The following is a 69263-nucleotide window of genomic DNA, read 5'->3' as shown; positions in this document are numbered from 1 at the left end:
TTCGTTTTGGTATCACTATAGAAGTATTCTTCCATGTGCTCTCGGGTTAGCCTCCGTCATGGCGTCCTGCGGTTTGTTCCTGCTGCCTGCAAACAGCTTCACGGTTCAAAGAGCTCCTCATCATTAAGCAGGAGGCCGTTTGGGGACCCAGAAGCAACAGGAGCCACTAATGGGCCCTCTGATGACTCGCAGGTCTGTTTGAATACATTAATAAATGATTAAGTTTAATTATTGATTATATATTTTTTCCTCCAATCAGATTAATCTTTGCTGGCTCTATTTTATACATCAAATCTTTCTGCATTTTAAACATATCGTCGTTGTTTATGTAAAAACTGGAAAGTAAATTTACCAAATTACTGTTTCTTCCAATTGTGGGATCAGCTCTTATTTTTCTGTGCTTCATTTCAGAGGGAAATATCACCTATTAATAATGTTTATCAGTTTTTCCATTTTTCCATTTGTTTATTTTTTACACTTAAGTGATGACGGTTTTTGCAGCACGCCTACATTTTGACTTTTCCTTCAACTTTCAATTCTTTTGTGCATTGAGCCGGTTATATTTGTATTTAAGCTTCTTCTAAAGTTAAAATCAGGATTTATCTGATTACTTTTAAACCAATGTTTAGACATAAACAGTCAAACATAAATGCTTCTGGTCTTTAACTGAAGCAGGACATTGAATGTTGGATACATGTGGCGGTGAACTTTTAGATGGTTGTATCAGGATCTTTACTTGAATAAAGATATTTCTTCTAACACTAGCGATTGTGGAAATGAAGGTAAGAAACACGACCAAATGAATCTAAGAAATAAAGGACACGACTGTAAACACTGGGGGACAGAGAGGAAGGAACGACAGCAGAGATCACAGATAAAAACATTGACATTAGATAACGACACGAGAGAAGAGCGTCGGATTAAGAAGAAACCATGCTGGAGAATAATCATGAAATGTTTTTGGATGGATGGATGGATGTGACTTTTTAAAACTCAAACAGGCCTGAATTAGCACGATATTAGACATTAGCCATTCATCTTCGATTACGTAACCCAACCCTAAGAATCACACTTCATGTGTCAGAAAGGAACAGCCTGGAGAAGTGTCCGCACTTTGGCTCTTTGATTAACAGTTATGGCTACTGGGTCTTGGAGGGAGAAACTACATTAATAGAAGAGCTACAGTTAAGAGCAGCTGAAATCCACAGACCATCCATAAATTTCCTGACCCATAATTCTTTGCACCATCCTTTCATAACGTCTCAGGCAGATTAAAACCAGGAGATCCAACATCCAGGAGCCGCTTTAAATCCAGTTTGTCGCGTTAAATCAGAGGAAATGTTTCTGCTGAAATCTGCAGACAACACAGTGGATTTCCCATCATCCTCTCTTCGTGTTTTCTCCTGGTTTCAAAATCTCCGATCAATCAAACCACAACAGGTTGTTGGTGGCGTCCACGGCCTGTGATTTGCCCACCAGCTTTTCAGCTTCCAAAAGGACTGAAAAACAACTTCCTGTTTCGTCTTAATGTTCTCGATCTCTGCGTCGCACCGGCACTGCAAACAGCGGCAGGGTCCTTGTTGGCGACGACGACTCGGGCTCGGGGTCAGAGTTCGTCGCCAGAAGGTCTTCGGCCTTCATGCCTTGGCGCTCTGAGGGCAGAGAAAGGTCCTGGCACACCTCGTAAGAGCATTTCCTCTTCTGCAGAGCCTCCGCTCGCACGGCTAGGGAGCGTGCGCACACCGTCAGGAGCACAATGAGCGTGCCCAGAAGAAGAGACACCATCGGCCAGAGGACGCAGTGCAGCAGGACGCTGGTGTCATGAGAGCGGCGCCACAACACGTCGTCTGGTCTGAAATCACAAGAAGAAGAATTACAAGCAGAATTTCAGTTTCATCTTCATCCGTCCGTCTGCGATGATGTTTTTTTTTTTTTCCTCAATTCTGATCAGAATAACAACAAAGCAGAGAACACATGTAACACAAGGAAATTAGCTTTAAGCTAACTGTGGTACAAAACATCCAAGTGCCACATTTAGCTCTATTACTGTAGGTAGTTCCTAACGAGTTAAAATCATGAACACTTAGCATAGCATTAGCATGCCTATGCCACAAGAATGTCCTATTAGAATAACCTTTATATAAGTTGTGACAGGTCTCTGTTCACTAAGCTAATTAACTCGATCCAACAACAGCTAACATGGCACAGAGCTAATGTTACGCTAGCGAGGCTAAGCTAAACGCAGTACAGCATTAGCTAAAAGGACAAAAGGTTATCACAGCATTAATGTGGCTAAGCTATCTGTAACCCAGAATCAGAAAGAAGAAGGAAGAAGAGCTTTACATTAGCATGGCTAATGTACTTGTACTCTTAACTCTGCTAATGTAGCACAAAGCTAAAGTAACATAATCATGCAAAGCTATCTGAAAAACAACATCAGTTCATGTATTGTGAGTGGAGCTAATCTATAAGAGCTAACGGGATACAAAGTTAGCATTAGCAGGGCTAGGTTACTTGTTATCTAAACTCAGCTAATGCAGCACAAAGCTAACACACCATTAGCAAGCTTAAACACTAGCTATCCAAGCACAAAGCTAACAAAATATAAGTGGAGCTAATCAGCTGACAATACAACAATCTCTAACAGGTGAAAGATAGCATGAGCAGAGCGAAGCTAACGACATATTAGCGAATTAAAAAGCTAAAATGACTCGTTCTATAACATGCTGGAAATGCTATATTAGCTAACAGGGGTAACCGCTATTAGGGTTACTCGCAATCTTGATAATTATGAATAAGAAGTTTATAAAATAACTTAAAGCTTTAAAAGGACATGAAGAGTTCCACAACAGCTAGCTTAGCCACAGTATAAACTATTCAATTTAGGATAAATTAGCTGATTACATCATATTTAGGGCAGCTGCTGAGCTCATGTGTCCAATGAAAAGGTTAAACAGTATAAGGTAAGGTCATGTTATACCTAAACTAAAGCTACAGGTTACATTTGAAGGGTTATAACCTTTAAAATAACACCTGTCTTGCAGTGACTGAAAAACCTTTTGAGTGCTCCAGTTCTTTTCCTCTAAACAAAATACAAAAGCTCATCTGTAGCATCGCAGAGCTCCCACTGGGCCCTCATTTATGAAGCAGAGTTTCCTCATTCTGATCCCTCAGCTGCAGAGATAAAAATAAAACCAGCCAAGGTCGCAGGTAAGCATCGTCTGTGAATAACAGGCGGATTAAGCTGACACGCTAAAGGAGTTTTTCTGTCACAGCGTAAATAAAGGAGGCTGTTTTTTCTGACATAACCTGAATAAAAGAGAAAGCTTTCACCTTTACAGCAAGAGGAGGCTGTTTGATTAAAATTAGGAGCTTCATCTAAATTTGATCCATGATCTAAAAGTGCCCAGTGTGATGAGCTGTTAGCTCGGATCAGTACCAGGATTTCTCTAATGGACACCAACTACCGGCGTTCTGTTTCAGCTGTGGAGCGCCTGTCCATCTGTCTCCGCTGAGTGGCAGTTTCACTGTATCTAACAAGTCACACGTGGGCTGAGATCTGTCTTACTACAGCGCTATGAAGCCAAAATAAACAGATGTTCAAAATCAGCTTTATTGGGCAGGTATGTACACATACAAGGAGCGCTTTAATGACAATAAACAGGTTGAAAGGAGGCTGAAATAACTACATGTGTAAGAAGCGTAAACTCATGCTTTGTAAGGTTTGTCTGCAAGACGAGAAGGAAACAACTCTTAAAACGCTTGTTTTTTGAATGGGGTTTGGTTTGAGCATTTCTGATGCAACATTAAGACATCAGGAAATTGTCAATTCTGATGCACTTTTGCAACAAAGCATGATGTGAATTTCTTGCTCGTGAATAAATTGATTGATACATTCATCAAATTGACTTTGTGTTTGATTATTTTACTTATTTTGGTCTGAAAACAATCTGAGAACTCGACTGTGACGTGACGGTTTATACACGGACAATAAGGTGAAAGTTCTACATCCTGGATTGTGGAGCTAAATCCTACAAATTCTGCTTCTCTACTCCGAGTTAAAAGACGATGACTTGATGCTTTTTGTGTTTGAGATATTTCTCTATAACAGTAGTTTCATAGGTCAAAGGTCACAGGCAGCAAATGGAGAGGTGGAATAGGTTCTGTCAAAAAGAACCGTCTGTAATCTTCTGCAAGACAATGATGTGTCACAGCATCACACTTCTCCTGCTCCCAATGTATCTGTATCACACCTGAAAATAGACCCACTGTAATGCGCGCACGTGAGTGTGTGTGTGTGTGTGTGTGTGTGTGTGTGTGTGTGTGTGTGTGAGCGTGTCTCACCTCCTTTGCTGGTTGAAGAAGCAGGTGAAGGACTGACTGCTGACCTCTTTGGTGAAGTAATCTTCCCACCACAGGACGCTGTCTTTGTTCTTCTGGTTGTCTCTCTCACAGGGAGGAACGTACGAACACTGAGGGGCAGAAAACACATTAATATACATCAAATATATAAATCAATATATCGACACTAACGTCTCTGACAACATAAGATCAGCTCTGTGCCACATTAGCTGAGATAAGGTCCTTCCTCCAGGAAGCTGTGATTCAGACAATTCACACAAATTCAGCCAATCTCTGCAACTTTTCCAATCAACCCATAACCCCCACGAGAGTCGACGTGTACGTCACCAAATATTGATCTTCAGAGGTCTGCAGTGCTGTTTAAACATGAGAGAGTATTGTTTACTGTGCCTTTAATATCTGTGAACGCTGCATGCTAGAGACAGACAGCTGATCGTCTCTCTCTCCTGAGCTCCCTGATCCTCACACTGCAGAGTCTAAAGAGTGAGTCCATGATAACACATCCGACACTCCATGTCTTCTTGTGATTATTTATCATGTTGAAAACTATTAGATGTTCAATTGTCCACCAGCCAGAGGCTCTGTTACAAATGTGCAACTTTTTCATCGCGATTTTTAAAAGATATCGGCAGTGAAATCAGGAATTTTAGGCTGCAACAATCCCAGAAAAACCTGCAAAATCCTGGAGGGACTGAGTGTTATAAAGAGCGTGCATTTTAATTTGTTAATAAGACACCAAGAAGCCAAAACAGGAAGTGTTTCTGTGTTTTAGCTCCTGACTGTTTCTCCTTCAGGGCCTTTCCTCTGTAACAAATTTGAGTTCTTATTGTCTCGTCTTCTCATTCTGATTCTGAATATTTCTCTTTGTGTTGAGCTGAAAACCAGTTTATTTTTTGCCACCTCCCCCTCCACCCCCGTCTGTGCACCAATCACACCATCATCATAGCAACCGGTTGATCCACAGTCAGCAGCCCGGCACCAATCAGCCTCCTGCCTCCAGAATCTGTGTGTGAGTTTATGTTTAGAGGCTGACACTGAAGACCCCCTCTGAGCCAATCAGGATCAAACTCGTCACCTTGTTTTGACCTTATTACAGCGCCCCCTGCTGGGAGATCAGTCAGCTTTAGAGAGATGAAACAAATCCTCCTCTTCTGTCTAAATCAGACCAACCTGGGACGAATTAATCAGAAGTCCTGTTAAAAAATCTGTTTCATATACGAGTAAACGTAGCTGCAGCGAGAGCAGCTGTGTGGGAGGAAGTAATCTGATCCTAAAGTACATCACACTGGTACAAGTAGTATTCAAGGACAAACACTGTCCCAGTGTTCTCCTGCTGTATACTCCATCATCAGATCATCATGATTCATGCACTCCTGCTGGAGTTTGTTGCAGTGAAGCAACTTCTCTGCTTCAAGTCACCCCTCAGCATCTACCTGTTTCAGTGCACTGCTTATTGCCTGTGTTTTAGCTCCCTTTAAGGGCTATTTACAGGACCCTTTAGCATCTGTTTTAAGGTACCACCTAGCTTTTGTCTTTAGATGTTTCTAGTATCAAGCGTCTTTATAACGGGACAGTTTAGCATTTTGAACCTGCATCCTATAAACTGCTGCGACCAGTTTAAAATGCAGAGAGAGGTATTTTATTGTGTTGATGTATTTTACCCAGACAATGTCGCTGTAATCTAGCTAAAGCTTCATCACAAACATGCAGCGTTGTGATCGCCAGTGCAGCCGCCATCCTCGCAACAATCAACAGCTGCGTCCCAATCCAGCGGCTGCAGCCTTCAAAGGAGGTGGTCCACGGAGGATCGTAGCCTGCGTAGACGCTGAAGCCGAACGGAAATGAGACGTTCTGGTCTACGGAGGATTCTGATTGCGTCACCAGCTGTTCCCGCCCTTACCCTTGCGTCACCAAACGCCGCTCCTGTCGCCTAGCAACAGGTAGCTAGCTAGCATAACTAACGTTGTTTGCCCATTTAGTTTAATTTCCGCGGCATGAATCTCAGGATGGATCCTTCACGGCCCGAGAAACGGAGGACGCATTTGTCGGCCGTATCTGAAGGAGCCTTCGAATCGGGGCAGCCTTCGGCGCGCTTCTGTGACACAGTCGGCCTTCGAAGGCTGCAGCTCCTGGACTGGGACACAGCTAACGTTACCGTAAGCCGGATTGGCAGGATTGCAAACTCGACCTGGTAAAAACAGATGATTATAATCTGTGATTGTTTGAAATGAGTTCCAAATGAAATACATTTAAATAGTGTTGAAATGACTTATATACACGTCTTTATGAATAAACAGACTGTGACTTATATTACGTCTGTTTTCTGCCTTTCTAACACGTGGTTTAACGTCTACTTTCAGCCTGGTTTTACATGAAGAATACAGGTGTAACACAGCTGCAGGTGTCTCCATTCATAGACGTGTGTTTCTTCTCTCCGTCAGGGTCTCAGTGATGAATGTGGCGCTCTCGGTGCATCGTTTGTTTCCACTCAGCTGTAAACGATGATGTTATGAGATCATCAGATCATCTTCTGTCTGACTGAACCCCATCGAGGAGAGAGAGAGAGGAGAGAGAGAGAGAGAGAGAGAGAGAGAGAGAGGGGGAGAGAGAGAGAAGAGACAGGGAGAGAGAGAGAGGGAGAGAGAGAGAGGGAGAGAGAGAGAGGAGAGAGAAAGAGGAGAGAGAGAGAGACCATCACTTCCTCTCTCTCTCCTCTCTCCCTCTCACCCATCCCCACTGTCTCTGTCTTCTCCCTCTCCTCCTCTCTTTCCTTTCTTGCTCTCTCTTTCCCCCTACTATCTCTTTCTTACTCTCCCTTGCCTCACAATCTCTCCCTTCTCTCTCTCTCCCTGTCTCTCGCTCCCTCTCTCTCTCTCTCTCTCCCTTTTCTCACTATCCCTCCTCTATCTCTCCCTCCTCTCTTTGTCACTCTCTCCCTCTCTCTCTCTCCTCTCTCTCGCTCCCTCTTTCTCTTTCTCTCTCTCCCCCTCTCTTGCTCAGCTAAGCAGCCATTCATCCCTCCACACCATTCATCAACCGGCCAATCACACACGCCTCGCCCTGTGACATCACAAGTGGGTCGCCCCGGTCGTCGGATGATTGCGGTTGCTATGCCAACAAGCTGAGGTTACAATTACGTGTGTGTGTGTGTGTGTGTTTGTGTGTGTGTTGTCTTTAATAAGTGTCCTAAATGAGATCGATGTTGACATGTGGAGGGTTTCAGTCGGAGCACATTTGAATTCTCCTCTCAGGTGTTTCTGTCACTTCAGGTGTTTGATATTCAGAGCAGGGACACACTGATGCATTCTGGGTGATTTGAGGATCTGATTTCACATGTTTTCATTCCTGTTGTATTTATTTATCATCTGTTTGCTTGAGGTGTTTTCAGGTGTTTTCTTTTAGTCATTGTCGGTCTGAAGCAGATATTCACGCTGATGGAAAGTTCACTGACTGTAGTGTTGGTGTTAGTTACGTCTCCTCTCGTCTGCTCTGCTACTCGGGAACAGAACGCAGCTTTTTAGCATTAAGAGGACTAAAACTGTCTTTTGGATGTGACCTCAGGGTTGACCTCAGGGTCTGATGCACCTGTCAGTTTGGTTGAGTAAATATCGTCCAAACTTTCATAACTTTTCTAGATCAAGTTTCTTTCCTACAAATAAACTCCAACAAAACACACAGAAACAATTTACTGTGAGAGCATCAATCACGTCCTGACAGGCCGACGGCACAAACACACCCCGCCCTGATGGATCAGTGAAGAGAGAAATGAAGACGTGACCTTTGACCTGCTGAGGTTCGGGAACCAGCAGACTGAGGAAGACGACACTGATGTCCTTTCTCCCTAAAAGACTCCCTGAAATATGTTTACCTTTTATGTGACTACTTACAGGGATAGTTGGTGAACTGCTGAAGCCGACAAGCTAACACGCTAACACGCTACATGGCTAAGAACATGCTCAGCTTGCAAACATCAGCGAAATACTCTTAATATGTAATATATTTACTGTATTTATCATGAAGTGACCTTGATATGTCAACAGAGATTAAGGAAGCATGCAAAGTTGAATTACTGGTTTCTCCGACAACAATGCAGCAGCCAGTTTGCTCGGGGGGGACGCCCGCCCACTGCCCATTTCGTCACCACGGGTTGCCAGATATGAAACAAATTGGCGCACAGGACTCGTTGCTTGTCATTGTCAAAGCGCTAGATTCAAAGTCCTCAACCTGGCAACCTGCATGAGCTTTGTGTTGTACAAGAAGGTAGCTCTGTTTGTGTGGGTGGTGGAGCAAGTGAGTGAGAGAGACAGGAAGTGAGTGTGTGCGCATGAGTTACGAGAGTGAACGGGACCAAAGCGGAGAGTGTTATCAGTAACTGAGAACAACGAACGACTGCACTGTCAGGCCGTGTGTGATAAAGCCACACACTCCTCAAGACTGAAGCCCGCTCCCGTGTCTCACTTCCTGCTCACTGCTGTGTTTGTGAAGTGACGTGAGACATGCAACATGCTAACACTAGCTTAGTTGCTAAAGGGTTAAAAAGATTCACACAGGTTAGAGTGCAAGCTAGCTTGTTCGCTAACATATATTTATTCATTCATCTGTTCGCGTGTGTGTTTCTGTCTGACTCTGCACACGGCTAAACAGATGAACATGAGGGAACATCTACCTGTCTGTCTGTGCACATGTCTGTGCACCTGTCTGTCTCTCTGCCTCTGGAGGTAGGACTAACAGGATGGTGATGAATCTGCAGGTCAGTGTGTGCTAACATGAGCAGGTGTGTTTGTGTCCTACAGCCTGACCTACAGGGCCTCTACACTAAAAACAAAACCAAGCATGACAATGTGAACAAACATGTTTCTATCAGTAAGAGGGCGTTCATGAGGAAATTAAAGACTTAGAACAGGACGATGTGAATGATTGTTTCTGTAGGAACTATTTAAAGGGAGGGAGGGGCTTCAGCAGAGGGAGAGAGAGACTCCTGACTGGGCAGAGTGTCACTGACGCCCCCCCTGACGTCCTGGAGCTCCAGAAGCTCTGCCTCATTACGGTTAATTGGTTTAAGTTATCAGACACACACACACACACACACACACACACACACACACACACGTCGTTATTACTGATGTCAGTCCTCGGTTATTACATTAAGAGTTTTTTTCCTGTTTTCCTCTGAAGAGGCATAAATTAAAAGCTCTTTCTGACCTCTGCAGCTGATTTGTTGCTGTTTTTTACACTCACGAGGTCCAAATGTTCGTCTGCACAGTGAGGATGTTTTAAATAATACGTTTGGTTCATTGATGGTTTTAAAATGATGTTGAAAGTTAAGGGAACGAGTGTGAGTCAGTCTGAGCAGCCTTGCCCTGTGGTTACCCGCCGCTCGTGTCATTTATATTTATAATATAATTAAGTCATAAATGAGGAAATTACTGGGCGAGTAATTGGCTGAGTGAAACCACCCACCTGCCTCCATCTCCTCCTTCCTTCCTTCCTTCCTCCCTCGCTCTATCTTCTCTTTTCAGATGCCCGAGCATCATTTTACAGAACGCACGATTTACAGCTGATTGCTCTTTAAAAGAAGGAAGACGCTCGGATTAATCTGCTTTACAGGACGGATGATTAAGATTTCTCCTCCTGCTGAACATGACAGTAAATCTGCAGGTCATGTATCAATACCTGTGGCTCAATAATCACTTTAAAACTCACTAATTCTCCTCTGGAACCTATGAGGTCACTGAAGGTTCAAAGGTTGTTTTTTGCTTTAAATTTTGTTATATTTAAGTAACATCACACTCGAGGTCGTGATGTTGGACTGAACATCATCACGGCTGTGACTCGGTCGTAGGCGCGTAGACGCAGATGATCACAGCCGTGATGATATTCAGTCCAACATCACGACCTCGAGTGTGATGTGGATTTTATACAAGCGGCAAATAGTAGTACACAGTAACATCAACAACAGATGATTTTTTATTCCACCAACTGAACTAGTTCCAGCTTAACTGAAACTGGACTGTTGTTGCCAAGCAACCCAAACATTCTCCTGCTCTCTGTGTCTACAAGTGACCACAGATCAGCTGTTTTTTATTTATTTGTTTTAATTTATTATCAACCAGCGTTTCAGAGGTACCAGGTCAGAGCACCGGGCGGAGGCGGAGATCATGTGATGTAGTTCTCTATATCACTGATGGAATGCCTCTTGTCCAATCAGATTACTCGGTCGGAACAAACTGTTGTATATAACGATTTATTTTATATTAAATACCATCATTCTTGATATTCTATCTTTTGAAGAGCGATTTCAAACTGTGTTAAACCTGTTTTTATTATTATGATTATTGTTTTGAGTATGGAAGCTCGGATAGTGTTGATATTTTGCCTAAAAGTTTTTGATCCCCTACTCAAAGCTGAGTTTCACAAAGGATTCTGGGAAATGTAGGAGGATGGTCCAACCTTTAGACACACAGAGACAAGAAACAAATCTAAATTATGGCCCTGTCACTCAAAGTCAGAGGGAGGACTGTGTGCATACACATACTGTAAGTGCAACATACAATAAGACTTTACACTGTCAAAAATAACACTTTTATCTGTTTGACAAAAATAATCAACCATGAGATTTTATATAATAAAACATTCGCTGTAAGTTTTTACAGAACCAGAGCGCCTCTTCAACTCGGCTATAAAACATTAGAGCTGTAAAATCATGGAAAGTAATCTACATCATAACCATAAGACCGCGCGTGTGTGTGTGTGTGTGTGTGTGTAAATATTACTTCCAAAGCCAAAGCAGCTTTAGTGTTGTTAAGACTTCAGCACTTATGAAATCTCACACACACACACACACACACTCACACACACGCCTCAGGATGCCGTCATGAGGTGCATGAAATAAAGCCAGAGCCGACCTGTGTGTGTGTGTGTGTTAAAGTAAAATACACACACTCACTATTCAATCCATTTCTAGTTTAATGGAGTCTGCCTGGTGGAGCTGGATACATTAGTATTGTGTGCGCGTGTGCGTCAGTGTGCGTCAGTGTGTGTGTGTGTGTGTGTGTGTGAGCAGTGAGTTATGTCTGACAGAAAGCCGGGACCGTTATGAGCTCAGAGAAATAAAGTGCAAACACACTCAGAGGGAGCACAGCAGTACTTTTCTCTGTGGATGAAATTTTATGTTTTATCTGCAGAAATAAAGGAAACAAAAACAATATTGCCTTTCAAAATAAAATGCTCGAGTACACAGTGGGAGATACGCATAGTCTAGTAGGACTTCAAAATAAAGCGATCACGTTAGCAGCAGTTTAAATTCAATGTTTGGTTTGACTTCAATATAAAGCCTTACAGTTAGCTATGATATAAATGCATCAACCATGTAGACTTTCAAAGTAAAGTAGCACCGTGAGCTTAATTCAATATATAACATCCAGCTGGACTTTCAAAATAAAGTGTTATTAATTGAGATCCTAGTTTGGGTTCAAATGAGTTCAACAGTTAAACAATGCAACTTTAAATTGAAGAGAAGTAAGCTACCAGTGATGGAGATGGACCAAAACTACCAAAATAAGAGCCTCTATTTGCCGGAACATCTTTCAGGTTCAAATGTCAGTATCAAAGATTTAAATGAGACAAAAGACAAACAGGAAACAGGTCAGTCAGGCGCTCTCTTATGTGTTTTCACACCTACTGACACACACACACACACACACACACACACACACCAAACTCTGGTGGTCCATCTATTTTTTCTCGCAGCCATTTTCTCTCCTCTTAAAATTAAATGAACTTCTGACCTCAATAAAGCAGAGAGAGCTCAGGATGTGTGTGTTACTGTGTGTGTGTTACAGTGTGTGTGTTACTGTGTGTGTTACTGTGTGTGTGTTACAGTGTGTGTGTTACTGTGTGTGTGTTACAGTGTGTGTTACTGTGTGTGTGTTACAGTGTGTGTCCTTCACAACAACATTTTATCAAAGACACATTTCAGTGTCTCTCGTCTGCTCAGATCCCAAAAGATACATTTGGGTAAAAAGCCGTTTATTAAAAGACATTTTAATCATAATTTCACGCAGGAAGTTCACTGCTTTGATTTTTATTTTAAAATATCGCACAATTCAAATTCATACCAACAGTTTATTAAACAGCTCAGATCATAAGAAGGCTCGGTTGTTTTTTTATTAATATTTTTATCAAACCTTTTAAATTTATGTTTTGTTTCTTTTTAATTTGTATATATTTATTTATTTTATTTTATTTTAATATTTTTTTCTTTATTGCATATTATTCATAATTATTACTATTTTTTACTTTATAGTTCTTTAATTTATATTTATACATATTTAAGTTTGTAACTCACATTTTTTGTTTTTGAAATTTGGCTTTTTTGGATTAACTATTCAAATAAATCTATTTTTACATCTTTATTTAATTTTAGTTTAATTAATCAATTAATTAAGTTCACTTATTATTTAATTTTTATTTATTTTACATTTTTTATTTTTATTGCTATTTTTCTTCTTTTTAAAAAAAAATATTTTTATTATTTTTAACACAACTTAATCTGCATGAGATCAGAAAAGTCAGTTTAATTGATTATTGTAACGTTTTCCTTTGTTTTCTCCTGTAAAGACATTTTTCTAACCTGGTTGTTTTTTGTTATAACTTTATTAGCAAAGTGTTCTTGACATGGACAGAATGGAGGACAAGACTACCAAAATAAAAGCCTAATATTAACAAACAGGAATTATCCTTTAACATGAGCACATATAAACCAATGGAGTGCGTGTGCGTGCGTGTGTGCATGCGTGTGTGTGTGTGTGTGTGTGTGTTAATGTCATGTCAGTCATCTGGTCCACAGGCGCTCCATTAACAAATTGCCCCCTATAGACACAACGCCAATTAACTCTGACTGTGTGTCTGTCTGTTTGTCTGTCTGATTATGTTGTAGGTCAAAGGTCACAGAGCCTATAACCTTGAGTAAAAACATGTTTTCATTATTTTCATGGCGTCCATTAATCCTTCAGTATCAGTGATTTTCTCGTTTTCCATTCCTCCTTCTTTCTCTCTCTCTCTCTCTCTCGCTCTCGCTCTCTCTCTCTCTATCACTTTTTGTGTCTCTCTGTCTCTCACACTCTCTCTACCTCCCTGTCTCTCCACATCACCTCCCTTGCAGTTGCCATAGAGACTGGGCGGCATCGATGACGCGTTGTCTCTCCCCTCTATATTTACTCTGTTGCTGTAGCGACGACCCAGACGTGCACCAAAGAAGAAGAAGATTAGAGGAAGAAGACGACCCACAGATGGACAGATGGACACTGACTGTTATTTATTCTATGAGCGATGTTTTCTCGCGCTGCATGGCCAAAAGTGTGTGGACACCAACACATGTGACCTGCTAGCATTAAGCCTGCAGATAAACAGCCTCCACTCTTCTGGTTTCAGGCTTTGCACCAGGTTTTTAGCATCGTGACTGCAGAGATTATGTGTTCAAAGAAATGCATGAGGCTGTGCTGCTTCACGTACAACAGAGACAAAGAAATATAAATCCAGCTTCAGCAAAAAATAATCCATTAATTTAAACACTTAAATCTTGTATCTGCATTTATGTGAACATTTGTCGCTGCAGCTAGTTTCAACTATGCTAATGGCTCACAGGGCGTGGAGTGAGTCTGTAAAGTTTTAATAGTGCTTATAGTTTAAACTCTTCAATAAAGCCTGGCTAGCCAATCCACATTCTGAAAGCATCGCTAGCTATGATAGCCACTGTCAAAGCAAGCTAGCTTTAACTATGCTAATGACCTGCTGACCAACAGTTTGGAAAGGGTCATTTAGTCCTTGAAAGTAAAGCATAAAAAATCCTTTAACCACCACCTAACCACATACTACATTAGCTGTGTCAAAGCGAGCTAGCTTCAGCTATGCTAATGGCCGACCAAAAGAGTAGCAGTGTTTGGAGAGGGTCATTTAAACTAAAAAGCATTAAAAATTCTATAACGACCAGCTAGCCAGGCAAGATGCTAAAAACAATGCTAGCTACATTAGCCACGTCATGTTAGCTTCAACTATGCTAATGGCAGGCTAACTAACAGAGTCAAAGACACAGGGTTTACAGAGGGTCGTTGAGTCTTTAAAAGCATAAAACATTCAATAATAATGACCCACTAGCCACCAGGCTAAAAACAACGCTAGGTCAGCTTGTTGCTTTCAAAGCGGTCCTGAAGACAGCCGGCAAACTTAAGATTAATTCAGATCCAAAAAATTTTTAATAAAATGTATAAAACACAACCAGGATCTACGGATGTCTCTCTAAACGTGTAACTTTATGACTGAGCCAAAGGCGGACAAACAAAAGCACAGATGTTGTAACTCAAGTTCTCAAAGCAACATTTCTTTTACGTTCTGGTCACAGTGACGTGTCAGTAAACATCATTCATGTTAGCATGTTTAACGGGCTGGATAACAACAAGCTTTTCTCTGCTTTGTGATCTGATTTTGTTCAGCGTTCTCCTGCTCTCAAAAAAGAATCGACAGGGCGATTAAAACGTGTAAAATACTACGTTCTTCAAAAAGAACTACTTTTTGAAACGCTAAAATCTACAAACAGATCTGCACGATTCCTAAAAAGCAAAAAGCAAACCAGAAACACGGCCGCACAAACAAAAATGTAACATGCCCACATAGTTCTGGACTCATTTGTGGTTTTGCAGCAGCTGAGACTAAACACACACACATGCACTTAAACACACACACACACACACACACACACACACACACACACACACACATAAACATGCACACGGTGTCAGCTGTGATGTGTTTACTGTCAGCTGTTTGTTAATGGAGCTTTAAGTCCTTCATTCACACTCTGAGAGTCTCCATGTCGTGTTTTGTCTCATTCGATCTATTTCTGTTCTGCTCACGACTTCAGACAAAACAGTCAGACTGAAAACCTCCCGACGCTGTGCAATAAAAACATCATGAACACTACAAGACTTCCTTCTTATCTCAACATGTTTCCATTTTCATATTCTCCTGCTTTTTTGCATCTTACAGATCAAATCTGTTCTAAAACCACTGAATTAATTAATTAATTACTCAACTAGAATGAAGCTGCTTGAGGTTTTTTTCTGCCATTTTCCATTTATCCATCAACTCTACTCTGATAAGCTGCTATCTACTGTTTCCTTATCTTTACATACATGTTCCAGTTAGTTCAATCGCTTCTTTTCAGTCATTTATTACATGAAATGAAAGTAAAACAAGAAACGTTTAAATGGCTCTTTGCACAAAACAGCTAGAAGAAATGGGTTAACTAGTACAAGGTTTCTACAGGCGCATATTAGGGCCAGTGTGCAAAATAAATATTACGGATATTATGAGAGAAAACTCACATGTACTTACATTGATGAGAAATAAATTCGAGATTAATTCTGTGAGATTAAAGGCTTAAATTTGCAGGGAAATACCCACACATAAAAAAAACTTTGATAATCTTTGATAATTTAGGGTCACAAGAAAGCTTCGCCCCACAAACCAACACAACCAGAGCTACACATCATTTATGTTTTGTACGCCTGATTCGAACTGTTAACTCAGACTAAGATCCATCCTCCAGACGACAGACCGAGCTCGGCAGCAAACAGACTATTCGACGAACTAACTAAGATAACTTTTGAAACAAATAATCGTTCGTCGGTGTTGTAGTTCTTCACAGCTGCCACATTCTGCTGATACAACTTGGATGTTTAAGATGATGAATAAAAGTGTTTTGGTACCTTTGGGTTGAGGACCAGCTGCTGCTCGTCGAAGTGCAGCAGAGCGACAGAGTTTGACTCGGAGTTGTTCACGAAGATCTGCAGGCAGGGATACAGAGACGTCCCCTTACAGTCCGTACCGCACGTGAACACACACTCGAACATCTCCTCCGGACGCAGCACCGACACCACCTGCAGGACGACACGTTGAGTTCAACATGAACACATGAATTATTCTTTAATGACATATATGTTCAACCCCCTCCTTCTAACAGCAACTGTCCAACTAACATGTTAGCGCACAATATTCAGCATGCTTGCTAATATTCGCTAAGCTAATATTTGACAGTTGCTGTTAAAGGGACGGGTTAAATTATTTTCTTTAAAATGTTAGAACAAAATAATAATCAGATTTTTTCTTATCAAACTGATAATATTGGGACTGACTTGCTAACAATTCAAAAACAATTGTTTATGTTCATGCCATGGATTTGGTAAGGATGCTCACTATTTGCCTCAAACATGTTAGCTTTAGCCTCAGCCTTACATGGTAGATTTGAGCTGTTACTGTGTGTTCATAGCTTCAAAATAACTAAACTAAAACATTAGTTAGCAGGAGCTATTGATTTCAACAAATGTATAAGGCTATTGTTAGCTAACTAGCTAGCTAGCTGGCTAACGAACGTTCCCATTCCACCAGAATAACAGCCGTTAGCTTAAATCGTGTTCTGTTTGAAACAAAGGAGCCATTGTTTCAACAGTTATTATACATTTTGGTGGTTTATCCGTCAATAAGGTTAGCGATACGTTAATTTACCGTATTAGTTCATACATGTAACTATAATCTGTTATTTAGAGGTTTTAAATAAAAATAAAGAGTTATATCTGCATTGCTCGTCCCAGTCCGCTAATTAAATACGGAAAAACAGCTGCAGGTATGAAAATAAATAAATACACGCTAAATTCACAATCAATCAAAGCAGATCTGATCAAAGAGAGACATTTCTTCATCACTCAAGACGTCAGACGGCTTCTGTAAAGTCCACATATCGTGATTTATGTCGCATTAAGCTGTGGATTAGAGTGGCCTCTCCTGCTGCCACTCGAGTTCAGATGATTTAAAGTAAAAAAAAACAAAAGGCTTCCACTCTCTGTAATGCACCGACATTATTTCAGGACGATGCAATAAGCTAACAGCCGAATAAATCAAGCCGGTAAGAATTCATCATCCGCAGCAAAGGGCGAGCCAGGAGAGCCGGCTCCGAGGCCGTCTGTAATTCATGTCACGAAAACTCCCGTTAGCTTCCAAACGCTCTGCAAACTGTTTTAATAATCCACAGAGGAGAGTGATGCAGACTGAAGGAAGAAACACACTTTGTATTGACAACCAGGAAGATTCAAATAAATGATTAGATTAATAAAAAAAGGCCTGAAGCTTTTAACTTCCTGTCGATACTGAAGGTGGAGGGTTTTCTTCTTCTACTGGGGGAATTAGCTTCATGCTAAGACAGAGAATACAGTGATTTAAAAACTAAACTGTAATAATTTAACCTACAATATATGGAAGGAACTCCAGATAAAATACACTTAAGTTACAGTATATTTTAAACCTACTAAATGTATTAACTTTGCTGTTAAAGACAGAATTAACAGCTTTTAGTTCAAAGCTGTGGTGGATGTTAGCGGGGGGGTTTTCTCCTTTTACTCCAATTAAAAGGTTTAAATTAAACCGTAAGTCAATTTCAATCTCATCCACACTTGTCAATTTTCCGTTGCTGTTTTTCTGGCTCTGGTTCAGCAGAATAATGATTGGATTGGTTATTTTCCAACTGGGGAAACAGAACATCAGACCTAATGAAACGCTAAATAAAATCTAAGACGTGAGTAACTGTTCAGACGATCAGAGCTCATGTGGCAATATAGAAACCCTACATGGGATTTAAAGCACTCCCAGGCCAGATACAAAACCTGAGAGGTGCAGGTGAGGGTGCTCCTTTACATTAAATAGATGTAAAAACAATCTTATAGTAATGTTTAAAGACAAAAATATATATCAGCATATTTGGGCTGAAAATGTTTTTAAACAAGAAAGTTTGCAGCTAATCTCATCACCTTGTTTGGTTCTCATAAGAGAGACTCTCAGGTAAGCCTGACTGAATCGACCACTTCATCGTCGTTCTTTGAAACCTCCACGAAAAAGGACAACGTTGTGTCGCATTGTTGACGTTTGTTTTGGAGTGTGGAATGGGCTCATTGCTGCCCCTTGTGGCGTAAGGAGAAAAAGCCCTCCGGCCTCAAGGGGGCAGTAGTGGAGGAAAAAATACCTTTTTACTTCAGTAAAAGTAGCAATGAGTCAAAGTAGGAATACTATGTTAAAAGTAAATATCTGCATTTAAATACCATTCTTAAGTAAAAATACAAAATAATCAGCGTTGAATACACTAAGAATAAAATGTAAACCCTACAGGAGACCCTAGGGAGTCATAATCTGAAGCGTAGGGCACCGCACCAAGCCGCTTTGTTTATAGGTCATCGTCTGCTCAAAGTTTCCATCTGATATTTCTCTACGTGATTCCTCCTGTATCAAAGTGACGTTCCTCTGAGTCAGACTGAGTTTAAAAATCTGCAGTAAATAAAGTGATGACTCTTCAGATGTTGAACCAGCAGTGACGTCTGGTTTCTCTGACAGTCTGACGGGTGATTGACGGCTCGGTGTGAGCGATCCTGTCAGATTAAACACTCTGATCACTGTCTGTCACTGATACGACTGATCAGGGCAGTGTCTGTCCTCATTTATCTCTTTACTGTCTCACATGGCTGCAGGAGATTAACACAGATGATCCAGAAATAAGCAGCATTTTATAATTAATAATATAAGTATGAATATCTTAAAACTGTTTATTAAAAGCACCATATGATGATGCACTATATGAGACCAACCCACACACGTTATACACCAAAACAGAAAAATACAGCTTTTCTACATCGTGATTTTTTGACCGACTCTAACACAAAGCACTTCTAATATTTCTGCAACAACTATCAGTACAACAGAACTAATAATGGCCAGATAATGCTGATTATAATGTCCAAAGTCAGGACTATAATCAAAATAAATGTGGACACCAGTATTTGTACTTATGACAGAGTATTAGGGCCACGTTAAAGAAACAAAAATATCAGAAAAAAGTTGGGATTTTATGTGAAAAAATAAAGTCGTGATTTTACAAGAAAAAGTCGTGATTTTAGGAGACTAAAGTCGTGATTTTACGAGAATAAACTTGCGATTTTGTGAGAATTGATGAAGTTGTAATTTTACGAGAATAAATAAAGTCGTGATTTTACAAGAAAAAGTCGTGATTTTACGAGAATAAAGTTGTGATTTTACGAGAATTAATAAAGTTCTCGACTTATTTACCTCTTTATTTACGCGATAACAACACTGCACCAACATAAGGTCAGGTGATCAAAACCGACCACATGTCCTGGTCTGTAATCACAGTGACCAGCCTGTTGTTTTGAAAATTATCCAGTTATCACGAGAAAACCAGCGTTGTCATCTCGAGATAAACAAGTCGAGATCTCGAGAAAACAACCAGAAATGACTCGTTATCACTAGAAAACGGAGTAAATAAATGTATGGATGCATGTCCGCCAAGGGCTTCCGTATCAACGTATAATACCTAAATACTACTGATAATAACCTGCACAGCCTTTCAGCAACTACGAGTTTAATTTAAAGTATTAGTATCTACTGTTTATTATTCTTGATAAAAAAGAAATAAGTCAACAAATACTTATACAACTGTGATAAAAATAACTCAGATACGACACTGTAAGAAGTTACACTGCCATTAGTGATAGAGCATAAAATAACAATAAAAGTCGAGTGTTTTGCTCCTGTTCTAACTAACTGTAACTGCTTCTACTACGGGTGCAAGAAATAACTACTCGTACTACCACACAGACAAACTACCGTAATTGCTTCACTACAGTCGGTTACATGGATTCCGCTCCGGAGCTCCGGCAGCCAGCGGCGCTGCTCGGATCTCGTGGCCGCGCTCACCGTGCAGTTGGCCGGCTTGCTCTGCAGACTCTGCAGCGTCGGGCTGAGCCAGCAGAAGCCGAGGATGAAGAGGCTGAGGATCCCGCACGCGATCAGGAACAAGCCCAGCCGGATGCTCTTGTCCTCGGCCTCGGAGTACTCGTACGACACCCGGATCTTCGCCATGGCAGCCCCGCGGACACCTCCGCCGGCATGGAGAGGAGCACCGGAGGAGGAGGAGGAGGAGAGAAAGAGGAGGATGGATGGATGATGAAGGAGGTGGAGAAAGAAGAGGAGGAGGCGCTGTTTGCTGCTGCTGAGAAACTGTTGAGTTTAAACATCGGCTGCTTTCTGTCTCTAAATCTGTTTCATCTCCCTCCGGCTTCATTTATCCTCCCCCCTCCTCCCTCACTCTATTTTATACTCTACTGACTCCCTCCATCCTCTTTCTCTCCGTGTTTCTCTGTTCGTTTTAAATATCTGCTGTCAGAGGTGGAAGAAGAAGCACTCAGACTTTTCCTAAAGTAGCACAGTCTAAGTTAAAGTCCTGCAGTATTTTGTTTTACTTGTTGTGTTCGTGAGTTACTTTATTAAATCAATTTTCTCCAACTTTAAACTTAAAATGTACAGTTGAAGCTGAAACAGAACAACGACATCTGACTATAGGAGAAGCTGAAAGTCACACATCTACCTCCAAGACGGAGCAGGAGCACGTAATGACCTGAAATCTTTTGGGTTGAGGTCAAAGTTCATGAGCCTAATTTGAGTGTTGAGGCCTCACTCTGATCATATTTTACAGATGACTAAACTCTTGGTGATGTTGGAGTTTACTGATGGACGGATTGTTCACTTGTTGCTGTTAGCTAGTTAGCTAGTTAGCTTAAGCCCTTTTCACACATGCACTCCTGTCAGTTTCCAGAAAATGTAAAGACAGTCTGCCCCTGAAATGTGCCAGAGTTCCCCTTTCACACATGTCCCCTCACAGCGGGCGAGGCGGGGTCATGACGTGAAAAAAAAACACGTTGCTGTTCCTACGACTGCTGAACATTTTCAGCTCGGCCCTCACAGCCAGAAGCTCCTGAAGCTCTTCATCGCTCCAGTCTGCAGACATCTTTGCTGTCGTCTTGCAATCATCCTGTTCTGTGTCGCTCTTCACACCGGTCACATGATACAAACGTCATCACTGCCCGCTCGCGGTGAATGTTTCTGACTATCACCTGCTGCGTTCACACATTGGCTCACCCTGACTTCTTGCGGACATTTTACTCAGAGGCTGGCAGGATAAAGTCTGCACAAAGTCGGGGTGAAAAACAGTTTGTGTTCACACATGCAGCCCACCCAGACAATGTCTGGAACTTTCCGGAGTGCAGAGCAAGTGTGCGAAAGGAGGTAAAGTTAGCCTGTTAGCTCAGTTAGTGTCTGACTGTATGATCTGAGCACCAGTTGCAGTTACAGACTCTCCATGCACGATCTAAAGGTCGTTATTAAAACATACTAATGAAAATCATACTTCACATCTCACCCACAGGTCCTTTAAAGTGTTTATCTGAAGAAGTGTGTCTTAAATCAGCAGCACGTTAATGAACATGGTGGCTAACATCAGGAGTCCACATACTTCTGTCCTTGTAACGTAGCCTGCAGCTATCAGGGATGTCTCTCTCTCTCTCTCTCTCTCTCTCTCTGCAGGTGGGGCGATGCTCGCTCGCCCCGCTGGCCTGATGACTGGATCCAGATTTGTGTTTTATTTCAGCTGGTTGTTCTCTGACTGTTACACGCTGCGAAGATAATCCTCTTAGCTCTCTGTCAGGGACGAACATGCTCCGATTCTGCGGGCACAAACATCACACTTTGTCTCAGATACACGGCCCGTTACCTCTCCGTCATCAAGCTCACACTGATCACTAAAAACAAAAGGTATCATTACACAACCTGCAAATCATGTGACGTGGTTTCAGCAGCAGGTGGGATTCACATACGTTCAGATATCTGTTTGTAAAAGTTGATATCTGTTTAAAAGTTTCCTGCAGGTAGATTATCTCATTAACTGGGGTTAAAAAGGTCAAGGGTTACCGTAAGTATGTTTAGATTCAGGGTGGCACGGTGGTGCAGTGGTCAGCGCTGTCGCCTCATCGCTAGAAGGTTCCTGGTTTGAGTCCCGGTTCAGACGTAGTGGGCCTTTCTGTGTTGAGTCTGCATGTTCTCCCCGTGCGTGCGTGGGTTCCCTCCGGGTTCTTCGGCTTCCTCCCACAGTCCACAGACATGCTCGTTAGGCTCATCGGTGACTCTGACTCTGATCTGTAAAAACACATCATGACTTCATGTTCTGTCTCAGAAATACAATGTGTTATCATCTTTATGTTTATTATCCTCTTCATTGTCTTTACTGCTCTTCATTACGTCCTGCTTTCATGGGTCGATAGTTTCATTTCATCGTGTGTGTGTGTGTGTGTGTGTGTGTGTGTGTGTGTGTGTCTGAGTCTGATCACAGTTAAAGATGCAAACAGTCGTCTGAAACGGCCTCCAAGGACTCCATGATCTATGAGCTGACTGAGGTGTATCGATTTCTCTCCTGCTCGACCTGCAGTGAAGCACAAAAAAACACACCTGTTGACAAACCAGACACACACACACACACACACACACACACACACACACACACACACACACACACACACACACACAGGAGCTTGGGATGTGATAAATATTCTTTTCAGTCCACACGACTTTTCTCAGCTTCATGTAAATGTGCTGATGTGTACGTTTACCTCATTAAGGTGTTAAACACAGTTTTTACTTTCACTCTTACTTTAGAAAACTTTACTTTCACCACTGTGTGTCTATGTGCTGCACAAGAACCAAAACGAGCTGAAAGAGGCTAATGGTTCAAACTTTGCTGTTACAGAGGATTCTGATACAACAGCTAAAATGAGCCCATCTGGAGGTCTTACCTGTGGCTGATGGAGGACTCTCACTCAGGAGATCAGGGTCCTGAGTCCTGCGGAAAACAAAACACCAACACTGAAGTTTTAATCCCAACACGGCGTGTTTCCTGAACTGAAAACAAATATCATAACGCCGTGTTAGAAACAATTACAACAGACCTTTAAAAACCGCTGAGGGTACCTCGAATCCCGGCTCCCAATAGCTTCTTATTAATCTCTATAAACAGACACCTGCATGCTAACAGCTAACAATCTGCTCTAGATCAAACATTCAACATCAGACAAATCTGCTTGACGCTGTGTGGAGGATGATCAACGTTTAGATTTCCCAACTTCCCTGAATGCATCATAAACGATGGCTCCGCCCTCCGTCTCATGTTAAAGTAGTGTTCTTCTCCTCTTGAGGACAGACCTGACAAAGCTTCATGTTGTTCCTAATCTGCATCATGATGTTGTTCTTTCAGCAAACTGAAGAGCCGTTAATTAAAGTCGATCACAAGAGAATCTGTTTCTGTTTGGGCTTCATCCCGCTGCAGTAAGCCAGAGTGCAGCCTCTGTGTAACTTCCTGTTTACAGTGAGACTGAGACTCAGCACAGACAGATGAACGGGCGCTCCTCCGGGGGATGGGACGAACCGAGAGATGACAGCGTTTATTTAGCAGACACATCTGGAGGGAGAATTTACCTTTGACCTGAACACACGGTCGCTGCTCGAGCTGCTGACTGGACTGTAAACAAAGCAGCGCACGGAGGAGGAAGTCTGGGCAGGAAGACGTTTAAACGCTGGCTAAACTGGAACACCTGAAATGTTCACTGTTGTTCCCAGAGGATATATGGTCGTCGGGTTAAAGTCGATGGGTTCAGAGATAGCCTTAAAACAGACCTCAGTAGAGCTTATGAAGAAGTAAAACAGACCTTCAACAGGCACACAAGCTTAGCTTTAAACAGACTCTAAAAGGACGAAAAGAGACCTTAAAACAGAACGACCAGGAAGAACATTTTGAAAGGAGACCTTAAAGAGACGTTAAACAGATGCAACAGACGCTGCCTTGTTGGTCTGAGACTTTAAAGGGACCCTGACGTGTATTTGTGTCAGTATTTGATGACATTAGATTTTAAATTATTGGTTGGAAAATTAAACACTTTGAAGATGTCGCCCGAGGCTCATGGGAAATGTTGACATTTAGCAGACTGAACACTTTTATTTAGAAGGTAAACGGCAGACGAACCTGTAATGACATTAATCCAAAGACGCGTCTCTTCAGGGAATCATTTAAACCAAGTTATATCTTTATTGCCCTCTGGCTCTGTCACTCTGTAAACAGGTCGCTGAACACGGCCTTTTATCATAATAAAACACTAAACATCAGCTTGATATTGGAGTAAAAAAATGAGTCTGTGTCCAACCTTTAAAACAGTGCAGGACTCTCTCTCGGCCTGTTGCATAAATGTAAAGGCTGCAGGATGAAGCCTCAGCGCTCTGCACTGGTAATCAGGGAGGCATGTGGCAGGATTATTATCATCTGTGCAGATCAAAAGATTACAAATAATAACGGACATCAGCGTGGACGAACACGAGGCCACGTGTCCCCGCAGCAGCAGCTTGAGAAATGTTACAAACCTGCATGAAAAAACACGACACGAGGACAGTTTATCTGCTGCTGCATTACAGAGAACAATATTAGAAGATGAGCAGCATCAACAGTTGGGATCCTCTGTGGACGGGATTTGGGCTTTTAGGGGAATAAAATAAATATCGTAACGGGCATCCTCGGCCTCAAACCAGCAACATGTGATGTGATTATTCTGCTCAATATTTGCTCCTGCTGTCCTGAAAAACAGAAGCAGTGGAGGAGCAGCCGAGGCACCATGTGGCTGAAAAATCCCTCAGTCCACTGCAGCCGGTAATTTCTCTCATTATGGAGCCGACGGAGGAAATACACCAGAGTGAATCTGCAGCCTCGATTCTGCAGCGTATCAGGGTTTCAGTCTGCAGGTTTAAGGACACGTATTATTTTAACAGTGTTTTGTCTCCAAACAGAAACACAAAACAACCAGCTGCTGTTTTATTGTGAAAATCCTGACAGCATATTTAAGCAGCATATGAACATAAATACAGTGTTTGACACCACTTGTGTCTTAAAGTATGTGTTGTGATTTCAAAATAAAAGTTTTTTCTCTTCTGAATCATCTGTTTAACAAAATGTTATGATATACTATACTTCATACTACAGGTTTGAGCGCTTAATGTTAGCTTTGTTTAATGTCTACGACGAATTATTAGGGCCACATTAAAGAAAAAAATCAAGATGGAGTACAAGAAAAAAGTTGTATTTTCATGTGAAAAATAAGCTAACAATAGCCGAAAATCACAACTCTGTTCTCATCAAATTACGACTTTCTTCTCCCACAATTGTAATTATTAATAAAGAAGTAGAATACATTTTGTTTTCTTTGTAATGTTTTAGTTTTATTTATTTCTTACATGTTGATGCAAACTCATTACATTAAATATGATGTGTGTTAAGGTGTCGAGACAAAGACACACTGAACATGGAGCCACTATGTTGATGTGTGTGTCTGAAGAGTCTGATTTAGTTATCTGTGTGATTCAGTCTGAAAGCACGACGAGTTAATTAACAAAGAAAAGTTAAATCTCTCACCTTCGCCCACTCACACCCGCGCTCTCTGTTACACTTTATTTTAGCTTTGGTCTCCAGGTTACATAACTGTGGTTTAAACATTAAAACAGACTTTATATAAAGTTCAAAGGAAACATGGAGGAAAATCTGCATTTAACAAACATTCGAATAAAATACAAGTAAATTAAACTCTACCGCTTATTTATTTATTAGCACCATGTTCAAATTATTTTAGCTTTTTGTGCAGAATAACTTTTCATAATTATCATGTAGGTTCACGTTTAATATCATGCACTATCTTTACACTCATGATCTATTGAAACATAAGTCTTTACTTCTTATCACTGTCAGTAGTGTCAATGTAACTGCATTACTATTTCCCACTCTTGATTTGATCGTACTTTTGTCGCTCTGTTAGGCGCAGTCTCTTTGTATTGACGATGGTTTAACATAAAAACATGTAAATAAAATAACTTGTGCTAAATGTTGTGTTTTCTCCTCGTTTTAGATTTAAATTCAACCTGAGTCTCGTTTTTAGTCTCCGCTGGGCTCTGCTGTTTTTTTTATCACCACATAAAATCTTTATCGCTCCCACCTTAATGCTGTTTGTGTATCTGTTATAATGTGTGTGTGTGTGTTTACCTCCAGGTGATGAACCTGCTCCCTCCTGCAGGTTTCTGTCTTTATATAAGTTAACTTTCTCCTGTTGTTTCTCAGCCGCTGCGGTGTCGAAGAAACTGGAAGGAAATAAAACATTCAGTTGCTGAAAGTACAAATTTGGAAAGTTTTATGAAACTTTTAGACAAAAACAGAATAAATGCAACAAAAACACTAAAAACTTTGGATTACTCAAAGTGAATATTTTAACTGCAAAAGAAAAAGTAACGACGTGAGTAATTGTTGTTTACATTTTAAAGACATCAGATTATCCGTGCAGTTCACCTCTCTTCCTGCCTGTGGAGCTTGTTTTAGCACACAGCGCCCTCATGTGGACAAACTCCTGAAACACAGCTAAAAAAACCTCCTCATCTCAAGGTCCGTTTAGTGGCTTCTCTTGGAGCTCTCGACCTGACCTCTGACCTCTTGGGGAGGGAGTGGGATTTCTCCGTCACCTGTTCAGTTCAGAAATCATCTTTTAATCGTAAATAATGTAATGTTATAAAAACTGCTGAATCCTCACGACCTGCTCTTCATGTAAACTCACATTTCTGTCGAAAAGAGCAAAAATCAGTTACTGAGAGCAAAAAGAAAAGAGTTGATTTAAACTTTTACAAGTTTATAAAATATCTACATATTAAACCCAAACAAGACTGAGAAACTATTTTCACTGAACAAATGTAACTAAAAAATCACGTTCCGAGCTTTTAATGTGAAAATGCTTTTGATTCTTTTAAAATATAATAAAGTTTCTTAACATTTTCTTGGTTTTTTTTTGCACTTTCAAAATAAATCACACAAATGAAAAAATAACCACCAGGACTCCTTGCTCAGTTTCATTACCAGAATATTTATTATTTTATTCTTTTTCCTATTAAAACACTAGCTGCCATATTTAATAAAACAGCCAACGGCCAAGTGCCTCAGTCCTCATCCTCCAATCAAATCTCCTCCAGCGGGTCACGTGGGTCTGTGGGCGTGTCCTTGGCTTTTGTCGCTGCAGAGTGAACGAGCTGGGCCCTGTAGTCATGGCAACCGCCTGTTGTTGTTGCTAAAAGGTGATTGGTTGTTGTCGGGCGGAGTCGGGCGTGGTCCCCTGTAAACCGTCTCAGTCTAAGTATTGCATCGTTTACTGGCGGCGGGAACGTCTCCTCGTTTCAGTTTCTCTTTTTGTTTTTCCCCTTTTTCTTAAAAATACTGCCACATATGTATGTATATATATTTAAATATATACACACATGAGTGGAAATTGGCGCCTCCTGGAGGAAAAGTAATGCAATTGAAAGCAAGTAGTTTAAAATATTTCGACTAAAAATGAGGACTTTTCTTTTGGTTAATTTTGGCGTTTTGGTGGATCTTAGAAGGTTTGACATTTTGGGAAAACACTTTCACTTTCTTGCTGAGAATTAGACGAGAAGATCGACACCAAAGTCATGTCTATATATGAAATATGAAGCTACTGCTAGCAGCTGGTTAGCTTAGCTTAGCATAAAGAGGGTAAACAACTTCCCTGTCTAAAGGAAACAATTCCACATAACAGCCTCTCTAAAGACAATTAACATGTTTGTATCTCATTTGTTTAATTTAAACAAAGACTTATGTGTTAAAAAACAAGTGACCGTAATGCTAAGCTAACCATCTTCCAGAAAGCTAGCTGTCACCTAACTTTCGGCAGGAAATTAGACAAGTTTATTTCTCAAAATGTCAAGCTTCTTCCTGAGTGATCCAGAGAGAGGTCGATACAACAATCTGATTGGTCAGACTGTTGCTGGGCAGAAAACATACACAAACCTTAAACGTAGGAGGTGATACAAAAGTAGGGAAACACAAAGAAGTAAAATATCAGGAGTGAGGGAAACAGGAAGCTCCACTGGCAGGAGACGGAGCCGAAGTGTTGGAATAAATAACAGAAAACAAAGATGGAAAAAAAAATGGAGGAAACTGTGAAAGAGCGGCGTCACTGTGACGGGATGTGCTTAATGTTTTTAATCATTTATTGTCCTGTCAACAAGCCCCATGCTCAGACTCAACACTGAATGTGACGACTGACGAGTACTGTGTGATGAATCAATAATTGTAATACGTTTTTCCAAAGTCAAATTATGTATTTTTAAATCTACGGCTCCAACAAACTATTCAATCTTGATTTTGAATGTAATTTTTTTTCACTTATGAGGATTTTATCGTTTTAAAGCTGAGATAAAGAATCAATCAATGTTTCATTCAACAGAAATAAATATTTAAAGACATTTTTATTCCGTCTAATCTCCGTTCATGCTTCTCTCATTTGCTGCTTTTCTCTGATTAATATAAAACTTTAACGTTTTCAGCTGTTGGTTTGACGAGCAACAAGACTCAGCTTTGAGTTTAAGAAGTTTAAGTCTCTAACTGATGCAACTCATCATAAGTCGCGTAAGATTTAATTTGACAAAAGAACTAACTTTTAAAGTGACTAAATAATGTTTGTTTACTAATGTTAACGAGGGTGTAAACAGTGCAGTTAAAATGTTACGCTACATTTCTAACTTCAATTTATTTTTCTGTTTATCTAAATTGATTTTATAAAACTGGTATCGTTCACGAAACAAGACATCAGTATCAAAGACTGGGAAACGCTCACTAGAGTACAAAATGTGTATTAATCCGCTGCTGAAAATAGTCCCCCAGCAGCTGCTCTACTTCCTCCTGTTTGTTTGTTACAAACTAACGTCTCCGGCTGTTTGAGGACACGGCTGAGCCTCGGAGAGTATTTAGAGATCTGCACATGGGATTTGTTGACAAAAGGAAAATAGAACGAAGCCTTAAAAACAGTTAAAGTCTGGCTGCTAAACTTCACCTCAGTAAGTTAAAATCTGGAACAGAGAGTGATCCTTCAAAATAAAAGCCTTCAGGTGTGTCCACATAACATCCAACAAACCAAAATAAGATATTTTTTCTTCTTTTATTATGAAATAGTGCTACAATGTACATTGCATTTCCTCTCCTGACTCTCCGCTGTCTGCTGATGTGTGTTTTCTGATCTGATGCTGGAAAAGTAAAGAGATGATGGAGAATACTTCCTGCCAAAGGTCAGAGGTCAGACACAGAGTGTGAAATAATTATCCATCCTGACTGGTGATTTGTTTCTGCGTTAAAATCTGGTTCTTCTTTAAAAGCTTCTCTAGACAAAAATAGTCAAATTCTTAAGAGTGAATAGAAAGATGAATCACTCCATCAGATGGACACTTATTTACAGAGTGTGTGTGAATGTGTGTGTGTGTGTCTGAACCAAACTCATGGAGGGAGGAAGGTCAAATAAAAAAAGAAACGAGGTAAAGAACAAACAGAAATCTGAAAAGTTAAAATCATAAAGTCTATCCAGTAAAGAGGAGGAGGCGGGACGTCCTCTCCCATCCCGAGTCCTGATTGGCCAGATTCACTTAGCGTGTGTGGAGGTGGAAAAACCTAGAGGAGGTGATGATGATGATGAGCAGCCAGGAGGGCCAATGGCAGGCAGGCAGGAGGAGGTAGAGCCAATCAGAAGGCCTGCTGGGCAGGATTGTAGTTGAATGTGGAGGGAACGTGAGGTCGCTCTTCTAGCTTGTCGTACTCCAGATGAAACTCCTGAAAACAAACAGGAAGTCAGAACTTTGTTTGTTCATCATCTTATTTCTTAATGTTTAAAACACAAACTCTTTATATTCTACGTTTAAAAACTCGAGAAGGAATTTGCTTTAGTCAAAGTGTGCAGACAAAAATATGGAGGTAAGACACGTAAATATACAAAAAACTGCTGAAAACATTTTAATGTTCTTAAAGTAAAAAGGCTTTGATGTTCAGTAAAGTTAAAACAGTTATTTGGCACCAATAACTTCGTTAAAACAATTAAAATGAGCAAATTATTCGGTTTTTGTTGTAGAAATGTCATAAAAATTATGACCTTAATCTTACATGGACATTTTAATGAATCGAGTATTTTTGTTTATATTTACTTACTGTTGATATTTAGAAAGAAATAAATCACCATGAAAATAAAAACAAGAAGTTAAAGATGAAAATCACACAAAGACGCAGTTATTTTAATCAAATATCATCTCCTGTATTCAGAGCTGCAATGATTCATGATTATTCTATTGACAGATAATTAATCTGAAACAGTTTGATGGTTGTTTTGGTCAAAATTTTGAATGAGAAGAATTCGCTGCGTTTTCTCGTCTCAAGCTGCCCTCACACGACGAGGAATTAGCTCTCATTATCCGCTTGGATCCTGATCACGTGTGCGTAGCTTTATCGATTATAAACACAACTGTTATTTGAAGCCTGAAATCCTCACAGGTAGAACACAGGTGTGTGTATATGTGTGTGTGTTTCACCTTTGCCACCTTCCTCCAGTTGAGGCAGTCGAAGAAGTAGTAGGTCCCTCTCTCGTAGGCGTTGGTCTTCAGCGTGGGCTCCATCCCCGGAGCCCGGGTGATCCAAACCCGCTCCTCTTTATGGTACCTCCAGTCCCTGTTGAACCTGACACACACACACACACACACACACACACACACACACACACAGCGGCAGGTTAATAACAGTTGACATTTTGACAGAAGAAGAATAAAAAAAATCTATTTTTCTTCATGTGATCTGATGAGCTGGTTGTGTGCAGGTTGTGTTTACATGTAGCAGGATTGCGTGTGTGTGTGTGTGTGTGTGTGTGTGTGTGTGTGTGTGTGTGTGTGTGTGTGTGTGTGTGTGCGCGTGTGCTCTTACAGTTCTACTGCAGCCAGGAGTTGTAGTAGGTCTCCTCCGTTCATATAGTAGAGATAAAACAGCAGATCTTCACCATACCGAGACAACTTGATAGCTGCTAACTGCAGACGGGAAACATCAGTTAGACATCAGGTTTATTAAGTCGTACCTTATTTAAACCAAATAATCCAAAATTAATTCTTTACAGTACCAAGCAGCTTTTAAAGTACGTACCTTGTCCCTTATGTGGATGTTGGTTAAATACTCTGAGGGGACGTGGAAGTCTGCAGGAAGAGAAACACTGTAACACCTGCACAAACTCTTCTCCCAACCAACAAGACGAATGGATTACATGTGGATCATTTGGATGCCTTTATGACAGAGATGAATTCTGAATCGGTTTAAAGAAACGCTTCTTCCTGCTGTGTAGAGTCTGTACTCACCTATGTCCTGCGGTCGACACGGAGCCGACGCCCACGGAGACGCAAACTTAGGATACAGATTCCTGAGAGAGAAGGACACATTCAGACTCAATGTGATTACATGGAAACGGTTAATACTGTTTTGTGTGTGTGTGTGTGTATGTGTGTGTGTGTGTATGTGTGTGTGTGTGTGTGTGCTCTGTTCGTACTCGGGTGAGTTGAGGTTGAGGCCGAGCGTGGTGAGGTCAGAGCCCAGCGCCAGGTGGACCATGCCCGGGTCCGTCTCTGCCGCCCGGATGAACGTCAGCAGGCCGATCATCCCAAACTGGTCCGTTACCATGCCGACCGGGATGTTGGTCACACGGCCTGAGACGCAGAGACACAACATGACGATGATTTAGACTAAAATCTAACTTATTCTTTCATCTAAATATAATGTCTGTGAGGACGCTGTGTGATCTCACCGTCAGGAAGCACCTGAATCCCTTTCTTCTGCTGGTTGTTGTTGCTCGGTGCGGAGCTCTTATCGCCCGGGAACTTTGGACCATCTGAGTTAGAGGTGGGCTTTCCTGATGAGTTCAGATTCTGATCGGATTAAAAACAGCAGGAAAAAGCAGCTTTAAAGCAAAGAACAAAAACACAATGATAGACAGCAGAGAAAGAAATAAGGAGGACTGGCTCTGACCGTTTTGCTGTCCTCGCTGGTGCTGGTGGGGTCTTTCGTTTGGTAGTTTGGCCCGGGGAGAGCTGGGAAATCCTCGTTATGGATGGAGAAGTCCTGCGACTGCTCACTGGACGGCTTGGTTACCATGCCCACTGGAAAAATGGAGGCTAGAGTGTTTAATGCACTCATGTATTAGTTATAAGGTGATACAAGAAGACAACAACAGAAACACAGCACACAGCAGCAGACTCATTTTCAAGGTGTGTTCAGACAAAACGATTGAATTTTTCCAGCAACAGAATTTTACAGAAAATCGAAGACGAGATGCGAGTCATGGCGGGCCAGCAAACACGCTTCATGCATCATAAACGACGGCTCTGCCCTCCGTCTCATGTTACAGTAGTTTTAGACCTGACAAAGCTTCGTGTTGACTTGTTCCTAATCTGCATCATGATGTTGTTATTTCAGCAAACTTAAAGTCGAGCTGAAAAAGCAGAGTATCTAGCTTCCGTATCGTGACGTATTTCCGAGTGAAACAGGACGTGCAGGCGGGACATATCATCAGAGGGATTTGATTTGATCGTTGAGAAGTGGGCGTAGACAGACGTTCTCCACAGCGCAGCAGCTAGCTAACTGACCAAGCGTTCTTGGTGCTCTGCGGCTAAATGTTGCGGATTGATTGGTTGAAATTGGTTGGTGCTAACTTACGTAAGCACGCGTGAAATTTCAGATTCTGATATAAGAAAACGAAGAAATGGATTTTCTGTATTTTTTTGGGCCTATATTGTCACATAGATGCACAGTGTTAGCGGGGATGTGATATAAAAGGATTAAAATGACATTTTTCATTTCACCTCGACTTTAAGAGCCGTTAATTAAAATCGATCACAAGAAAATCTGTTTCTGTTTCATCCCGCTGAAGTAACCAGAGCGCAGCCTCTGTGTAACTTACAGAAACAGAAACACCCGTATTCATCTCCTCCGGGACGTAACGAACTATAAAATGATGCCGTTTCTTTTTGCCGACAGATTCGGAGGGGCGAATTGTTGCTTTGCTTTTGGTCTGAACACACCTTGAGACCTACAAGACTACAAAGGACAAATATCTTTTATTATGAGCTAAATATAAATGATCTTCTGTTTAATAAAATGATTTTAAAACATGCCAAATGTGACGTCTTAATGAAGCCTGAATTGTTCTACGACAGTCCTAACCAAAGAGACTTAACTCTGTTACAAGAACCAGAAGCTGTGAATGTTCCAAACTGAGAAGCTGGAATATTTAGAAACGTCTGTTTATGGACTGATGGATTAAATGTGTGAAATTGTTTCAGCTCCAGTCGTGCACTTTGCTTATTTACTGTCACGAGAAAACAAACAAACAATGTGGTGTTTCACTTTCTTCAGCAGCTCTGACTGCAGAGCCACGAAACAAAAAGTGAAGCCAGTCACAATAAAGACTAAAAAATGAGATGAAGTGCTTCCACATTTCCCTCCTCCGAGCTGAGATCGTTTTCAATTTAAATGAAATAAGAATTTGGAGAACTGACTTTGTTTAGTTAGAAAAAAAAGTTTAAATTACTTTAAAGGCTAAACGTTGCAGATTAAAGTCTGTAAAGAAGTTGTCCTCACCGTAAGGAGCCCGACCGGCCAGCGGGTTGAGCAGCGGGGTTGGATTCGAGCCTCCGTCCCTCCGACTTCTGTCTGCTAACGCTGGAAAATCTGACAGATCCAAACCCGTCACATTCTCACTGCCGTCTGCAGAAACGAACACACAGAGAGGTCAATGAAAGTCTCATTAGACAACAAGAAATCTGTAAATGCAACTACGACGTTTCATCTCTAAGCGGAGGTATCGGAGGTTTTGTACCTGTGCCATTGAAGATGTTGTTGGAGAGAGAGTTGTTCATGTTGTATCCTGGATTCCTGTTCACACCGAACCCTGACATACTGACAGAGACAGTTGAACAAAGATTAAACACCGAAAAACCAGAAGTGAGATCAGAGACAGAGACGTGGGACAGACGGCTGCACAGCGACGCTAAAAATAACAAGTGTTAACAAACAATTGTTAAAGTGAGAGTTTTACATTTAAATTAAATTATAATATTTAGATAAAGAGACTGATTTCATTTTAATGTCTAAGAGAGTTCTCACTGTATGTGGAAATAAATCCACAAACTGGAACAAAACTCAACGAAAGCGAGGACGAGGGAACGATCACAGTTTGTCAAAAAGCTCACTCTGACTTTATGTCTCATTTTTAGTTGGCTGATGAATTTACAAGAGGAAGAAGAAATGAAGATTATAAATCAGAATCAGAGCAGGAACGATCGGTCGATAACTTTCTAAACGATATAACTCTGAGTGAAATAACTAACTTGACCTGAACCCACATGAGGGATGAAGCATTTGAAAGTCTTTGGTACCCAAGAAGAAAGATTTCAGACGTTTGGACATAAAATCGAAACATCTACGGTCCTAAGACCCTGAGTCGGTCCCTCCAGGATCTCGTGGGCCAAAATGTTTTCAGACACGTCAGACATCCACTGTGAGCGACTGTGAGCGACACTTTCATAAAACCATCGACTGGCTGAGAGAGTGGAGAAGACAAAATTGCACGCTCGAGAAAAAGGTTGAATTTGCGTGAATTCGTGGGAACGCGACGTTGCTGCTTCCTGGAGGGTCTGCTGAGTTTTCTCTGTTTTTATGCTGAAGTCACAAAAATAAGTTTCTTTTTTGTTTACATTTATGCTGTTTTGGATTTTTGGTCGGACAAACAAACAACTTTTAAAGACCACATTTCTAACTGATGACCTGATAAAACACCTGGAACATCATTTTAAATTAAAATTGATTCTTAAATGCAGCTCGACACAAACTCTTCTTCTCCTACCTGTTGATAGTGAAAGGCTGCCGCGCTTGCTGCTGTTTGGGCATCCCGATGATGCTGGGTGACGATCGGCTTGGACTCCCCATGCTGCTGCTCCTCCCCGCTCCGACTCCTCCGGCACCTCCCCTCTCCACGCCAACTCCCCCCACCATCCCGGCCGACTGCGCCGTCGGACCCCCCACCTGCTGGCTGTGGTTCAGCACGCTCCGGCTGCTCATGGGCAGAATCCCCCTGCAGGGAGGCGAAAAGAGAGGAGGACGTTGAGAGTATTTATATAACATCTGTCATTCACAAAATCCAGCTTCAAATGATTTACATGTTAAAAAGAAACGAGGACAATTTAAAACAGTTAAAATAACTTCACCAAATAAATTAGGATGTTTAAAACACACACATAAGGAGAGTATATGCGTGTGTGTTTACCTGCTCGGCGAGGGAGGCGTGTGCATTGTGCCAGTGTTGGGTGTACTGGCATGACTGGGGAGCTGACTGCCAGACTGGTTCAACCCACTTCGACTTAACTGAGGAGCTGCACTGCTGTTCATCCCACGCATGGGAAACCCCAACGCACCTGCAGGAAGGAAGGAAGATGATGGGCGATAACATTTGCCTCATCAGAACATGTCGAGGCAACAGTGAAGATGTAACAGGCAAATCAAGAGCAAGTCCTGAGAACTACTTTTCAAGGAACTAAAAGGTTCCCTCAGGAACGACAAGCATGTTGTCTGTGTTTACATCTGACCCGGAGAGGAATCAGAAATTCTTGTACTTTTGGAGAGCACTTCACCTCAACAGGTAGTTTTGGGAGGGTAAAATAATTTCTCTGGAACAACATTTAGAGCCTGGTCTCTGCAGCGGGAACAAACTGAGTTTCTCCAAAGGTTAATGGTCTGTTTGTAAAGTTCCTGAGGTGGAAACGCAACATAAGGCTGCTTGTGTTTTCTCCCACAAGTTTCTGCTGCCGCTGGAGATTATTTAGAGTCAAGACAACAAGAAGCAAGTTGTAGAAAGACTCAGTTATCTGCTGCTTTTAGTAACAAACACAGAGTAAAGATATCTCCACAGCAGACCTCCTCATCACCAAACAAACTTTTCCAACATAGCTCTTTGTCACACGCGGGGGGGATACCTCAGCCTGATCTGTACAGTATGTTAGTTTAGTTTTTAAATCCAGACTACAAATCAAATCCTCCACTGAGGGCATCAACAACTGGACTTACTCTGAGGGCCATATAAACTGGCTCCGAGCTGTGACAGTTGACCCGTTGAGGAAGCAGAGGAAGACGCCAGCATCTGGAGATGAAAAAACAAACATCCTTTAAACTGTCTCACAACTAAACAGAAAAAATAAAATAGTACTTCTTTGGTTTACGTAATCCAAGATGTACTCGATAATCTTATATAGTTACGGTTCTGAATAACCTAAAAGAAAAGTGTCACCACGACCTTAAATTATCACTTACAGAGTTTAACAGATAACTCACGTCTTTGTCAGGGCGGTGTGGAGGGAACATGGACTGTTGGGTGTAGTAGAGGCTGGAGTCGTCCGCGTAGTCGCTCTCTACCCCTCCCTCCATAAACTTCTTCCGGTTAGCACCAAACATACCTCGTGTCACCTGAGAAAGCAGACAAAGGAACCGGTCAAACTGATGCCTCAGCTGCTTCCTGTCACACCTGAGTCTCCAAATCCATTTAGGTTGCTGTGAATAAACATTCATCAGGCATGACATGCGCGCAGATTTTGGACCTCTTTAGTAAACCCTGATCATGCCTCTGCATCTTTAAGTCTGCAAACACAAGAAGGCCTCGCTTTCTCACAATAGACTAGTTTGCATTGCAACCCCGAAAAAATAAAAATAATTTTAATTAAATAATTCCTCCCAAATGCAGCTGGATGTTATTTCCTGCTCAGACAAAAACCGTGTTGCAGCTGATAAATATGCACGTATTTGGAGCTTTGAACCATTTGTTTGACAAAACAACTAATGCCAACATTGTTTTAAAAATCAACAAGCATGACTGTTAAAAGTTATTTCAAGACTAGTTCATATTTGTGGAGGCTCAGTGATAACATATTATCAGAATGCTTAGGTCACAATATGATCTATTGCAGTATATTACTGTTTAAAGCTGCATTTATATTACAGCAAAATGAGCTTGTCAAGCAGACAGACACAACGCTGACATAACAGCTTGGCTTAATGTTGTGCACACCTTATGAACTGAACTCATATTAGTCTAGTTTGTCCAACTCACCTGGATGTAAATGTGTGTACACTACTTACAGGTGACAATGCAACTTAACAAAAAGTAGCTCAGTCACGCAAAAAAAAAAGCTGAATTTGTATTTGCAATATTACCTTCAGAATTTAAACACTAAAAGATCAACAGTTGGTGTTTGTGAGTCAAGATCTTTTCCACCACCACCTAAACTATGATGAAAATAAATGCTTAAAGCATTCACAAAATATCTTTATCTGTGCAGCTGACCCAAGACTTTGTTTTAACACATGTTCATAAAGGATCTTTACTCAGAGGTTATTGAATTCAAGCTTGTAATGTGTGAGGAAGTTATTTAAGGGTAGATCCAAACTTAAAGTAGCAGGACGTGTCTTGGAAAAAGCTGGTGAGCATCAATCAACAGACTGAAACTGAGATGAGACCGAAGACTTTCAGTTCGCACTTTATAGGCCACTGAACATGAATATCATATTACAATAAAAAGGTCTACCTGCCTGAAACACAGGCAGCTGCAAACATAATGTGGTGCAAAATCTGCAAACACATAGTTCCAGAGCCGTGTTTGCACATTAATCTGTCTGGATTACTTTTGTTTACTATTGTAGGTTAACCAGACAGTAGCCCAGTGTAGCGGGGATACCCAGTGAACACCGGCTAATCGAGCACGCTTGCAATGTAAAATAAAGAGAAATGTTGTTGTGTTTAATGTTAGAAACCCTCTAAACTTTGTGCAACCTAAACAAACCAGTGCGCGGTCCTTAAGCTTGTTTCAAAGCAACGTTGAAGCTGCAGCAGTGTCGCAAAAGGCTAGCTAGTGTTAGCCTTTGAAGCTAATGCTAGCTCCGATAATCTGTCTCACTGACGTTAATTGAAATTAATCACTACTTGCTGGTCTATAGACAACACAAATTAACCGGTTTACCGTTATTTTTATTCTTTTTGTAAGCCCCGTCACAAATAATAGCTATAAGCTGACGTTAAACTGTTAGCTTTAAAATGTGCCAGGAGCTAATGCTAGCCGACTAGCGCTTGTAAGCTAATAGCTAGTTCCATAGGAATGAATGGGGACGTTAGCGTAAGAGCTAACGCTCACTACTAGGCGAGCTAATCGGCTAACTGCAAAGCAAGAATGGCATAGCAGAGACAGTTTTAACACTATCTGGCAAGCAGATAACGCCGGTTGGAATACAAATATGCAGACGGGCCACCGGGCAGAGGACAGAGGCCGGCAGGTGTGTTTTTGTTCGGGTTTGGGCCTACTGCGCCTCCGTCGATTAGTTCCCCAAAACAACAACAAAAAGAAACGAAAGCGAGCTGCCGGATTCAGAGTCGTATTTTCCGCTTCCCTTTACAACCTGGCTCCCTGGTAACTACCACATGACTAGAGTTTAATTTAAATGAGGTTTTGGTCAGTCGTTGCTTATTAAAGAAATTAAACGACTAAAAAAGGAGCTTACCGCATCAATCTTTCTTCCCCGCTACAATCCAAGATGGCCGACATCTCTTCGTCAATCAGCGAGGATGCTGGGATGCCTTTCGCCTCTGACCCCTGAGCCTCCATCACTACAATACTCTACTATACTGACTTTCTTTAAAACCTCCATCACTCCACTCTAAGCTGTTTTGCACCATACATAAATATAAACCTCTCTATTGTATTTCTACTTAACCTCCACCATTCCTCTGTACTCTAATCTCTACTATCAGTCTTTAAACTCAATTATTCCACAGCATTATACTCCACTCTTTTATATTCTACTTGTATCTGCTGTCTGTCTTCTGAACCGCCATAACTCCTTTAAACTACTATCTGTACTGTACAGTAAACTAATATGTTCTATTGTCTTACATCTAAACAGTGGTGTGTCCAGAGTTCAAAGAAAGTTTTTTTTGCACTTGGTTAATAATGTAAAACAGTCACAGTTTAGTTAGGCACCAACACCTCTTGGTTAAGTTTAGAAAAAAAAAATCATGGCTTGGTCAAAACTTTGACAATGGCCTCCTGTACACCTGTGTGAAAAAACTTCCTGGTGACAAAGTACAGGCCAATCACAGCACAGTATGGCGGCATGAGGCGGGACTTAAAAAACATATAAAGATACCTTGTCTCAACTGCTCTTATGCTCACGTTTTATTTCACAAGAACCTACCAACCTAGTATAGACTTTATTCTTCAAGTTAACATATATATTTATCTCCATCAGCCACATACAAAGGGAAACAATGTGGAATTAAAAAAGTCAAAATTTAAAGCACCAACAAATTACAATAAATGGACAAATTATTTTATTGAGGATATTGTGCCAAAAGTTGAAATTTACAATACAAATGTATTTACACATTTTATTTATTTGTTTGAAACTTGGTTCCGCCCCTTTCTGGGCAATTAGCCAATCATACTTTAGCATGATACTCCATCCTTACTTCACTTCCTTACTTTGACCCTTCACCTTACAGTTCTCTTCTCTGCTATCTGACCTTCCAAAAGTCTACTCTGAACTGTTATGACTGAACTCAACTCTGAAGTAGTCCCTAACTCTGAGCAATAACTACTTTTAACTTTGGTACTTGAACTATACTTTGCCAATAATACATTTTTACTAAAGACAAATCTCAAAATTAAGACTTTAAATTTTTTACTTTTAAAAAATTTACTTTTTTACTTTTTATGCAACGTTTTCTTAATAATAAACAAATTATTATTAATTGGTTTATCAAATTGTTCTTATGTTTGTACATTTGAACCAGTAACAGGCTTTCTGGTTTTAAATATATCAAAAGTTGAAGGCTACATTTGCTTTACTTTTACTCTGTAACATTACACAGGGGAATAAGGAACATGCATGTGACAGATGCACATGAAGATTAAGATTATACATTCAAATATATGATGATATCACGACATGTTGTAGAATAAACTACCAAAAAGCATTTACAATCTTTGTAATCAGCTCCACCTAAACCATCTACAACAGTCAAAGCTGCTTACAAATTCATGTATCAAACATAAACATAAACATAATTAATTCTGTTATAAAACTGATGCACACATTATTTTCTATTTTTCAGCATGATGATAAGGTTACTTTAGCTTTTGAATATTTATACTAAAAGTCGGCCTAAACATTGCAATTAATGCACTTTTACTAAAGTAATATATTAAATGCTGAACTTCTACCTCGACTGTAGTAGCCTGTTTTTTTGTTTTTTTGTTTTGCTACTTTGCTGGAATAAAATGTTGAGTTTTTTTTTTTTACCTTCTGGTTCTTTAATGGTGGAGTGTAACTACTAAAATACAACTACAAATTCTGCCTGAGTAAATCTGTTTCGAGCTATATGGCTTAGCCCTTTAAGGCTATTGCTAGTGAGTTTATCTCTCGCGCCACCGTGCAGCATCGGGAAAAAAAAAACGTAGTCCACGCCCACCTGCGCGATTGGCCTCACGCTGGGTCTCATCCTGATATATTGCCTTAAGACTGTACAATGAGCTCACAGTTCTTCAGCGGTGAAGTAAATAATCTGAGAGTGGAATCATTGGAGAAGATGTCCATCAGTGACGCTTTCCTTGGCCTGATGGAAAAGACGCATCCACCCGATGAAGCAATCGCGCTTCCACCAACGATGGACCGGATTCAGACTCCGCCCTCCTCAGCGAGGCCCCACGCAGGTCGCTTCTTCCGCTCCCCTTCCCGCCTAGAGCCTGCGGAAGACCTGCCAGGTGCTCGAACATGTGTTTCTGGGCTACCCGTTTCTGCTCCAACGACGCTGCCTGCTATAGGAAGTATGCTCCAAGAGCTCCCTGCAATTACTGAGAAAGCAGCCGCCTGCAAGAACCTCACCGTCCCACCAGCGCCTCCTCCTGACGACAAGGCCGGCTTCTTCGCCTCTGCCCTGGTGGCCTGCCGTGACCCTTTGTGGCCTCGCTTCCCGGCTACTATTCCACATCAGTCTGGTGCAGCAGCTGAGTCGAGGAAGTTAAAAGCTCCTGTGTCAACCTATGTGCCCCTCACTAAGGTTGAGGGTCTCACAGAGACTGTGAGCCTCTGAGCTTTACTGTTTTCAGCTCTGAGGTGGTCCCTCAGGAATGAGAGTGAATAAGTAACGAAGTCTTGTCTTGAAGTAAAATTATGGGTTGCATGCACTTCAGTTCAATGGTTTTCTTTTATGGAACTATCCCACTGCTATTTGAGTAGAATATTCTATTGTTGACATTAATGGCACCTCAGAAAGTACTTTAATTTACCCCTTCTATACTTTGCTGATAATACATTTGTGTAATACTAAAATCAAATCTCAAAAAGACTTTTGCAACATGCAACTCATATTTATGAGTGCTCATTTCACCACTTATATTCATGGATATGAACGATCGACAGACTCTCTGGTTTTGTTTATTACAGAAAGTTTGATGCTACATTAGATGCCACGTTATTATTACTTCACACCATTACACGGGGGAATATTCCAGCACCTGGACTCAGCAGGAACCTATGCCAGGATCCAGGAATGTGCCTGACCCAACCTGCAGGTGAAGTGTCCTGCTCAGAAACATACGGACCCTGTTTCATTTACACGCGTTGATTTGATTTCTATTCATTATTTGCTTTACTGTTATATTTTACTGTTTAATTAAAAAGTGTTTCTTGCTGACAGAGAGACAATTCTGCTCCAGCTGAATGTATTAATTCATCCGTGATTAAAGATAACGGGAAACAATTGATCATGACCAAAGATCTTTTAAAAAAATGCAACATCAAGCAGATTAGTCGCTTTAATTAAGCGAATTAACTCTGCAAAATCACATATTGTCAGACTTTGTGTATAATTTTATTGCTCGAAAAATTCAGGTAGCCTATGTAGGCTACGCTCTGAAGGAATTTGACTCCGGTTTAACGTTGCTCTCCATGTACTATCATTAAATATTGAAATAATATGTATCTTCAATCTTTAAGCACGAATACAGTGTTTAATGTTTGGTGCCTCTTTTATACCGTGTTTTCTAACCTTTTCTTATTTTGACAATAGACTTATTCATTTCACGGTTTCCGTGATGTTTTATTTTGTAAATCCCTACAAAAAGCGCGGGCGGAAGCTGTGTTATCTCTCGTGATTTGACAAAAACTTTCTGTTCTCTGATTGGACGATAACACATACGCTCACTCTGACCAATTAGCGACTACATAGGCGCGGCTAGTGAGCATATATTTGGTGAGACTCTACACCAGTGCATCGTTCATCTGCATCTCTAAGAACAAAGAAAATCTCAACATGTCTGGAAGAGGAGGCAAATCCGGAAAGGCAAGAGCAAAGGCGAAGAGCCGCTCATCCCGTGCTGGACTCCAGTTCCCCGTTGGCCGTGTTCACAGGCTATTGAGGAAGGGAAACTACGCCCAGCGTGTCGGCGCTGGAGCTCCCGTCTACCTGGCGGCTGTGCTCGAGTATCTGACCGCTGAGGTCCTGGAGCTGGCTGGAAATGCTGCTCGTGACAACAAAAAGACCCGCATCATCCCCCGTCACCTGCAGCTGGCTGTCCGTAATGACGAAGAGCTGAACAAACTGATGGGCGGCGTGACAATCGCACAGGGAGGTGTGCTGCCCAACATCCAGGCTGTCTTGCTGCCCAAGAAGACCGACAAGGCCGCAAAGAGCAAGTAAAGCTCAACTAGGAAAAACAACACAAAGGCTCTTTTAAGAGCCACCCACCTTTACCTAACGAGCAGGTTCTTACAATGATAAAGCACTTACAGATTCACTATCTTAAAAAAATGCCAGTTTAAGGCGACTGACCGTGTCACTAGCGTTAAAATAGAATCGGAAATAAGTTGAGGGGATAATTATATCATACAATTTTGAATAGAGAAAATTATTTTACTGATTGATAAGTACAGATGCCACAATTTAAAAGGAGATTAAATATTGATGTTTGTCTCAGAGGTACCTTAACATACATGATACCAATGCCTCTGATAAGTTGCGTATTTTAATCAATGTTTAGTTCAATCATCTGTCTGTAATGGTAATTCCAAGCTTAATTGGTAATTCGATTTAACACCGATCATAATAACCAACGGCCATCTTGTATACAGAACAATCAATCAGAACAATCAATACGTATTAAAACAGGCTCCAGTTGATATTCTTTTGAATTCGAATTAAAATTGCACTGAATAGGGATTTCACGTCCTCAGACGCTGTGGTCAATATCCAAATACACAACTCCAAAGTATGGTACAGAAATTAAAAAAGGTCAAAGTAATTGCTTATCCAAAGAAGATGGAAACAATACACTTTGGCCACACCATTGACTATTGTTGAAAACAATCGTCTGGTTAGTAATATGTACAGACGAAAAAGGCCTATGCAATGCTACTGTCAATATATAGTGCTTTTATTTTGAAGGAATTTTTTTCTAAACCGGTTGACTTACGTTCTCCAGTCTGAAGAGTGGAAGAGGAAAAAATGGCGGGCTGAGCTCGTGCTGATATTCTTCACTTACGTCCGCAAACAGACTTTAAATAAGGACGTTCCTCAGTGATTGTTACCAGTTTAGTCTTCGTTAGAAACCTGAACAGACATAATGAGTGGACGCGGAAAGGGAGGAAAAGGACTCGGCAAAGGAGGCGCCAAGCGTCACCGTAAAGTTCTCCGTGATAACATCCAGGGCATCACCAAGCCCGCCATCCGCCGTCTGGCTCGCCGTGGCGGAGTGAAGCGTATCTCCGGCCTGATCTACGAGGAGACACGCGGTGTGCTTAAGGTGTTCCTGGAGAACGTGATCCGTGATGCCGTCACCTACACCGAGCACGCCAAGAGGAAGACCGTGACAGCCATGGACGTGGTGTACGCCCTGAAGAGACAGGGCCGCACTCTGTACGGCTTCGGAGGTTAAACCGCATCCTATCTGACCTGACAACAACCCAACGGCTCTTTTAAGAGCCACCCACTCACCTCGAAGAGAAATGTCCTGTATTGCTGCTGCTATCATTTATTGTATGCTGCAACTGTTAATATGACTTAAGAATTGCACTCATTAAAGCCCTCTTAAACAAGCCCCCAACAGCTCCATGTAATGAAATTGTATACATTTAATTTAATTTAATTCAGATGTTCAGTCAGACTGCACAGGTTATTCACACTACGTGTGTTGGGTTCTTTTAGGACAACTAACGCAATGATGGAGGGTTAGGGTTAATCCCTCAAGAAGGGAACAGGTAAGAGGTAACCAACCCGATTCTGGGGTGATGAACAAAAGCCTTAAACCTATTACGGCCAAGTGTAACAAGTAAATCATGGCTTATATATTTACGTAAAGTAAGTGACGGAAGTCCAAATTCCCAGTATCAAAGTAATGTCTTTAGTAAATGTTTCCGCGGAGGCCATACTTCATCATCCAATACACTTTATGTAAAGCACTTGTGTTTTAATACCACACTGTAAAGCACTTTGAGCTGCATTTTGTGTGTGAAAGGTGCTATACAAATAAAGTTATCAATATTGTGTAGAACCTACGTGCTGCAGGGAATAAAAAAAGTGATTGTACGGGCTGTTCACTTAGTTTCTCTGGTTCTTAATCAGTTTTGTGTAGGTGGTTTAGCATGATGCAAGCCAATGCAATGATGAGGAAAGATACAGAGTAGAGTTGAGGAAAAAGTGCTGTTTAGAGGCTGTGTGGCGTTTAAACGTCTGATTTTCTACAGAGTACATTGTTGTATATTTAATGTAGCTCCTCCAAGTAGTAGACATGAGGCCAGAGGTCATGGTTAAAGAACGGGGTTTATTTCAAGTACCAACCCGTGAGAAGTGAGTTTAAAGAGATCTTTCTCCAAGATCTTTTCGCGCTGTTCTTGCAGGGTGTGTTTAAAGTGTCCGTTCGGAAACTAGGTCGGCAGCAATTAGTTCCGCCTCCATGGATGTTTGCATTACATGTAGGAACCAAACACCGGGAGGATAATAACATAGCCGAAGTGGGGCAGTTAAATGGAAGGATAGCAGCTCTTAGACTGAGATAGGTGGCTCTTAAAAGAGCCGTTTTGTGTGTTGTATTGAGGTGAGTTTAAGCTCTCTCTCCACGGATGCGGCGGGCCAGCTGGATGTCTTTGGGCATGATGGTGACCCTCTTGGCGTGGATGGCGCACAGGTTGGTGTCCTCGAACAGGCCGACCAGGTAAGCCTCGCTGGACTCCTGCAGAGCCATGACAGCGGAGCTCTGGAAGCGCAGGTCGGTCTTGAAGTCCTGAGCGATCTCACGGACCAGGCGCTGGAAGGGCAGCTTGCGGATCAGCAGCTCGGTGGATTTCTGGTAACGGCGGATCTCTCGGAGAGCCACGGTGCCGGGCCTGTAACGGTGGGGCTTCTTCACACCGCCGGTGGCCGGGGCGCTCTTACGGGCAGCCTTGGTGGCCAGCTGCTTCCTGGGAGCCTTTCCTCCGGTAGACTTACGGGCGGTCTGCTTGGTTCTTGCCATCGTTAGTTTTACGTAGCTATTCTCCTATCTGGGAAATGAATGCAATGACTTATTCACAGCAGAGGCCGTTTCTTATAGCCAACGCCAGAGCGCTGTCAACGCTGATTGGGCTAAGACAGTCACGTGATCATGCAGAGCGTCAATTGGATTAGAGAGATTTTAAAATTCAAACTTCCCGCCCTAGGGGCGGATTTCAACAGTCTTGTTTAGTGAGTTAAGTATTTAGGGGGAAAAGTAGAATATTAATGACCGTTTGTTTGATACCTACATAGAAAGAGAAAAAAAGAAGAAATGATATAAACAAATCTCACTGTTGTGAAATAACCACAGACTGTATGAATAAATAAATAAAAACTCTTTACGCTGTAAATTCTCCTTTGCATATCTACAGTGGATTGTGCAGTTTTCTTTTTTAGTTAAAAACTAATTCATGATCTGATATACAATAATATACAATATATAGTTCTAATAGAAACTGGTATGTTCAATGAGCAATATTGACTTAAGTACACAGAGTACATGAGTGGGTTGAAAGTAGTAGAAAATGGTTTTATTTAATTTTAATATTTTTAAAAACTTCCGTACATGCAGCTATATTTGCAGTTTTACAGAACTCCGAGTTCATTTGAAAACTAATTTTACACTTTCTACTTTATAATGTCGCGGCTGTTTTTAGCTTTTCAGGCCCTGGTGTCTTTTCCGGTTTGAGGTGCTGTCAGAAATTGTCCTGTAAATGCAGCTGAAATCGGTACTTCATTCTTTTTGTAGGCACATTTCCTTAAAATTCAACCCCGACCCTTAACGCTCTCTAAATTACCCTAATTGGTAATACAGTAAATATTGTGGGAGCAAACTGGCGCTAGATTTAATCCCTCATATTATCCATTTATACAGCTTTACACATCAGACTATATTTCCACACACGTTTAAAACAAGGGAAGTGCAAATAACTTGGAATTAATGTCTTCAAATTCATGTGGGTGGCTCTTAAAAGAGCCGTTGGGTTGTAGGTAAGACAGCAGAGCTGTTTACTTGGAGCTGGTGTACTTGGTCACGGCCTTGGTGCCCTCGGACACGGCGTGCTTGGCCAGCTCACCGGGTAGCAGCAGGCGGACGGCGGTCTGGATCTCCCTGGAGGTGATGGTGGAGCGCTTGTTGTAGTGAGCCAGACGTGAAGCCTCTCCAGCGATGCGCTCAAAGATGTCGTTCACGAAAGAGTTCATGATGCCCATAGCCTTTGAGGAGATACCGGTATCAGGGTGGACCTGCTTCATCACCTTGTACACATAGATGCCGTAGCTCTCCTTCCTGGTCTTTCTCCTCTTCCTGTCCTTCTTGCCGGCGGTCTTAGACGCGGCTTTCTTGGAGCCCTTCTTGGGTGCACTTGCTTTTCCTGCTTCAGGCATGGTTAAGTCGTTCTCGTCGTTGGCTGACGATGATGTGACAATTGCCGTGCGCCGGGATTTTTAAAATCAACTATATGCAAATAAGGGTGTGCTGTTCCCGCTCTGCCATTGGTTGATTCCCAGCGCTTCATGGAGTAACTATGCGGAAGTTTCTTAATGCTACAGGGAGTGTGCTTCTTGTTCTTTGGCTGGTTCAACTGAATGGAGGTCACTTTAACTTCCTCATGCTGCAGAGGAGAGAACTTTATCTCGTTTGTGAAGCTACAGATGATTTTAAAATGAATTAAACAAACCTTTGTGTTTCATTTTTAGTTCTGTCTTCTGTTGTAAGCAAGATACATTTACTAACAAAACACGGAGACATTTGTTATTTTAAGGTAATGGAACCGTTTCCTGGTCAACATGTTCACAGTCTGCATTAGAGTTGGACATTTTCACTTGGATAAGACATTTTTGGACTATGTTAAGACCTATGAAAGACTAGATGTTTAAGTGAGGCTGCATGGTGGTGCAATGGTTAGGACTGTTGCCCCACAGCTAAAAGGTTCCAAGATCGAACCCTGGTTCCAATGACGTGGGCCTTTCTGTGTTTGCATACTCTCAAAGTGCATGCGTGGGTTCCCTCTGGGGCTCGGCTGCCTCCCACAGTCCACAGACATGCTCATTAGGATTAGGGTTGCCAGTAGGCATGTGTGTCAGCGTGAAAACGTTGTTTGTCTCTATGTGTCAGCTACAGACTGTATAAAAAGATGGCCGACATGACAGTTCCCTGTAAGTGGAGCCAAACCCTCTCTATCGCCCCCTGCTGACTGGCTGCAGTATAGCTCATAAAGCCCGCCTCCTCCATGTTAACAGATGGGACATGAGTCAAACTATAAAATCAAAATACACGTCAAATAAGTTTACTTTTAATGAGTTATTTGATGCTATAAAAAGGGGGTGTGGCCTCATGATTGACAGCTCTGTTGACAAATGGGGCTCCTTCAGCGTTCTGTTCCCGAGTAGCAGAGTAGAGGAGGAACGGCGAGAGGAGACGTAACTAACACTAACACTACAGTCATTGAACTTTCCATATCTGTGAACATTTGCTTTAGACCAACACAAGAAGCTGTTCTGCTGTGAAACACGCCGGCGTGTGGGATCTCATAACAGAGTTAACTGATACAATGGGTGAAGAATTGGACAATCCCATAGTGATAAGGGAATTTGGGGAAGCAACACTTGAGAATAATAGAAGCGCAGGCCCTGATGGCTTTATTTATCAATTTTTCCAACACATTTAAGGAGATTGTAGCGACTAAGGTGGTAAAATGACGGTTAAAGCCTAAGAGCGGGTTGTAACTGTGAGGCGCATCGTTCCAAAAGAAAATCCAAAGTCCAAATCCAATTTTACCTTTTATTAAACAAAAGACGAATAAAGTTCTGAAACAAAAAGGCAATAAAATAACATGAAAACTACTATAACTAAAACGATGACGGTCAACAGAAAATACTCAACCCACTAACCCTCTTTTGTTCTGCTCCCGCAACCCAGCTGAGTGATACAAATAATGACAAAACCCCGCCCCCGTATCCATAACCGGAAATCATGCTTACCCAGTCCTGCTCCACAGATACACTCAGGAACTCTTTAGTCTCCCTGGTCATGAGACGGTACAGCTGTCTGTCTATCTGTATATCTATCTATATATTTATCTATCTATCCATTGTGATACACCCAGATCAGACTGGTTTTATAACTGGTTACTATGGAGACAACATTCGGAGACTCCTCAATATAATTTCACAGACAGAGGGAGGGGGGGTTATGCTCCTGCCTTTAGACGTCCAGAAAGAGTTTGATCACGTATCCTGGCTATTCTTATTTCAGACATTACAACGTTTAAATTTTGGGCATAGCTTTCTCACATAGATCAACACACGATATTCAAACCCGCAGGCCTCCGTTAGAGTAAGTGGATCTGGATCAGAATCCTTCACTCTGGAGCGGGGCTGTAGACAGGGATGCTCACTTTCACCCCAGCTGTTTGCAACCTGCATTGAACCTTTAGCTCAGCTAATCACAGACGATAGGAACATAAAGAGGATTGCGATCAGAGAGGAGCATGAATCAACTCTCTATGCCGATAATGTCCTGCTTTATCTGTCGGACGCCACGGCAACAATACCTCATTTGAAAAAGATTATAGATCAGTTTGGCTGTTACAGGGTACACAGTGAATGTAGACAAAACGGAGGCCTTGGACATAGGGGGGGAATCACACAATTATTCAAGTCTCAAAGTGGGTTTAAATGGCCTATAGGGGGGATTAAGTCTCTTGAATATATATCGCTCACTCCTAACAACAACATAATTCAAAGGGTTAAGAATGACCTGAAGCTGGACGCCTCTCCCCATATCTCTAACAGAACAAATTGAGAGTGTAGGCATGAATGTTTTATCTGATTGAGATGCTGCCTGTTAAGATCCTAAGAAATATAGTCAATCAACTGGACCGACTATCAAGATTCATGTACCAAGAAAAAATGGCTGCGCATTAGACTCAAAACACCACAGCTCAAGTCTGGTGGAGGGTTGAGCTTGTCAAGTTTAAGGTGCTACTTTTGGGCAGCTCAGCTAAAAGCAATGATGGCATGGGTTAGTGAGTGTACAGAGACATGACGGCTGAGCATTGAGAAATATCATTGCAAAGAGACACTCGAAAGGATCATTCCTAGATATATCAGTAAAAGAAACTTAAATGAGTGAGTGGACTGAAGCTACCTTAAGAAACCCTACTGAAATGGAAAGGTTCTGTGAAAATGTCCAGTCAGAGAACGTTAAAGATAAAGCCATGTCCTGATTACATCATGTGTTGTTACGTATGGACCCAAACAATTCAACATGTAAAATGAAAGATGAGAGACTGAACTGATGCAGGAGATATGCTCGGAGTCACACCTAGTTACATGCTCAAATACATGGAGAGAATACAGGTGGAAGATTATCACCAGGTTTTTTAGAACACCACACATGACAGCTAAAATGAACCACTCGGCTTCTAGCAATTGCTGGAGGGACTGTGGGGCTCAGGTGAGCAGCTATGTGCATACACTCTGGCCATGCCCGAAACTGACAAGTTATCTGTATTTAAAGCTGTAGGGGAAATCATGCATAATGACATCCCACAGGATCCATGATTCTCCCTGTTAGGAATGTAACCTGTTGGTACAGATGGTAGGAGTCAACGTTACTTCGGCCTGCTCCAAATTCTGTTTACAACGGCGGTTAAATGTATTACGCCCCACCTACATGTGACTTATGGATACAAAAACTATGGGACATATACTGTAGGAAATAACACACTTACTGAGGTTTCATAAACTCAAATTCATTAAGAGATGGAGCCCAGCCATGACGCTACTCACACAATAAAATATATACAGTATATTTGTCATTTCTTCTTTCCCCTTTTTCATTTTCATTCCAGGTTTTTTTTTATGTTTGATTATCCTCCAGACTTTCCGGTCTGTGATGAATACTTCTGAAAACATGGACAGTAATGACCGTGTACTTGGACAATCTGATCTGTGATGAATACATTGATGATATGATCCTTAATGAGTGCTCTGATAACCTGGGCTGTTCTGACTAAACTGACAATATGATCTGTTATCAATATCATCATATCACACTGAACCAAATATTGAGACTTTTTATTATCTTAAAATAGTTTGTACTGTGCAAAAAACAAAAAGTAAAAAACACACCCCTGTTCGTAACGATATTTTTCATATACACAGTATTCACAATACTTTTCAGTGTGTTGCAAAGAACTGGTGATGTCAAAATTATGGCACTACTAGTCTTCTTACATCAGCTCCAAATCTAGATTCAGTTCTCACTCAAGAGATTTCGTGTTAGTTAACTTTTTGATTTACAGTCAGAGTCTCTGTAGACCTAAACTTCACCGTGAAGGGGTCACTTCAAATGTTAAAAACGCACCTAATAATTTAGTGACGTAAACTGGGTTCTGATCCATCTTCTAGAAACACTTTCGGACGTTATATTTTCACAAGACTGCATCAGAACAAGGTCATAAACCTTTTTAAAGCACACACCAATTTTGTATTTGTTTACACTGCATACTGAGTTTACGGTAGGAACACAAACAACGGCTTCATTATTGGAAAGTAAGCGCTGTAGATATTGTGGGTGGCTCTTAAAAGAGCCGTTGTTTTGAGATCAGATTGTGATTTAACCTCCGAAGCCGTACAGAGTGCGGCCCTGTCTCTTCAGAGCGTACACCACGTCCATGGCTGTCACGGTCTTCCTCTTGGCGTGCTCGGTGTAGGTGACGGCATCACGGATCACGTTCTCCAGGAACACCTTAAGCACACCGCGAGTCTCCTCATAGATCAGGCCGGAGATACGCTTCACTCCGCCACGGCGAGCCAGACGGCGGATGGCGGGTTTGGTGATGCCCTGGATGTTATCACGGAGAACTTTACGGTGACGCTTGGCGCCTCCTTTGCCGAGTCCTTTTCCTCCCTTGCCGCGTCCACTCATTTTGTCTGTTCAGGTTTCTTACGAAGACTAAACTGGTAACACTCACTGAGGAACGTCCATATTTGAAGTCTGTTTGCGGACGTAAGTGAAGAAGGACGGCACGAGCTCAGCCCGCCAATCCCCCCTCCCCCTCTTTTTACGCTGGAGTCTGGGAGCTAACGCCCTTTCCTGTTTAAAAACATCTTTCAAAATAAAAGCCACACTTTAACAATTTGACCGACGATGGTGGAATTTGCTTTGGAATGCTTTTTAAATAGAGTTTAATTGCTCTGTACAATCAGATGAGTTGGTGCTGATCAACAGTGAGGGCCCAGCCATTTGAATGTTGTTATGATAGTTCATACAACACATTTAGATCGTATGCTCCTCATTTGTTACAGATTGATAAAATCCCGTAGTCAGTTATTATTGTTAGGTTACATTACTCATATATTGCAGAATGACACACTAATGTATGCAGTACTTACTTAAAAAAAAGGCAGATTAATCAATAATTACTCAAATATAATGAGAAGTGATTTTAGTGAGTGAGTTTTAAGGGCTGCTGTGGGGGTGAAAAGCCACCAGGGGTCAGTACACTGCAGTTTATCACCGTTTGGTTTGGATCTGTCACCGAACAACCAAACCAAAACATCCAGACACAGGAACAGCTTGACCCCGGGCTGTCTCTGATCAACAGTTACCTCAGTCAGTGTCAGTCCACATTCTGTATACTGAAACACTGCAACCATCAACCCCTAACAAGCTGATTCATAACAACATCCATCTCACCTTTGCACTGTTAATTGCACTATTGTCTCCTGTCCTATAAGAATATATACATTCTTATATATATATTGATGCTTTTTAATATATATTTGTATCCATAGGTCTGTATATAGTAGCTTAGTTTTTAGTGTCTGTGTTACCTTGTCTAAACTTTTAAGTGTAGTATGTCAAGTTGTGTGTCTGTGCATTGAGAGTTAAGAAAAATGTTCGTCAAATGTTTTGTATGTGCCAACCATAGACTATAAATAATGGACGTAGTCTCAGTGACGTCACCCGTTGGTTTCTGAAGCAGCGTCTTGAAGCCCGAATTGCGCCGCCGCTGGGGGTCGCCATATTGGAAATGCCAGAGCCGGCTAATCCAGAGGCAGGCAAAGAGGCGGAGCGCGACCGAGCTACAGCCTATGGCTGAGGACTATGGGCGGGCCGCATGAATCAGCCAGCTACGGCTATGAAGCTAGGCTATATGCTCCTCAGCGTACCTAGCGGTTATTATTCATAGACTGTGTAAATAATATATGAGCTAGTTTGCCAGGAGGAGATTCTGTCGGTGACTGACTGCAGGTGTTTAGTTATCAGACTAAAGAAGTAGCGGACTCGCTGCTCGCGTGCCCGGTGAGAGAGCGGCGAGCCGACACGTAACGGGAAACTTAAAATCACCGATCTTCTCATCATTGCAGTCCGCTGTAATCTCTTAAACTCCTGACTCCTATTTACTGGCCGACGATTAAATAAATGTTTGATAAACACTGCACAGGCTAACAAGCAGCTATAGCGAGCACAGTATGCCTGCTACTTAGTGCTAAAAAATATGTCAATACAATAACACTTAACTCACTGAAAAGCTGGAGCTCAGACTTCTTGCACGGCCATAAAGTTCCATAAATCCCACAGAGAGATTATTTGTCCAAACTTTGAATGAAAAAATCCCCCAAAGTCTCCAACAACACAAACAGGTGAAGTTAAGCTCAGTGTCTGTGTCTGTGTTGACGTCTAGCAGACAGCCAGCAGGATCCACCTGTCAATCAAGTGATCCGGCCCCTATGATTTAAGGCTTAACCCTTATGCCCTCCTCAAATTTACTACCCTTTGGACACCTTCGTGGCAAAAATGTACATGCACAGAAAAACCTCTATAAAATCATCATACATCAATATTTTTTTCAGATTTTTTTTTCATAAATCACTTAAACAACTTCAGACCTGCTCAAAACTACCAAACATGCAATCATTTTCAGAATTTTAACCCTTTAAATGCCAGTTTAATTAGTTGAATTATTAATATTTACTACAAAAAAAACACAAAAAGTGAATTATTTTCCATATTATAAATAGTAGGGAGATGGGGCTTTGGTGGTGATTAGAGTCTTGGATATGTCAAAGATTAGCAACGAAATTGATTTGATTGCATTAGTATTTTTCATGTAGTATCAGATACTCCCTCTGGACACCTTCGTGGCCAAAAGTGCCTCATTGACTTCCATTAAAACCACATTTTTTAATCTCGCTGCCATTACAGTATAAAACCATGCATTCTGTAATGTCAGCATTTCATTTAGAAGATAAGTAGTGATATTTGACATTTTTACTATATTCCACCATATTCAACCCTTTTCCCATTGTAGGCCGATGCATGAAATGCTTGTATTTTTGCCAGTTATATTATGGAGCCGTGTGACTATCAGGGGGCCCCGAGAATGATTTGTGTGTGTGTGTGTGTGTGTGTGTGTGTGTGTGTGTGTGTGTGTGTGTTTGTGTGTGTGTATTTGTGTTAAAAACCACAAAAAGTTTATTATATGGAAAATAATTAACTTTTTGTGGTTTTTTTGTAATAAATATTAATAATTCAAATAATTAAACTGGCATTTAAAGGGTTAAAATTCTGAAAATGATTGCATGTTTGGTAGTTTTGAGCAGGTCTGAAGTTGTTTAAGTGATTTATGAAAAAAAAAAATCAGAAAAAAATATTGATGTATGATGATTTTATAGCAGTTTTTTGTACCTTTACATTTTTGCCACGAAGGTGTCCAGAGGGAGTATCTGATACTACATGAAAAATACTAATGCAATCAAATCAATTTCGTTGCTAATCTTTGACATATCCAAGACTCTAATCACCGCCAAAGCCCCATCTCCCTACTATTTATAATATGGAAAATAATTCACTTTGTGTTTTTTTTAAATAAATAATTAATAATTCAAATAATTAAACTGGCATTTAAAGGGTTAAAATTTGAAGAAAAAAATCAGAAACAAATATTGATGTATGATGATTTTGTAGAGGTTTTTTGTGCGTGTACATTTTTGCCACGAAGGTGTCCAGAGGGTGCAAAATGCATCACGAGAGTATAAAAGACATGTAAGAGTAAAAGACATTGGATTTCAAAAATTTAGCTAAAAAGAAAAGTTCCTGCAAAAATTCATGCCAAAAGCTGTAACACAGCCAAAATGATCGCCAAATCAAAAAAAAAAGTAGAGAAAAATGTACAAAAATGCCCGAGGAGGGCATAAGGGTATAATTATATGTGTTATAAACAAAAAAAAAACACCCTCCGTACAGTTATCTTGAACAATAAAATTAGCTATTTATTACAAAGCCGTTTTTTGTACCAGGCTGCTGTAATGTTATTTCTTGTTTTCTGGAGCCAGCCTCAAGTGGCCACTCGAGGAACTTCCGCATTGGCTTCATTTTTCAACACCGGAGGTTGCCGCTTGGTGCCAACAGACTTGGCCAATAAGAATGATTCTGATTAATGTTGTGATGTTTGTGAACGATCAGATTCTTTTGAACGGCTCTTTGGTGCGAACGACAGGAAACAAGTCGTAGGCGAGATCTGTTCTTTTTATAGTTGTGCCCAAATTTCACTGTCTGCCATAAACATGGCAGACATGCAACTCCGCTATACGAGGTCACGGGAATCATGTCACAATAACATAGTGGTGACGGTGAGCAACTTTATAACCCTTTGCCAACTCTGTAGTCATACAGTGTTGTGTCGTAAATTATTGGCAAATCACTGACGTTGCTTAATTACTCCTACATTATTATTGGTTTCATTTTAAAAGCACAGAATTTTAAATATGCGTGTGTTGACACTGGACAATGTAGTGTAGGCATGTTCGTGAGTCTGACCACTCTGTAGTGTTGTCACAGTCGCAAAAGGAACGGAGCCATAAGAATTCCCAACACTAATTCTGATTTAAAACCCAAAAGTTCAGTTCATTATGTGGCAGATATGGAAGGACAAAACAATAAGCCAGGTAATGAAACATTGTGGAACCTACAGTGGCCATAAATTGATATTTGATTATACAGTATGTTCCCCTCTTAGGATTAATTACATCCAGTGTCAAACAGGCTGTTTTATGTCTCCCTGTTGCCACTTACCAATCACAGGTAGCCCCGCCCTAAATCCTCGGCTGCGTTATGGGCTTTCTGGCTGTAAAAGGGAGCGTTATTTACTCAATGAACATCATGCTGTATTGAAAGTAATGTGATACTATAAACGGAGGTAAAAGTGAACATACAGTGTGTATGTGTAGAAATTAACCAATTGTTCACCAGATTAAATCCAACTGGTGTAAGGTGCTGTACCCTGACCATCTACATGTTTGATATAATAACTGCTCCTTTGCGGACTTGTGTGTGGCTCTTAAAAGAGCCGCTGTGGTGAATATTTAGTTCTTTGCCTTCACCTTCTCGGTCTTCTTGGGCAGCAGGACAGCCTGGATGTTCGGCAGAACACCTCCCTGAGAGATGGTGACTTTGCGCAGGAGTTTGTTCAGCTCCTCGTCGTTACGGACAGCCAGCTGCAGGTGACGGGGAATGATACGGGTCTTCTTGTTGTCACGTGCGGCGTTTCCAGCCAGCTCCAGGATCTCAGCAGTCAGGTACTCGAGCACAGCCGCCAGGTAAACGGGAGCTCCGGCGCCGACACGTTGGGCATAGTTTCCCTTCCTCAACAGCCTGTGGACACGGCCAACAGGGAACTGGAGCCCGGCACGGGAGGAACGGCTCTTAGCCTTGGCTTTAACTTTTCCTACACCCTTCCCACGTCCAGACATTTTCAAAGATGGTTGTTAGCGACACCAGGTGACTGATAAACTCTTCAAAAGACAGGTGAAACAGTAACTGTGACAAGTCTCGTTTATATATCAACTATGTGGTCGTTCATTGGTTGGTTACAGCTGCATTGTAATAGCCCAATCAGAAACGGTATAAACATTACGTCACATCATTGACTCGATTACCATACTTCCGCCTTAGAGCGTGGAATTTCCAAATAAGAGTCTTATGTGATCTAAATCGTTAATCTAGAAACATCACAACAGTAACCAAAAAATATTGGGTGGATTAAAAAAAGTCATAAAATCACGTGTTGTTTTTTATACAAAAGAGCCTTCTGTTTGCTGAAGTAAAAAAAAAAAAAAAAAATCAACAGGCTTTTATGTAAATTATCTTTTAGTTTACTTTAATCTGATCTTTTGCGATGTTTAAGCCACCACGCATTTGTGTATTATGTGTTTTATTTTTTGTTATTGTTTTACTAACACGCATTTGCTTATCGTACTAATGAGTTAATATAAACGTGGGGCCGTATTTCCGATTATTTACTACTAATATATTCTTAAATATGTTTCATAAGAACGTAATTGTTGCATTTAATTTCTATAAAAATTAAAAATTGATTTTGGGCTGCAACTTCGTGAAAGACTGTAATAGTATTTATGGTAATTTACCTTTTTTTCTTTTACTACATTAAAAGCCTTAACCTTCATATCCACTTAAACCTGTATCAGTCCAGGCCCTGAAGTCAATATTCTGTTTTATTAATTGTCTTATTCATATGTACTGTGTAGCACAGTGGTTTTAATACATACTTATGAAGGTTATAAGCATCAGGCTAACATACTTACCCTGCCAGACTGCCCTCATCGTAATATTCGTACCCCCTCATATAGTGTCTGCTGAGTATTGACGTATAATGATTTCTGTCATAAAGATATTCAACACACAATCTTGTAAGAAATAGTAAGTAACATGGGGAATTTGCTCCTCACATACGATGTGGGTGGCTCTTAAAAGAGCCTTTTGTTTGCTGAAGTTGTAGAAGTTTACTTCTTTGCTGGTTTCTTTGCGGTCTTCTTGGGAGCAGCTTTTGGTTTCGTAGCCTTCTTCGGTGCTTTCTTGGGAGTGACTGCCTTCTTCTTGGGAGGAGCGGCCTTCTTCTTGGGAGAAGCTGCCTTCTTTGCGCTCTTGGTGGCCTTCTTGACGGACACTTTCTTGCTTGTTTTCGTCGCCTTCTTGGGTGTAGACTTGACTGATGTTGTCTTCTTGGCGGGTGTTGCCTTCTTAGCAGGGGCGGGTTTCTTCACTGCCGGCTTCTTAGTCTTGACGGCGGCCTTCTTCGCAGCGGCTTTGGGCTTCTCAGCAACTTTCTTAGCTGCCTTGAAAGACCCAGTAGCGCCGCTTCCCTTTGTCTGCACAAGTTCGTTTTTCGCCACCAAGCTTTTAACAGTGCGTTTGACCTGACCCGCGTTGTCAAAGCCTTGGTTGAACAGATACCTCCTCAGAGCGATGTAAGACATGCCTTTACGATCCTTGCATTCGCGCATGGCCTGCATAACAAGTTCGCTGGTGCTCTTCCCAGGCTTCTTTGCGGCCTTGGCGGGCTTCTTCTTTGCTGGCTTGGCTGGTTTGGCTGGGTCAGCCGGTGCGGCGGGAGCGGCGGCGGCGGGAGCGACTTCTGCCATCATGCTGGGTATTGAGTTCTCTCGAGTAGATCGACGTGAGTAATGCTGAAGTCCCAACAAGGAGTGGAACTTAAACACACCATGAGAACTGTAGAGACTCAACCCAGCCTGCTGCTCAGCAGAGTAGCAGGAATGCCGTGCCACTTGTGTTTTCTCTCCACCAATAAAGGCATAAAATACGCAAATAGAAACAGTGTTAAAGTGTACAAATTGATTGAGCTGAAAGCGGACACGTTTCTCTTCATATGTAAGTCACATAAAGCGTTAAAGATTTTTGTATTTTGATTGGGAAGACTTTAAACCTTCCCAAACTAGTGCCGTGTGAGGTTCTGCGCCAGGACTTTTCCTTGTAATTTCTCCCCTAAATGCTTAAAAATACTTTAGAACACCACTTAAACCAGCCACATTATAAGAAGAGATGTTTGTTTACAGATTAAAAGTAAGAAACGGCATATTTCGCGGTTAATCTTGTATTTAACAGAAGTTAGTTTGATACCTGCAAACACACTCTGAAGTGAGCTCAGAGGCTCGCTGATGCACTGTCCCTGTTGATCATATTTTATAACCTGTTTTATAATTTACCTACAATTACGACGATATAAAACTGCTGAAGCGAATGCAAATTTCATTTACAATTTATCCTATTTTTTCCCCCCCGAATTGTAAAAAAACAACTGCTCTATAGCACGCTGCTCATGTGGACACGTCCTGTGTGTTCAGCTGGAGTTAAGTACTTCAATGTTAAACGGGGTCAAGCTGATAACAAAGGAGTTTCTCTACATACGTTAGTCATTTTAAGTTAAAACGTATATAAATATTCACCATAAAAGTTTGAATCATTATCTCCATTAAAAAAATGTGTAAAAAAATAAGGATCATATGATTCCTGTAGCTAGAAGTCACAAGAGAACAAGAACAATGCATCTTGACTATGTAGTGTTGTAATCATGTAGTGTAACGTCAGCTAAAGTAGCATATTAATAAACCTTTTTTTAATGCACAGCTTTATAATTTATTTGCTATGCGTTTTTCAGTGTGTCTCTAAGAGGCCATCTTCCTTTTTCATTATATTCTATGGCTCATATGAAACATGCTTAAGTTCCACTGCTTGTTGGGAATTCAACATTACTCACGTCAATCTACTCAAGAGAGCTGAATATCCAGCTCGATGGCAGAAGTCGCTCCCACCGCCACTTCTAGAAGGTAACAGCCGCCACCTCAGTACTCAGCAGACACTGTATGAGGGGGTACAAATATTACGATGAGGGCAGTCTAGCAGGGTAAGTATGTTAACCTGATGCTTATATACTTTATAAGTATGTATTAAAACCAGTGTTAAAGTGTTACACAGTACATATGAATAAGACAATTAATAAAACAGAATATTGACTTCAGGGCCTGGACTGATACAGGTTTAAGTGGATATAAAGTTTAAGGCTTTTAATGTAGTAAAAAAAAAACATGAGTGCACTAACTGCAGCTGTACATGATGTCCCTGCATATTATAAAGAGTACAGAAGTCATTACTTTTGACTCCAGTATTTGACCATTTAACTTGTACACATGTGCATAATATTCTGCATTACACTGCAATCCTTAATCTAAGGCATAATTAGTGTAGTATGCCACATTGAATCTTTTAGGAAACCAGCATGTTTCCTGAGATGTTACATGCATTACAATTAATACGTTTATTCAAACATATTCATCCTTTGTAGTTTATGTATCTTCAACATATTTGATTTAACTCCAACATGACAGGGGATGTTTGCTTGGCATATAGATGGATGGATGGATGGATGGACTTTATTGATCCCAAACTGGGAAATGTTGGCCTTACAGCAGCAGGTTATCAAAGCGACTACAGCACAGGAGAAAATAATTACACAGTAAAAAAAATAATAACCCTCACACTAGAAGAAAGAAAGGAATATATGTATCCAGAAATTCTAACGGGAATAATAAATAATAACCTCAACGATATTAATCTAAAATATAAACTAACATACATCTGAATATAAACGTATCTGAAAAGTAAACTCAAGTAAAAGTATAAAACTAACATGTATCTGACACGTAAACAAACATTACAATGAGGTAGAGGTGTTAATGTACCATACAGTCCTCACAGCTTGTTCATGTGCAGATACACCTCAGTTCAAGCCTTTACTGCTCTGGACAGCTGCAGTAATATTACAAAGTTATAGAAATTAACTGCAATATTTAATTACGTCCATATAAAACAGGGGTACTCAATGAAACTTGAAAGAGGTCCAGTTAGAGATGTTTTTTCTGAAGCAAAGGTCCGGAACATCATCATGTCTGACCTGCGTTATGATTCAGGACATTTATACATTCTGAATGTCTGTCAAATAGTTTTTACAACAACACTTTTACACAGAGCTCTCATAATTTAACAATAATAATCATGAATATTGGTAAGGAAATATAGTGTGTGTTTGTATGTTGGGGGGTCTTTGAGTGTTAAAACCTTTATTTCCTGTATTTTTGGTTTATTTTATGCCCCAGTTTGTGATGGAAGTGTCTTTATTTGTAAATGAAAACAAATAATATCTGTCTGGTACTACAGGTAGTATAATGTTGTCCATGCAGAAATCAAATGAAAGAGAGAGACAGCTTTACCTCTTCACTTAAGCTGCTATCTCTCTGCCTCCTGACAGGATCATCAACATTTGACCATAACAGGGGGATTCACTTTATAATGTATTTCATGTCTGCCAAATTTATTTTTATGTTTTGCCGAAAAGCAGTTGCATTAGACTTTTTCTCATGATGAGTCATGATGAGTTTGAAAACAGGCAATGACATAATAACATTTAAACGCACTAAACTAACCCTAACCCTGTACACTGACAGACTGCTGGAGAGAGCGAGAGCGAGGGAGAGAGAGGGCACATACCGGTACATATAAGAGCAGAACTGCGGAAATAAGAGGAACACTAGTCATGATGATGAAGCCTGTAGCTCTGTGTAACTCTCAGGTTTATCAATCAAGTGTTTGAACTAAACTGCAGCCTGGAGTCTCTGTTAACAGAGACAAACGGAGTTACAGTGTCAGACAATGTCCGCGTTTAATAATCGCCACAGTCACGGAACATGTACGAGTCTGTCCAGTTTTAAAAGATCGGTTTTCTCTACTGCTCTCATTTTAGAGCACGCCATGTCTACTTTTCCCTAACTCACTTATTTTCTCCCACTGTGTCTCTGTGACTCTGCTGTCGGCTGGCTCTTCAGTCTGTATCTGTGTTCTCACACACCCACTGGGTCCGTCGCGATCTGAGTGACAGATTTGATTGGCTGAGTAGCGTCACGTGTGATGATTTACAACGAATGCATTGGTCTGCGATTTTCTTGGACCCCCAAATCACTACCGCAAAGACAAAACGCTGCGCAGGTTAAAATAGATGCGCTTGTCAAAACTGTAAATAGGTCCGGGTCCGGAGACGACGCCAGTTGGGTCCGGACCTGGACCGCGGTCCGCCGTTTGGGGACCGCTGAAACATGTTTATGAGTAAAGTAGTAACCACTAAATATTTGAAAATACAGATACAATACATGTTAGAACAGCCTGACATGTCTGTGAAAGCTGTCAGTCATCCAGGTCATGGTAAGTCTAATTATGCGTATTATACTTTTTATATGTTGTTTATGTAGATATGTATGTATCTGATGAACACGCCCGTTGATATTAACTATTAGTACTAAGAATCAAAAGCGTGTTCATTTTTAAAGTTAAACAATAATAATATATTATATATAATATAAAATAACGATCAGATTAAAGGAAACTATAATAGATAATTTACATAAAAGCCTGTTGAAAAGTTGAATGAGCAAAAATGATTTTTAGATTTATAGACATAAAAGTTTAAACTAATTTTAAAATCTAATAAACACATATTAATAGTTTGACTGACCACAGCAAGTTTGTTCTGAGTGTCTCTACTAGCTTTCCTGCTGAGCTGCTGCATCACGTGGACACATTAAACCAATCAGAGTCCCCCGCGCTCCCGCTCCGGCTATATAGCGCAGACTCTGCTGCCAGTGAGGCACAACTTCCCTTGAGTAAAGGAAAGCAGAAACTTCTGAAAAATGGCAAGAACCAAGCAGACCGCCCGTAAGTCTACCGGAGGAAAGGCCCCCAGAAAGCAGCTGGCCACCAAGGCCGCCCGTAAGAGCGCCCCGGCCACCGGCGGTGTGAAGAAGCCCCACCGTTACAGGCCCGGCACCGTGGCTCTCCGAGAGATCCGCCGTTACCAGAAATCCACCGAGCTGCTGATCCGCAAGCTGCCCTTCCAGCGCCTGGTCCGTGAGATCGCTCAGGACTTCAAGACCGACCTGCGCTTCCAGAGCTCCGCCGTCATGGCTCTGCAGGAGTCCAGCGAGGCTTACCTGGTCGGCCTGTTCGAGGACACCAACCTGTGCGCCATCCACGCCAAGAGGGTCACCATCATGCCCAAAGACATCCAGCTGGCCCGCCGCATCCGTGGAGAGAGAGCTTAAACTCACCTCAATACAACACACAAAACGGCTCTTTTAAGAGCCACCTATCTCAGTCTAAGAGCTGCTATCCTTCCATTTAACTGCCCCACTTCGGCTATGTTATTATCCTCCCGGTGTTTGGTTCCTACATGTAATGCAAACATTCATAGAGGCGGAACTAATTACCGCCGACCTAGTTTCAGAACGGACACTTTTGATTAACACACCCTGTAAGAACAGCGCGAAAGATCTCTTTAAACTCACTTCTCACGGGTTGGTACTTGAAATAAACCCAGTTCTTTAACCATGACCTCTGGCCTCATGTCTACTACTTGGAGGAGCTACATTAAATATACAACAATGTACTCTGTAGAAAATCAGACGTTTAAACGCCACACAGCCTCTAAACAGCACTTTTTCCTCAACTCTACTCTGTATCTTTCCTCATCATTGCATTGGCTTGCATCATGCTAAACCACCTACACAAAACTGATTAAGAACCAGAGAAACTAAGTGAACAGCCCGTATAATCACTTTTTTATTCCCTGCAGCACGTAGGTTCTACACAATATTAACTTTATTTGTGTAAGAACACAAGTGCTTTACATAAAGTGGATTGGATGATGAAGTATGGCCTCTACGGAAAACTACTTTGAAAATTGCTTTGATACTGGGAATTTGGACTTCCGTAACTTACTTTACGTAAATATATAAGCCATGATTTACTTGTTACACTTGGCCGTAATAGGTTTAAGGCTTTTGTTCATCACCCCAGAATCGGGTTGGTTACCTCTTACCTGTTCCCTTCTTGAGGGATTAACCCTAACCCTCCATCATTGCGTTAGTTGTCCTAAAACATACGTAGTGTGAATAACCTGTGCCGTCTGACTGAACATCTGAATAAAACTAAATTAAATGTATACAATTTCATTACATGGGGCTGTTGGGGGCTTGTTTAAGAGGGCTTTAATGAGTGCAATTCTTAAGTCATATTAACAGTTGCAGCATACAATAAATGATAGCAGCAGCAATACAGGACATTTCTCTTCGAGGTGAGTGGGTGGCTCTTAAAAGAGCCGTTGGGTTGTTGTCAGGTCAGATAGGATGCGGTTTAACCTCCGAAGCCGTACAGAGTGCGGCCCTGTCTCTTCAGGGCGTACACCACGTCCATGGCTGTCACGGTCTTCCTCTTGGCGTGCTCGGTGTAGGTGACGGCATCACGGATCACGTTCTCCAGGAACACCTTAAGCACACCGCGTGTCTCCTCGTAGATCAGGCCGGAGATACGCTTCACTCCGCCACGGCGAGCCAGACGGCGGATGGCGGGCTTGGTGATGCCCTGGATGTTATCACGGAGAACTTTACGGTGACGCTTGGCGCCTCCTTTGCCGAGTCCTTTTCCTCCCTTTCCGCGTCCACTCATTTTGTCTGTTCAGGTTTCTTACGAAGACTAAACTGATGCCGTGCCCGAGTGGGACGTCCGTATTTCAAGATTCTCTGCGGACCTGTTTGAAAACAGCTTACGTCCTGCTGGGCGGGATTTTTCAACATGGAGCTTTAAGTCCCGCCCACACAAAAGGAAAAACAACTGTTCGCTTCTTCTCTACATTTTATTACTTTACATTGTTATGCACCTCATGGACCTCCACTGATATGATTGAAGTGTTTTTATAGAGAGCCTTTATTTATTGTGATAATTGTGTGTACATGTGGCTCTTCACAATCTCACTGATTTTCCAAACTAAACGTACCTAAAAATGAAAGTGAGAACACTGGACATCAGACAGAGATGCACACATTGACACTGGGTAGCATTAAAAGATAACAGTTTTGTTAACATTGATTTTATGATGGAAACTTTACAATTTGCTCTCTGTGTGTGTCACACTTATCCCATGATGTGATGTCAACAAGTACGGAAAGAAACCTTGGACTATTTGTGTTGTAAAATAAATTACAGCTAACATAGCTCAAAACACTGTAACGCTGAGGGGGGAAGTTCTTTATCATAGTTCATGAGCAGCTGCTGTTTCACACCACACATCTTAAAACAGCCGCCATTTTCAAAGTAAGTCTTCAACTGTTTCATGAAAACAGCTGCTCTGAGTGCTACTCTGCCTAATGAGCCATTTCTTTACTTTATTCTATATTTTCTGATACCAACACGTTGACATTGTTATTTGAGGTCATAATCAATTAATAGATAATTGATTTAGATCTCACCAGTAAAGTTTGTTCCATGAACACTTCTTCTATTTGTGACCCTAAATGTGGACATGTGTCTGTATCAGGGAGGATTTTAGGCCTAATTGTCTCCATGTTGTATTTGTCTTTTCAGGATGAAATAAAACAATAACCTCGACAGACGAAAGTCTTCTGATCAATTGGCTATATGGATCATTATTGAAACACAAATATTTTTGTGGTAGTAATTTGTATATTCGGGGTTTTTCAGGCCTCACTTATTCAGATGGTGCCACACATTACCTACAGAAAACTAACAGCACCTGAACCTAGACATAACTGCCATTATATGACTCATTATACACACACTGCATGCATTTTGTACACTTGAGAACTACGGTGACATTTCAAGTAAAAGCAGCATATTAAAAAATCTTTAAAAAATGTTTTCTCTTAAATGAACTTGAAATCAGCATAAACAGCGTCGGGAAAACTGGGACGTGGATCATCTCTTTGTAAGTGTTCTTACAGGTTTTCTTGTTCTACCGGTGCATGTTTCGTCTTGTATCTACAGGCCCTTTTAGTGGGGGACTTTTGAGATTAAGCAGGAGCTGTTATTGTTGTGTATACTTTATAAAATAAACATTTATTGGGTAATGATGTTTTATCAAGTCCCCTAAATAAAACAAACGAGGAAAGCGTGCACTTCAGGATGACACGGCACCCTTTCAGCGAAGTTCTCCTTTGATACATAATTTCTCCATCAATATTTTCATTAGTTAGACAGATAATCACGAGTGAAATCTATCGAATCGAAGGATTGCACTTTGAGTTTATGTGGGTGGCTCTTAAAAGAGCCGTTGGGTTGTAGGTAAGACAGCAGAGCTGTTTACTTGGAGCTGGTGTACTTGGTCACGGCCTTGGTGCCCTCGGACACGGCGTGCTTGGCCAGCTCACCGGGCAGCAGCAGGCGGACGGCGGTCTGGATCTCCCTGGAGGTGATGGTGGAGCGCTTGTTGTAATGAGCCAGACGTGAAGCCTCTCCAGCGATGCGCTCAAAGATGTCGTTCACAAAGGAGTTCATGATGCCCATGGCCTTTGAGGAGATACCGGTGTCAGGGTGGACCTGCTTCATCACCTTGTACACGTAGATGCTGTAGCTCTCCTTCCTGGGCCTTCTCCTCTTCCTGTCCTTCTTGCCGGCGGTCTTAGATGCGGCTTTCTTGGAGCCCTTCTTGGGTGCACTTGATTTTCCTGGGTCAGGCATGTTCACTAGTTCGCTTCTCTCTGCAAAATGCGTACAGACCGTCGTGCGCGGGCCAGCTTTGAACTCAGTGAATGCAAATCAGGCTGCGCTGTCTCTACTCTGCAATTGGTTGATCCGTTCGCCACGTCAATGAGTAACTGAATGCGGAAGTGAAATGATGCCAGAAGGGGGGTGATGTGTGTGCCCGTGTGTTTTAGCTTATCCAACTAGTAAAGGTAAAGATATGAATACAGAAAACGTGCTGTGACGTCTTCAAGAAGCCCCAGTGGGCGCATTCAGCATTATGGACACATGTTTCCCTTGTGAATCATCACTTCACGGTGTGTTTTATCTCATCATATTGATATTATTGTCACCGAGCGTCCTGGGCCCGCTTAGCTTTGTACTTACTTAAATTTATAAAATAATAAACGGGACGATCGTCGATGTAACAGTCAGCAGCGAGCGCTGCCCTTTTTAATAAACTCCACTTCAAAAGAACAGAAGAACACGCCCTACGGCAACACAGAGGGACACAGTGCCTTTCGCACAGGAGCAAATCTTATATCCTAGCAAATATAGAACAGTCTGTTTCATACACATTTATATCTTATACAACATGATTCTGAGGTTTGAGGCATATCTTCAACTATAACCTGTGGGCCCCTGATACACAACAACCCGTCATGTTCAGGACATTAAGGACAGATTAAACCTCTATGCATGTGTAAGTATGGTGGACTCCCAATCAGATTCAACCTGTAAATAAAACTCTAAACCCTCTCTAATGTTGTCTTAATACGTTTATTGTTGCAATTCAATCATTTTAGCCTCCGTGTCTGACTCACACACAGTATGAGGCCTCAGAGCAACTGAAAACCAGCCAATGACACCATCTAGTGGATCCAATCTGACATGGTAAATATTTATTTCGTTGCTGAGTCCGATTTCAATATTTATCATGGGCAGTTTCAGTATTATTTTTCACAATAAACCCATTATTATATATAATTCTCTGTTGATCCATCACCACAGATTCGCATCAGTGCAATGTCATCTGAGATCCGGCATGTAAGTTCTGCTTTATTTTCTAACTTTGAGACCCGGTTTGAAAACGGTCCTTTTGACCAAATCAAGTTTTAAATCTACTAAATTAAATAACCCTGAATTTATGTGTTTTATTAACAAGTAAATATAAAACCCTGGTGACACTTTGTTGACAGTGTTTGAAATATAAAAAGTCAGAACAATAAAATGCAAACAGACAACAGCCATGTTTGAGTTTGTCTCAGTTTATTTCGTAACTCTTCTGCATATATTATTAACAGTTTAACAAACAGGATTCTTTTTGTTAAAAACACAATGTAACATTAACGGGATGAGGTTTAACATGTGTTACACTTAAACCACTTAAACACAGAGAACGTCAGAAAAAAATTTGGCTTATTCAGACCAATTTGGCAGCGTTGTTTTGGGGAATGGTGTCAGTAAAGGTACTTGATGGACGGAGGCAGCTTCACGGATGATTCACACTCACAGGCAGCAAAAGTCTACGGACTCAAACAGAAGGAAACTACCTCCACTACTGTTGGCAGAACACAACATCCCCGGGTGGATATAAATGTAGGGCTGTATTCAATCAAAATCATGCATTAAAAGTAAAGTTACACTTTGCAGGTACGCCTACAAACAGTCACTTTTCAAGATATTAATGAATGTCATAAAAATGCTGAAAAATGAGGATTTGATTGAAACTAAATAAATTTGTGGGACCAGAAGCTCCAGTTTGTGCCTCTGATGGAATCAGAGGGAAACGGCCGAGTTATCGTTAAACTAACAGTTAGCCTTTGAACAGAAAAGCCAGGTCGCACCATAAATATGTGGCTCTGGAGGCTTACTAATGGCTACCATACTGTTAAATGCTAACACAGTAGTTAGCTGGGAACATGCTAGTGCTAGACGGTTTGCTAGGCTTCTTTTTTTATTGCAGAAGATAGTAGATACAAGCTAATAGCTAACTAGAAAACGCTAAGCAGCCTAAAATTAAATTTGATAGAACTGTATTAATCCCGAAGGAAATGCTAGTTAGCTGGCAGGTGTTGTAAAGGTGTCTTTTCACAAAAAGACTGGCTTGTTGGCAACCAATTGTAAAAAGAGAGCTAACTTGCTCTGAGATGCTACTCAGCTGGGAAGATGCTAGTGCTAGTCAGTTTTCTAAGCTACATTCTGTTCTCATTAAGCCATTTCCTTCTGTTCCAAAAACTGTACATCGTATAATCCAAGAACAAGTCAATGGGAGATGAAAGCTAACAAGCTAGCTACGTAACTAACAGTAAACAAACTAGCTAGCTTGGTTGTTTTCATAAAGGCCAACATTCACCAATAAGCTGAACAACAGAATTTATCACAGCATCTCTTGACAAAATAATGGGTTGAAGATGCTTGATGACCGGCTGCCTGGAGCGCTAACTGCTAACATGCTAGTCAGCTTGCTGATTTTTTTGTTTTCCCTGTACTGAGCTGTTTATACCAATCTGGCATTTGCTCTCTGGATTGTACATCACTTGTTGTTGATAGGGGATAAGCTAACAAGCTAGCTAACTGACAGTAAATAAACAGCTAGCTTGGTCGTTTCTGTAAAGGCCTGACATCACGAATAATGAAACCACAGGATGTAGATGCTTGGCGAGGGGCTAGTTGTTAAACTACTCTACCTGGAGAGCTAACTGCTAACATGCTATTCAGGTAGGACATTGTAGTGCTAGTCAGAAGCCTACAAGGAAACGAGAACAAAATGCCAGGCAAACTGAGTGGAAGAATCCCATCCAGCATCTTGTTCATCATTTCACTGGATAAACACCCACTGAGGAAACTAACAAGCTAGCTCACTAATGAGCTAGCTTGCTAGCTTGGTCGTTTCCCTGAAGGCCTGGAAACACAAAACGTTGGAACATTGATATGAATTGATTGTTTCTTTTGAATAAATACTTTGTGTAGATGTTGGTAGTTGGTAAAGTACTGTACCTGGAGAGCTAACCGCTAACATGTTAGTCAGGAACATGCTA

At 41.2% G+C, this 69263-nt stretch overlaps 12 protein-coding genes across 15 annotated transcripts in view; 3 read left to right on the top strand and 9 right to left on the bottom strand.

The window, feature by feature from the left end:
* The window catches only part of LOC138599286 (calcium-activated potassium channel subunit beta-4-like), a 20510-nt gene extending 173 nt beyond the window's left edge, over window positions 1-20337 (bottom strand). Inside the window, exons 1-4 of the mRNA XM_069670864.1 lie at window positions 20173-20337; window positions 16128-16298; window positions 4345-4472; window positions 1-1852 (exon numbers count right to left, since the gene is read on the bottom strand). The exon at window positions 1-1852 is cut by the window's left edge and continues 173 nt beyond it. Of these exons, the coding sequence (XP_069526965.1) occupies window positions 1525-1852; window positions 4345-4472; window positions 16128-16298; window positions 20173-20337 (792 nt within the window). The 3' untranslated portion in view covers window positions 1-1524. The remainder of the gene's footprint in view (window positions 1853-4344; window positions 4473-16127; window positions 16299-20172) is intronic.
* A 6896-nt stretch (window positions 20338-27233) lies between these two features.
* LOC138599285 (CCR4-NOT transcription complex subunit 2-like) lies at window positions 27234-38838 on the bottom strand. Of its 4 annotated transcripts, none has more exons than XM_069670859.1 (15): window positions 38786-38838; window positions 36551-36703; window positions 36308-36380; window positions 35511-35658; window positions 35091-35318; window positions 34065-34144; window positions 33827-33952; window positions 32216-32361; window positions 31995-32115; window positions 31740-31896; window positions 31552-31613; window positions 31343-31392; window positions 31130-31230; window positions 30745-30889; window positions 27234-29995 (listed from the first exon to the last, which is right to left on the bottom strand). In XM_069670859.1, exons 2-15 carry the CDS (start codon window positions 36689-36691, stop codon window positions 29909-29911), a joined length of 1665 nt encoding a protein of 554 aa, XP_069526960.1. In that variant the 5' UTR covers window positions 36692-36703; window positions 38786-38838; the 3' UTR covers window positions 27234-29908. The 4 variants fall into 4 exon arrangements, with proteins under 4 accessions (XP_069526960.1, XP_069526961.1, XP_069526962.1 ...); XM_069670860.1 differs by having other exon boundaries at window positions 32216-32346; XM_069670861.1 differs by having other exon boundaries at window positions 36572-36703.
* A 3738-nt stretch (window positions 38839-42576) lies between these two features.
* LOC138599487 (histone H2A-like) lies at window positions 42577-42983 on the top strand. The gene has a single exon (XM_069671184.1). It carries the CDS (start codon window positions 42597-42599, stop codon window positions 42981-42983), a length of 387 nt encoding a protein of 128 aa, XP_069527285.1. The 5' UTR covers window positions 42577-42596.
* Window positions 42984-43825: 842 nt separating this feature from the next.
* LOC138599481 (histone H4) lies at window positions 43826-44311 on the top strand. The gene has a single exon (XM_069671177.1). It carries the CDS (start codon window positions 43906-43908, stop codon window positions 44215-44217), a length of 312 nt encoding a protein of 103 aa, XP_069527278.1. The 5' UTR covers window positions 43826-43905; the 3' UTR covers window positions 44218-44311.
* Window positions 44312-45370: 1059 nt separating this feature from the next.
* On the bottom strand, window positions 45371-45792 carry LOC138599480 (histone H3). Its single transcript, XM_069671176.1, has one exon. It carries the CDS (start codon window positions 45790-45792, stop codon window positions 45382-45384), a length of 411 nt encoding a protein of 136 aa, XP_069527277.1. The 3' UTR covers window positions 45371-45381.
* A 524-nt stretch (window positions 45793-46316) lies between these two features.
* LOC138599390 (histone H2B 1/2-like) lies at window positions 46317-47211 on the bottom strand. Its single transcript, XM_069671045.1, has one exon. It carries the CDS (start codon window positions 47196-47198, stop codon window positions 46821-46823), a length of 378 nt encoding a protein of 125 aa, XP_069527146.1. The 5' UTR covers window positions 47199-47211; the 3' UTR covers window positions 46317-46820.
* A 4224-nt stretch (window positions 47212-51435) lies between these two features.
* On the bottom strand, window positions 51436-51766 carry LOC138599725 (histone H4). Its single transcript, XM_069671480.1, has one exon. The coding sequence runs from the start codon at window positions 51745-51747 to the stop codon at window positions 51436-51438; it is 312 nt and encodes a 103-aa protein (XP_069527581.1). The 5' UTR covers window positions 51748-51766.
* Window positions 51767-56189: 4423 nt separating this feature from the next.
* Window positions 56190-56576, bottom strand: LOC138599613 (histone H2A.J-like). Its single transcript, XM_069671358.1, has one exon. The coding sequence runs from the start codon at window positions 56574-56576 to the stop codon at window positions 56190-56192; it is 387 nt and encodes a 128-aa protein (XP_069527459.1).
* Window positions 56577-57626: 1050 nt separating this feature from the next.
* Window positions 57627-58283, bottom strand: LOC138599677 (histone H1-like). Its single transcript, XM_069671433.1, has one exon. The coding sequence runs from the start codon at window positions 58266-58268 to the stop codon at window positions 57627-57629; it is 642 nt and encodes a 213-aa protein (XP_069527534.1). The 5' UTR covers window positions 58269-58283.
* A 4095-nt stretch (window positions 58284-62378) lies between these two features.
* LOC138599664 (histone H3) lies at window positions 62379-62800 on the top strand. The gene has a single exon (XM_069671418.1). The coding sequence runs from the start codon at window positions 62379-62381 to the stop codon at window positions 62787-62789; it is 411 nt and encodes a 136-aa protein (XP_069527519.1). The 3' UTR covers window positions 62790-62800.
* A 985-nt stretch (window positions 62801-63785) lies between these two features.
* Window positions 63786-64233, bottom strand: LOC138599696 (histone H4). The gene has a single exon (XM_069671451.1). It carries the CDS (start codon window positions 64189-64191, stop codon window positions 63880-63882), a length of 312 nt encoding a protein of 103 aa, XP_069527552.1. The 5' UTR covers window positions 64192-64233; the 3' UTR covers window positions 63786-63879.
* A 1136-nt stretch (window positions 64234-65369) lies between these two features.
* On the bottom strand, window positions 65370-66229 carry LOC138599381 (histone H2B-like). The gene has a single exon (XM_069671029.1). It carries the CDS (start codon window positions 66217-66219, stop codon window positions 65842-65844), a length of 378 nt encoding a protein of 125 aa, XP_069527130.1. The 5' UTR covers window positions 66220-66229; the 3' UTR covers window positions 65370-65841.
* Window positions 66230-69263: the final 3034 nt, after the last annotated feature.

Source organism: Semicossyphus pulcher, unplaced genomic scaffold, assembly GCF_022749685.1.
Source record: "Semicossyphus pulcher isolate SPU_LCO1_2020_fin unplaced genomic scaffold, fSemPul1.0.p SCAF_20, whole genome shotgun sequence".
In the NCBI taxonomy this organism is placed as follows: Eukaryota; Metazoa; Chordata; class Actinopteri; order Labriformes; family Labridae; genus Semicossyphus; species Semicossyphus pulcher.
The sequence above is the reverse complement of the archived record's forward strand: the minus strand, read 5'-3'. Positions and strand labels throughout refer to the sequence as shown.

Bases quoted from the DNA above. Each gene is read 5' to 3' on its own strand.
- LOC138599481 (XM_069671177.1), top strand. From the start codon at position 43,906: ATGAGTGGACGCGGAAAGGGAGGAAAAGGACTCGGCAAAGGAGGCGCC.
- LOC138599613 (XM_069671358.1), bottom strand. From the start codon at position 56,576: ATGTCTGGACGTGGGAAGGGTGTAGGAAAAGTTAAAGCCAAGGCTAAG.
- LOC138599725 (XM_069671480.1), bottom strand. From the start codon at position 51,747: ATGAGTGGACGCGGCAAGGGAGGAAAAGGACTCGGCAAAGGAGGCGCC.
- LOC138599390 (XM_069671045.1), bottom strand. From the start codon at position 47,198: ATGCCTGAAGCAGGAAAAGCAAGTGCACCCAAGAAGGGCTCCAAGAAA.
- LOC138599381 (XM_069671029.1), bottom strand. From the start codon at position 66,219: ATGCCTGACCCAGGAAAATCAAGTGCACCCAAGAAGGGCTCCAAGAAA.
- LOC138599480 (XM_069671176.1), bottom strand. From the start codon at position 45,792: ATGGCAAGAACCAAGCAGACCGCCCGTAAGTCTACCGGAGGAAAGGCT.
- LOC138599285 (XM_069670859.1), bottom strand. From the start codon at position 36,691: ATGTTTGGTGCTAACCGGAAGAAGTTTATGGAGGGAGGGGTAGAGAGC. The intron at 36,381-36,550 runs GTAAGTGATAAT...TTTCATCTCCAG, and splicing joins TGAGTTATCTGTTAAACTCT to ATGCTGGCGTCTTCCTCTGC. The intron at 30,890-31,129 runs GTAAGAGCACAC...TGTGTGTGTCAG, and splicing joins CTCCTGGCTGCAGTAGAACT to GTTCAACAGGGACTGGAGGT.
- LOC138599696 (XM_069671451.1), bottom strand. From the start codon at position 64,191: ATGAGTGGACGCGGAAAGGGAGGAAAAGGACTCGGCAAAGGAGGCGCC.
- LOC138599487 (XM_069671184.1), top strand. From the start codon at position 42,597: ATGTCTGGAAGAGGAGGCAAATCCGGAAAGGCAAGAGCAAAGGCGAAG.
- LOC138599664 (XM_069671418.1), top strand. From the start codon at position 62,379: ATGGCAAGAACCAAGCAGACCGCCCGTAAGTCTACCGGAGGAAAGGCC.
- LOC138599677 (XM_069671433.1), bottom strand. From the start codon at position 58,268: ATGATGGCAGAAGTCGCTCCCGCCGCCGCCGCTCCCGCCGCACCGGCT.